The sequence below is a fragment of the Pan paniscus genome, chromosome 6 (genome assembly GCF_029289425.2).
Source record: "Pan paniscus chromosome 6, NHGRI_mPanPan1-v2.0_pri, whole genome shotgun sequence".
In the NCBI taxonomy this organism is placed as follows: domain Eukaryota; kingdom Metazoa; phylum Chordata; class Mammalia; order Primates; family Hominidae; genus Pan; species Pan paniscus.
Genome location: NC_073255.2, coordinates 167,201,701 through 167,272,951, shown reverse-complemented (window position 1 = coordinate 167,272,951; position 71,251 = coordinate 167,201,701). Strand labels below are relative to the sequence as shown.

The 71,251-nt window shown below is 41.5% G+C and overlaps 2 protein-coding genes across 5 annotated transcripts in view; one reads left to right on the top strand and one right to left on the bottom strand.

The window, feature by feature from the left end:
- Nucleotides 1–11,928: 11,928 nt before the first annotated feature.
- CEP41 (centrosomal protein 41) lies at nt 11,929–56,560 on the top strand. Of its 3 annotated transcripts, XM_055114875.2 has the most exons (12): nt 12,358–12,625; nt 19,096–19,268; nt 25,122–25,185; nt 36,139–36,186; nt 40,855–40,916; nt 41,908–41,977; nt 48,394–48,538; nt 50,303–50,454; nt 51,148–51,215; nt 52,275–52,389; nt 52,842–53,057; nt 54,075–56,560. In XM_055114875.2, the coding sequence occupies exons 2-12, from the start codon at nt 19,137–19,139 to the stop codon at nt 54,221–54,223; spliced, it is 1,221 nt and encodes a 406-aa protein (XP_054970850.1). In that variant the 5' UTR covers nt 12,358–12,625; nt 19,096–19,136; the 3' UTR covers nt 54,224–56,560. The 3 variants fall into 3 exon arrangements, with proteins under 3 accessions (XP_003813522.1, XP_003813523.1, XP_054970850.1); XM_003813474.5 differs by lacking the exons at nt 12,358–12,625; nt 19,096–19,268 and adding an exon at nt 11,929–12,232; XM_003813475.5 differs by lacking the exons at nt 12,358–12,625; nt 19,096–19,268; nt 52,842–53,057 and adding an exon at nt 11,929–12,232.
- An 8,293-nt stretch (nt 56,561–64,853) lies between these two features.
- The window catches only part of CPA1 (carboxypeptidase A1), a 10,072-nt gene continuing 3,674 nt past the window's right edge, over nt 64,854–71,251 (bottom strand). The window contains exons 3-10 of one of the 2 annotated variants that reach the window (XM_055114874.3): nt 71,102–71,251; nt 70,751–70,852; nt 69,471–69,572; nt 69,169–69,279; nt 68,337–68,427; nt 67,618–67,817; nt 67,039–67,123; nt 64,854–65,138 (exon numbers count right to left, since the gene is read on the bottom strand). The exon at nt 71,102–71,251 is cut by the window's right edge and continues 84 nt beyond it. In XM_055114874.3, the coding sequence (XP_054970849.1) occupies nt 64,951–65,138; nt 67,039–67,123; nt 67,618–67,817; nt 68,337–68,427; nt 69,169–69,279; nt 69,471–69,572; nt 70,751–70,852; nt 71,102–71,251 (1,029 nt within the window). In that variant the 3' untranslated portion in view covers nt 64,854–64,950. The remainder of the gene's footprint in view (nt 65,139–67,038; nt 67,124–67,617; nt 67,818–68,336; nt 68,428–69,168; nt 69,280–69,470; nt 69,573–70,750; nt 70,853–71,101) is intronic. The other variant, XM_055114873.3, reaches the window with a different exon arrangement.

Below are 71,251 nucleotides of genomic sequence, written 5' to 3'. Positions count from 1 at the left end.
AAGCCAAATTATAATCAGGAGGCTGTTTGTGAGCATGAAATCAGAACAAAGGGAGGGAATTGGATGAGCTCTGTGGCATCCATAGGGATATAGGGTGGACTGCATACTTGTGCCTAATGGTCAAAAAACAACTCTTTCCCTTGACAGGGCTAGAGACATCATGACAAATGTTTGTTCCTTGGCTCCACTTTTCAGCACTCCCTATAGACCACCCCCCTTCTGTTCACATATTCTTTCTTCAGCTGTTAAGGCCATTGATTAGGTTACAGCTTTCCTTCACATTCCGTCATGCTTTGATTAGGTTTCCAGGCACTGTTGCATCCTGTTTCTTAGGATGATATTTGCAGACATTTATTCACATCCATCGTGTGTGGATTTCACCAGTTTAACAATCAAAAGATACTATTTATCAGATTGGGAGATACTTCACATTATGCCCTATATACTGATTAGACAGTAGAAAAAAAGGTGGTGAATGACCAGTATGCTAAAGGGGGAAGCTTCTCATGTTCTGGTCTTCCATGTCCCTTAACGAGCATTGTCCCATAATTATATTAATTTGACAACTATTGATTGAGTGCCTGTCATACACCAGACACCATACCAGGTACTAGGAATATAAAGAATGAGACATGATATCCCTGCCTTCAAGGAGCTGATAGGGTAGTGAAGAAGGCAGACAAGAAAGTCGCCTATCACAGTATAGCATGGCAGCCCACAGATGCCTTTAAAAAGAGTGCCTCCCAAAGTCTGGGATGAGGGTTGGTGGTCGCCCAGGAAGCCTTCCAGAAGGAGGTGATTTCCATCTTTATCCTAAAGCACAAGTAGAAGGTAACCAGATGAAGAGTGGGAGAACTTATCAAACAGAAGGACAAGCAGGCACAAAGACTCGGGGCAGAGACAACACGGCACATTTGAAGAGCTGTCTTCAGAATGGCAAGAACTCTTGGTATGGTAAAAGACTGAGTGGAAGTGATTGGTAGAGGACAGGATTTCAAAGGCCTCATTGTGGAGGTTCACTGCAGGGTTCTAAAGCCTACTCTGAAATTAATATAGCTGGTATAGCTTTGGTTGTGTTCTGTCTGTTTTTATTGTAGTAAAATGTACATAACATGAAGTTTACCACTTTAAACATTTAGATCTGCAATTGAGTGGCATTAAGTACATTCATAATATTGCATAACCATCTATTTCCAAAACTTTAACTCTGTAACTTTAAAACTCTGTAACTTTGTTTTTTTGTTTTTGTTGTTGTTGTTGTTTTTAAGTTTTTGTTTTTTGAGAGGGAGTCTTGCTCTGTCACCCAGGCTGGAGTGCAGTGGCACAATCTTGGCTCACTGCAAACTCTGCCTCCCGGGTTCAAGCGATTCTGTCGCCTCAGCCTCCCAAGTAGCTGGGATTACAGGCACCCGCCACCCTGCCCGGCTAATTTTTGTATTTTTAGTAGAGACAGAGTTTCACCATGTTGCCAGGCTGGTCTCGAACTCCTGACCTCAGATGATTCACCCGCCTCAGCCTCCCAAAGTGCTGGGATTACAGGCATCAGCCACTGCACCTGGCCGAAACTCTGTAACTTTAGAGCAATAACTCCCCACTCTCCCCTCCCCTCAGCCCCTGGTAACTTCTACTCTACTTTCTATCTTTGAATGACTTTGCCTATTCTAGATAACTCGCATAAGTAAAATCACACATTTTCCCTTTTCTGTTTGGCTTATGTAATGTAGCATGTTTTTAAGGTTCATGCCAGTTACAGCATGTTTCAGAGCTTCATTCCTTTTTATGTCTGAATAATATTCATTATACATATATACTATATTTTGCTTATCCATTCATCAGTTGATAGACACTTGGGTTGGTTCCACCTTTAACTAGTGTGAATAATGCTGCTATGAACATTGGTGGACAAGTTTCTGTTTGAGTCTCTGTTTTCAAGTATTTTGAGTATATACCACTGAGGAGTGAAATTGCTGGGTCATCTAGTAAGTCTATATTTAAGTTTTTGAGGAACCACCAAACTGTTTTCCACAGCAGCCCACCATTTTATATTCCCACCAGCAATGCCCAAGGGTTCCAACTTCTCCACATTCTAACCAACACTGGTTTTCTTTCTTTCTTTCTCTCTCTCTCTCTTTCTTTCTTTCTTTCTTTCTTTCTTTCTTTTTAATAATAACGTAATAACCATCCTACTGGATATGAAGTGGTAGCTCATTGCGGTTTTCATTTGCATTTCTTTTTCTTTCTTTCTTTTTTTTTTTTTTTTTTTTTGAGATGGAGTCTCTCTCTTGTCGCCCAGGCTGGAGTGCAATGATGCAATCTCGGCTCACTGCAACCTCCACCTCCCAGATTCAAGCGATTCTCCTGTCTCAGCCTCATGAGTAGCTGGGATTACAGGCACCCACCACCACACCGGGCTAATTTTTGTATTTTTAATAGAGATGGGGTTTCACCATGTTGCCCAGGCTGGTCTCAAACTCCTGACCTCAGATGATCCACCTGCCTTGGCCTCCCAAAGTGCTGGGATTACAGGGGTGAGCCACCGTGCCCGGCCTCATTTGCATTTCTTGAATAACTATGATGAATATCTTTTCATGTGCTTATTGGTCATATTTATATCTTCTGTGGAGACATGTCTATTCAAGTCCTTTGCTCATTTCTTATTTGGGTTTTGTTCTTGTTGAGTTTTAGAAATTCTTTATATATTCTGGATATTAATTGCTTATCAGATAAATGATTTGCAAATATTTTCTCATATTCTGTGGGTTATCTCTTCACTCTCTTGAGGGCGTTCTTCAAAGCATAAGCATTTTAAATTTTTATTATGTCCCATTCATCTATTTTTTTCTTTCTTGCCTGTGTTTCTGGTGTCATATTTAAGAATTCATTGCAAAATCCAGTGTTGTAAAGATTTCTCCTTATGTTTTCTAGTTTTAGTTCTTACATTTAGGTTTTTTATCCATTTTGAGTTATTTATTTGTTTTTTCTTTGAGACAGAGTCTCACTCTGTTGCCCAGGCTGGAGTGCAATGGTGGGATCTTGGCTCACTGTAACCTCCACCTCCCAGGTTCAAGTGATTCTCCTGCCTCAGCCTCCCGAGTAGCTGGGACTACAGGTGCCTGCCACCACATCCGGCTAGTTTTTGTATTTTTAGTAGAGACGGGGTTTTACCATGTTGGCCAGGCTGGTCTCGAACTCCTGACCTCAAGTGATCCACCTGCCTCTGCCTCCTAAAGTGCAGGGATTACAGGCGTGAGCCACCCTGCCCAGCCAAGTTATACCTCTTTTTTAAGAACTGGTTGCTCTAGGGTTTATAATATGTATATTAAACTTATTAGAGTCTACCTTGAAATAAATACCACTTCATGTATAGCCTAAGAATGTCCCAATAGTACACTGCCAATTCCTCTGCTAACCTTTGTGTTATTGTAGTCATATATTTTAATTATATGTGCTATAAATCCCATAATACATTGTTACTATTGTACTTAGTACATTTTCTTTTAAAGAGAATAAAAACTTAAAGTTAATTGTCTTTTAAATTTATACTGCTTTTTACCATTTTCATTACTCTTCATTTCTCTGTTTTTTTTGTTTTCTTTTGTTTGTTTTTTTGAGACAGAGTCTTGCTCTGTCACCCAGCCTGGAGTGCAGTGGCGCAATCTCGGCTCACTGCAACCTCCACTCCCCAGGTTCAAGCGATTTTCCTGTCTCAGCCTCCCAAGTAGCTGGGATTACAGGCGTGCAGCACCAGGCCTGGCTAATTTTTGTATTTTTAGTAGAGACAGGCTTTCACCATGTTGACCAGGCTGGTCTTGAACTCCTGACGTCAGGTGATCTGCCTGCCTTGGCCTCCCAGAGTGCTGGGATTACAGGCATGAGACACTGTGCCCAAGCCATTTCTTTGTGTATACCAAAATTTCCACTAGTATGATACTGTTTCTGCCAAAGAACTTCCTTTGTTTTTGTTTTGTTTTGTTTTTGAGACAGGGTCTCGTTCTGTTGCTGAGGCTGGAGTGCAGTGGCTCGATCTCAGCTCACTGCAACATACACCTCTGGGGCTCAAGCAATCCTCCCACCTCTCAGCCTCCCAAGTAGCTGAGACTACAGGTGCATGCCACCACACCTTATTAATTTTTGTATTTTTTTGTAGAGATGGGGTTTCACCATGTTGCCCAGTCTAAGAACTTCCTTCAACATTTTGTGTAATACAAGTCTATTGGCAATGAATTCTCTCAATTTTTATCTAAAAAATTTATTTCATCTTCATTTTTAAAAGACATTTGCCTTGGGTATACAATTAAAGATTGACTCTTTTTCTTCTTTCTGCACTTAAAAATGTCCCTCCATTGTTTTCTGTTTTGTACAACTAAGGTTCTAGAAGTTTGCTGTAATTTTATCTTTGTTCTTCTGTATATAATACTTCTTTTTTTCTCTAGCTGCCATTGAGATTTTTTCTGTATCTTGGGTTTTTGTCACTGTGACTATAATGAGTGTATAGGTAAATTTTATTTTGATTTTGTTCCATTCTATTGTATTTATGCTGTTGAATTTCTCGGATCTGTAGTTCCTTATCTTTCATTAATTTTATAAAATTCTTGGCCATTATATCTTTAAATATTTCCTCTCCCCTATTGCCTCTCTGTCCTCTCTTTCATATTGTTCTCCAGTTTTTAAATGATGAGTTCTGTAACTTCCTTCTCAACTTTTTCCTCTTTGTTTCATTTGTGATCATTTCTATCATACTATCTTCAAGTTCATTGATTTCTTCATCAGCTATGTCCAGCCTGCTGATGATCCTATTACAAGGATTCTTCATTTTTGATGTTGTGTTTTTTTATTTGTCACATTTACTTTTTTTATAGTTTCTATCTATTCTCCAAATTACCCATATGTTCCTATGTATTTTCTATTCTGCTAGATCTTTTAATATATTAGTGATAGTTATTTTAAAATCCCTGTCTTATGTATCCTTATTGGTGAGCCTGGTTCTGTTGAGCCTGGTCCTGTTGGTTGTTTTATCTCTTGACAATAAGCTTTTTCTCTCTTCTCTTCTGTCTTTCTCTCTCTGTTTTGTTTTTCTTTTCTTTTTTTGTATTATAATTTATTATTGAATGCTGGACATCATGTGTACAAGCCAGGAGAGATGAGGTAAATAGTTATACCTGGAAATGGCCATGCTCTTTCTTTTGTTAAGTTAGTATTGTGGAGGGTTGAGTTAATCTAGTTAGCAGTTGAGCTATGTCTGAGTTATGTTTTTGCTATCACTAACCTTAGTGCACCAGAAAGTGCCATTATCTTGTGCTTAGTGTGGTGAGTGGAGAGTTTTTCTCAGTATTCCTGTTCTGTCATCAGCTTTCAGCAGTACCTGCATACCTGTACTGTTGAGTGGGGTTTTCTCTCCATAGTATTGCCTCCACTTCAGCAATAGACTCTTGTTGCTTGCTACTTGTTGCCAGGGTTGTTGCTTAGCCAGGTAGTGATTCTTGTATCTCCTAGTCCAGCCTTAGTCTTAGGCAAGGCCTACGCACCTGGGCTTGGGGGATGGGACCTTCTCAAATTCCTATCCTCCTCCCCTCACCTGCCCCACGGTAGCCAAACTCTGCCTTGTATCTTTGGTGGACCTTGGGCAGAAGACTTTTACCTGTATCTCTCCCATAGGTAGTCTATCTCTACTTTATATTGGTTCAGGTTCTTGGACCCAAGAGGTTTTTTTGACCCTCCCACCCCCACCCTAGAAGCAAATAGCTTTTACTTCTGCCCTCCCACTGAAGCATTAGATATTTACTGATATCATGAGAGCACAAAGGATGATTTCTTTTCCTTTCCCATGTTTAGCTTCTACCCCTCCCCTGGTGATCCTGGGAGGCTGCTGCCCCTCCCTTAAAGCCCTTTAATAAGAGAAGGGTCATAAAATATGGGTGGTGGTTTGTGACTGTCTTCAGAAGCAGCAGCAAGTCACGTCCTGCAAATGTACACCACCAAGGGGGACTCTCTCTGGTCTCCTATCTTGCCCCCATCTTTCTTTTGAGCACTCAGTGGACACTGCTGGAGAAGACACTGCAACAAGTAAACATAAATTCCCCTTGTGTCTGGGGCTCTGTATTAGGGTTCTCCAGAGAAACAGAAACACAGAAACAATAGGGTAAGTGCGTGCATGTGTATGTGTGTGTGTGTGTGTGTGTATGCAGAGAGGAAGATTTATTTCAAAGAACTTGTTCATTGGCTCACACAATTATAGAGGCTGACAAGTCCAAAATCTGCAGGGTAGGTAGTCTGGCAGGCTGGAGAACCAGGGAAGGGTTCAAAGGCGGTCTGCTGGCAGACCCTTCCTTGGAGGAGATCAGTCTCTTTTCTCTCTGAGGACTTCTACTGATTTCATGAGGCCCACCCACATATAGAGGGTAATCTGCTTTACTCAAAATCAACTGAGTTAAATGTTATCTCGTCTTTTGAAATACCTTCACAGAAATATCTAGAATAGTGTTTGATCAGATACATGGGTACCACGGCCTAGCCAAGCTGACACATAAAATTAGCTGTCACAGGCTTCCAGTCATTCTAACCTGATCCACTAGCCCAAACTCAGCCTTTAGGATTAGTGAAAATTTGAGCTGATTTCTTCTTCCCCACTTCTATGATGGTTACCTTTTCCCCTAGTGCTCTGCCAAATGTGAAACCGTTTGTGTATCTCTTCTGTTCTCAGTGGAGCTTGTTACTTTTGGAATTACGTTATGTGGTTGCTTTGTGACCTCAACTCTCTGAAGAATACAAGAAAACTTATGATTTTGGCTGGGTGCAGTGGCTCAGGCCTGTAATCTCAGCATTTTAGGAGGCTGAGGCAGGTGGATCGCCTGAGGTCAGGAGTTTGAGACCAGCCTGACCAACTTGACGAAACCCCATCTCTACTAAAAATACAAAAAATAGCCAGGCATGGTGGTGGGCACCTGTAGTCCCAGCTACTTGGGAGGCTGAGGCAGGAGAATCACTTGAACCTGGGAAGCAGAGATCGCAGTAAGCTAAGATCATGCCACTGTACTCTCCAGTCTGGGTGACAGAGCAAGACTCTGTTTCAAAAAAAAAAAAAAAAGGAAACTTATGATTTTGTAGGCTATTCATTTTTCTTATTTTAGGATAGGAGTGATGTTCCCTTGCAACTTTTTACATCCTAAATCAAAGCAGAACTCCATTAATGTGGTTTTTGTTTTTTGTTTTTGTTTTTACTATGGGTATGATGTGGATTATTTAAGAACCAGGAAGGACAGGAATTACATTTGCAGCATCTAGCATAGGGACTACAAGTTAATGGCCCATAGGTTTCACATGAAAACCTAGGTTTCTGGATTATTTTAAGATATGTGAATATCTGACACAGTTGATCCACATTTACTGGCCTCTTCGCAGGGCACAGGCTCGCCAGTTGTCCATTGTGCCAGAACGAGACAGGTACCTCTCAACACTGATTCCTCCTTCATCCCCTTGGGGCAGACCGTTCTGAGACCCAGGTCAGTTCAAGAGCCCCCTTGGAACTAAGTCTGTGGCAGAGCATTGTTCTATGCAAATCCCACGCCAGAAACCAGATCATGGCATGTGACAACCAAATGCACTGGGTTTGCTCACAGATGGTAAAGGAGGTCTCGAATCTCGCTGGAAGGGCCATCATGCATCTCTTCTGCCACAGCCAGGAGTTCCATGTGGCCCACAGAGGTGGCTCCAGAACTGCCTAGGTGAGAATGCCAACCCCATCAAGCAACCAGGATGCCAATTTCCTCGTTTCATCAGAAAGTAACACAGCCTGTGATGGTCCCAAAGAAATTCTGGGAGGTAGTTATTATTCCTCTGCAAGGGGCCATAGGGATGGTTGAGCCCTTTGGGCTCAGGCCAAGTACTTCAACTCTAGCCTAAGCTGGAGGCAGGCAAGGGCCAGGCCTCCACTCAGAGGCTGGTATGTCCCTCCCTTGGACACATTCTGCCACTAGGTGGAATGAAATCAAATTGCTACCACAATTGCAGGGACTTCATTGCAGAGTGGGACCTGCAGATCTGTGGGTTCACTGCCTCAGGTGTAGTTCCATTTCTGGAGGCCAGGGGAAGGACCCTGGGTCTGGACTGGATTAGACAGAATTGTTCCAGAAGCATCTGGAATTGCACGTCATTTAGGGAATGAGGGTAAATGAAGCCAAGGGAAGGAGCCAAGGCCCACATCAGAGAAGTAACATCATGAGACAGGTCTGAGGGGAGGGTGTTGGGCTGCAGTTAGGAGATCAGGCTTGAGCGCTGAGGGTGGGAGTGGAGAGTTCTTTGGGGGTTGTGAGGTTGGAGGAGAGGGATTCAGAATGGGAGAAGGTCCAGAGGGCTTTCGGTTCAGGAGAGGGCCAGCCTGCTGGACACCAAAATGCCCATTTAGTTCCAGGGGAAGGGAAACGAGCACCTAAAACACAAAATAGCCCTAAAGCAGCCACACTTAGCTATCTAGAGCTTCTACCAGCTCTGCAGAGAATAAAAGCTTTTTGGAACACATAGAGGGTTAAAAAGAAGACATCAAACAAATGGAAGTTCGCAAGAGCACTTGTAACTTTGAGAAAAATAAGATTAATCAGTGGAAGCAGGAACTTTTAAAGAAAAGAATCAGAATTTCTTCTCTTACAAACAAAGCTTGAACCTCTTAGCAATCACGACTTTGATTGCAAGACTCTTACTAAAGTGCCTGGAGAGTCTTTTACTGCCAAGAACTGCGGCACTTCAGATAGAGGAATTACTCAGAATTCAGCTTCAGTCTAAATCAGTCCACACAAAAGCCATAGACATTTTCCAGGCTGAAGTCAACATCAGGTTTTTTGTTTCTTAGAGGGAGAATGTAATTTTTAAATTATAAAATTAATTCACAGTCAATGAAGAAAATCTGTGAAATACACAAAAGTATAAAGAATAAAACAAATATCCGCATTCCATAATCCAAAGATGGTTTATATTTTTGATTTTGCTTTCAATTTTTCTCTGCAGATACCTGTATTTTTCTCCATGCAAATCAGGATTATATTAAATAAAAAGTTGTTTCTTGCTCTTTTCATTTACTGTATCAGGAACAGTTCTCCACTGCCTTAATTATGCCTTGAAACATACTTTTAAATGATTCCATAAGATTACTTTGTATAGATATGCCAGCATTTATTTTAATCATTTTTAAATTGATGATCAATTAGATTGTTTCAATTTTTATCATTTTAAATATATTTCCAGTAAACATCTATGGATGTAATGTCTGTACATTTGTCCAATTATTTCTTTAGGAGGAATTCTTAGCATATTAAGATTTGAGGACTTCTCAATACCTACTCTCAAATTATTCTTCAAAATGATCATGCTCCTTTATATTCGCACTAACAATATGTGATCATGTTGTTTCATGAATCATTAGCCAGCACTAAGCATTATTGTTAAAGAAAAAAACTTTTGTACATTTGATAGTTGAAAAATGGGATCTAGTTATCTTGCTCTGTATTTTTTTTTTTTTTTTTTTTTTTTGAGACGGAATCTCGCTCTGTCATCCAGGCTGGAGTGCAGTGGTGTGATCTCGGCTCACTGCAAGCTCCGCCTCCTGGGTTCACTGCCTCAGCCTCCCGGATAGCTGGGACTACAGGCACGCGCCACCGCGCCTCGTTAATTTTTTGTATTTTTAGTAGAGACGGGGTTTCACCGTGTTAGCCAGGATGATCTCAATCTCCTGACCTCATGATCCGCCAGCCTCCCAAAGTGCTGGGATTACAGGGGTGAGCCACCGCGCCCGGTGCTCTGTGTTTTTTTGATATGTTTATTGGATGTTTTTCTTTTATCAATTATCATTTTGTACCATTTGCCTATTTTTTACAAATAGAGACACGGTCTCACTGTGTTGCCCAGGCTGGTCTTGAATTTTTGGCCTCAAGTTATCCTCCTGCCTTGGTCTCTCAAAGTGCTGGAATTACAGGCGTGAGCCATTGCCACCACCATTTGCCTATTTTTTCAAAGTAAGCACTTGGCGTTCGTTTTGATCCAGTTTTGGCATAGCAGGATCCAAAAGGAATCCTAAAGAGAAATTCATGATGTTAAAAGTCTTTTGGTTTATAGCTTTAAGCTTTCCAAGGATTCCATTGAGGCCAAATGTGAAGGAAAGGGGTGACTCTTTTAAAGGAGAGTCTCCTTGGACCACAACACCCCCCCGCTCCCCACCCGCCGGCCAGAATCAGAATTGAGGGATTGGGGAGGGAACATGTATTTAAATTACCCCACCCAGACACACAGACACACAGTCAGTTGGATCCAAGAACCAGCCGGGTTCTATAATCTCTCTATAATGCTTCCTGTGCAGTCCAAATGTGACAACCACGATGACTAGTGAGGCAAGTAAACCAGATGTTCTCTGGAACAAAAGAGAGACAACTGTACAAAGAAGTGAGCCAAAACACTGAAGAATGGAAGTTGAATGGACTGTTGGACCTACTTGTACTTTCTGCTGTTTTGGCTTTTTGACTGTTGTTCTTTAACTTGATTAATGCATTATCGCCCATCTACTCAGTTCCTCAAGTTAGAGAAACTATAGCCATCTTTGATGAATTTCTATTCCTTGCACCCCTTACCTCTTCTCATGTATACTATTGATTTTACCTACACATGTCTTTAAATCTCTCCTTTCCTGTCTTTCTCACCACCTCTGAGTGTAGTCCCCTATCATCTCCCTCTCTCCTTTCCCGTTATTCTATCCATAATCTCTATGGTTACCCACAAGGTGCACCAGGTAAGCATACATTCTAAATACTAATGAATCTAGAAGTTTCTGCTTGCTATGCAAAAGCTTCTAGATGAACATTCTTCCCTCTGCCTCCTTCCAATTTTTTGCAGCCTTCAAACCCTTCATTAGCAGAGGAGTGAGAGACTGAGAATTTTAGAGGGGTTAAAGAACTGGCAAAGATTATGGAAATTAAGACAAAACTTAATAAACATGAAAGAGTGACATGAAAAGTCCAAGAAGCAGCTGTGGCCAGAATTCAAAATTCTGGTCAAGCAGCACTGACTGGCAACATGATCCAAGGTGTAGCCCTAAGGTTGGGTTGCTGAAGTGCCTAAGACAACAAGGGCATGAGAGGCCATGTTGTTGAATGGGTCATCTCACAGACCCTGAAGTAGCTCAAATGTGTGCTATTATTCACTAACAGACAACTGGCGAGTATGAACTGCTCAGAGTAACCTTTCTCCATTCCTGGAAAAACAACTTAGAGTAAAGGACAAAGGGTTACTGTGTTGTTCCTTCCATGTAAAAGGAAATAATAATTTTGATGGATTTGGTGGGACATTGAGGAGCCAAGTCAAACTGTGTGTGTAATTGTTTTGTAAAGGTGCTAGGACTTCATTTTCAGATCCGGAATGGGAACAGGTGGTGGCTGGTGGCAGGAGTCACAATGGTTTCCATGACGACGGGATTGGGTCCTAGTCATCCTCCCATTCTCCACAAGACCTACTGCAGCTTTTCTCATAAGGTGCTTATTAAGTATTTGTTAAATGAACGATGAACCACAGAATAGCGCGTGTGCTTTGCAATTAAGGATGTCGCTCTATAGCTAGCCTAAAAGCTTTTAAAGCACCGATAATTACTGTATTTACCCATGTATTTTGCATAATTCGCATATTAACTTAACCAGAAAAGAATAAACCATACTCTCCCATTTCTACTGAACAACCCTGGCCCATATAATATTCCCTATTGTGGAATCAGTAGCCCAGATGTTTGGTTGAAACGGCCATAAAACGGAGCTGGGGGATGGGGAGTCTTGTGTTGTATTTATGGTTCCACATTAGCTAAAACTCGTGTTTTGTCCCGGCTCTCAAGCCACTGCCCCCCGCCCCCGGCTTTGCGCAGGCGCCAGCCTTCCCCTCCCCCCGCGCCTCTCTTTCCGCCCTAAGGCTGGAGCCGGCGAGCCCCAGCCCAGAGCACAAAAGGCCTCGCTAGCCGGCGTCCCGCGTTGCCCTTGGCAACCATTGAGCGGCGTCTCGCCCTTCTGCGACCCTGAGATGAGAGAGTAAACGGGGCCCCCATTGGCCGGCCGGGGAAGACGGGCCAATCGGAGAAGAGGGTATAGGGAGGCGGCTGAACAAGGTTGTGGGGGTAGGAAGCTAGGGTTAGAGGCAACCCGTGAGGCTAGAACCCCGAACGTGGTCGGTTGGAGCAAATATGTCCCTCCGGAGGCACATTGGGAACCCTGAGGTGAGGGCCAGGTCCCGGCCGGAGGGGGCGGGCGCACCGGAAAAGGCTCCATGTGGGCAGGGAAGAGCAGCCAGCGACTTCCGCCGCCCGGAAGGCGGGAAGGGGCCGGCGTGAGGAGGGGTCGGGATGCAGGGGCGGGGCGGGCCGGGCCTGGGGGCCGCGGGGCAGCGTTCAGGACCCCGTTTTGAGGAGCGATCTCTCCCCGCGTACGCACGCCAGTACTTGTGGCTGCGAGGAGCGAAGTACCCAAAGACACAGCCCTTGCCCTCAAATGGTTTACAGTCTCGGAGTGACAGTTACAAAACAGAAAAGACAAAGGAAGCGCTGCACACTAATGGCACGTGTTGAAAGCCAGCCAGCATCTCTGATTGTGGGGATACAGGAAGAGCAGGAGTAAGCTGACCAAACCTTTGGAAAACGGGCAAAATAGGACATTAGGCTTACCCCTCTCTCCATAGGACCCTTCAGTTTCTTCATCTGTTTCACCGCTAGTCCCCTGCTGCATTTGTGGCAGTTTCAACAAACGTTATTGGAAACTTCCACGGTGCAGTAGGTGCTAGACGTACAAAGAAGACAAGGCCTCTGCCCTGTAATAAATTGCGTATAGTGGACCAGGCGCGGTGGCTCAGCCTGTAATCCCAGCACTTTGGGAGGCCGAGGCGGGCGGATCACGAAATCAGAAGTTTGAGACCAGCCTGGCCAACATGGCGAAACCCCGTCTCTACTAAAAATACAAAAATTAGCCAGGCGTGGTGGTGAGGCGCCTGTAATCCCAGCTACTCGGTAGGCTGAGGCAGGAGAATCGCTTGAACCCAGGAGGTGGAGGTTCCAGTGAGCCGAGATCGTGCCATTGCACTCCAGCCTGGGTGACAAGAGCGACTCTGTCTCAAAAAAATAAAAATAAACAATAAATAAATTGCGTCTAGTGAAGGAGCCTGTGAACAGAATTTGAGTACAGTGTGGTCGGGGAGCAAGATGTTACGAGAAAATAGGTAGTACTCAACTGAGGGAGTGAGAGAAGGGTTGTGGAGATGGAAGGGGTGGCAAGGCCATTCATTAGCCAGGTGAAGCATCATCCCGGGTAGAACAGCCCAAGTGAAGGTAAGGAGTGTGCGAACTCAGAACAGGCCCCTGTAGGAGTCCAGGCTTTCTCTGCCTTGCTGAGGTTCTTAGCCTTTATCCCAAATAGGAGTTGTAACTGTTTCATCTCTTGGTGGCTGCCTGGTACTAGGCTGAGAAAGCTGTAAGGCTGAGTCTAAGCCCTGCAAGAGAGCCATGGTCAATTAGTAATGTCTAAATGCTGCATGATCTCACTTATACGTGGCATCTTAAAAAGTCCAGCTCATAGAAGTAGAGAATAAAATGGTGGTTACCAGAGCCTGGAGGGTGGGGGGAAGGAGGGCAGAAATGGGAAGATGTTGATCCAAGGGCACAAAGTTACAGTTAAACAGGAGGAATAGTTTTTGAGATCTCTGGCACAGCATGGTGACTATAGTTAATAATAATTACAGCAGACTCATAACCCCCAGTAGAAAATCCATGTACAACTTTTTACTCCCCCCTCCAAAAAAAACTTAACTACTAATAGCCTACTATTGACTGGAAGGCTTACTGATAACAGAAACACTTGATTAACATATTTTGTATCTCGTATGTATTATGTACTGAATTCTTAAAGTAAGCTGGAGGAAAGATTATTATTAAGAAAATCATAAGGAAGAGAAAATATATTTACTATTCATTAAGTGGCAGTGTATCATCATAAACATCTTCATCCTAATTGTCTTCATTCCTAAGGGGCAAGGAAAAGGAGGGGTTGGTCTTGCTGCCTTAGGGGTGACAGAGGCAGAAGAAAATCTGGGTATAAGTGGATCTGCACAGTTCAAGCCCATGTTGTCCAAAGTTCAACTATATTGTAGATTTCAAAATAGAGTAAATTGTATATTTTATGAGAGTAAATTTCAAATGTCTCACCGCAAAAAAATGATAAGTGGGTTGATGGATATGTTAATTTGATTTAATCATTCCACATTGTGTGTGTGTGTATATACCAAAACATCAAATTGTACCCCATAAATGTATAAAGTTATGATTTGTCTATCAAAATATTAATAAAAATGTTAATATTGTGTATCATGGGGGTGGGAGAGATAGGTGAGGAGAATGGCAGTTTGCCACATATTTATCTTGTCTGCTGGTCAGGATTTGAGAATTTTTTTGAGTTATTAAAGGAGTGACATGGTCAGATTTGCATTTTAGGCAGATGGCTGTAGCTACATTGTGGAAGATGGGTTTGAGGAGGCTCCAGGACTGGAAATGAGATTGGTTAAGTGGTTACTATTATTTATTTATTTATTTATTTTTGAGACAGAGTCTCACTCTGTCACCCAGGCTGGAGTGCAGTGGGGAGATTTCAGCTCACTGCAACCTCCACCTCCCGGGCTCAAGCGATTATCCAGCCTCAGCTTCCTGAGTAGCTGAGACTATGGCGCACACCAACAAAGCCTGGCTGATTTTTGTGTATTTTGTAAAGATGCGGTTTTACCATGTTGCCCAGTCTGGTCTCAAACTTTTGAGCTCAAAGCCACCCGCCTGCCTTGGCCTCCCAAAGTGCTGGTATTACAGGCATGAGCCACCGCGCCCTGCCAATAGTTACTATTTTGATAGAGATCTAAACTAAGGCCATTGAACTAGGGATGGAATCGAGGATAAATATTTACGGGGGCAAAATCATCAATACTTCCTGATTAGCTTTGAGAGATGCATGATGGGTGACTTAAGTCTCAGCTTAGACTACTCATTGGTGCTGGCGCCATGAGTGAGATCAAGAATATGGGAGAACGAAAAGGAGGAATAGTTTTAGGAGCGTGGGGAAAGAGGAGCAAGTATGTTCCGTGTGGTTATGTTTGTGCCCGAGACAAAGATGCCCAGTTTACTCTCTTGTTTGAATAGAGCACAACTTCTAGTAGTTTCTTAAGAAAGAATTCATAAGAAATAGTTTTAAAAATTTATGTCTAAAATGTTAGGCATGTCTAAAAATATTCTTATTCTACCTTAACATTTATTTGCCAGTGAGTTTGGCTGAGTATAGAATTATTGGTTGAATCATCAACATCTTTTTTTTTCTTTTTCTTTTTTTTTTTTTTGAGACAGTCTTGCTTTGTCACCCAGGCTGGAGTGCAGTGGTACAAACATGGCTCACTATATCCTTGACCTCCTGGGCTCAAATGATTCTCCCACTTCCTGAGTAGCTGGGACCACAGGTGTGTGTCATCGTGCCCAGCTCATTTTTTTGTATTTTTTATAGAGATGGGGTCTCCCTATGTTGCCCAAGAGGGTCTTGAACTCCTGGGCTCAAGCAATCCTGCCTTGGGCTCCCAAAGTGCTAGGATTACAGGTGTGAGCCACCACACCTGGCCATCATCAGCATCTTGCAAAACATTGCTTAGTGGTCTAGTGTCTTGTGTTGTTGTGAAGTCCAAAGCCATTCTCTTGCTTCGTGACAGAATTTTCCTCTGAGGAAGCTTGTGGAACCTTTTTTTTTGTCCCCAGTGTGACTTTACAAAGATATTTGTATTTTCACTCATTTTGATAGGCACCAGAAATTTATGTCTTTTTAGTCTGAAAATTTCCTTAACTTTCTCTCTCCTATTTTCTCCATCCTCTTTTTCTTGAATTCATTATTCTGATGTTCTGTATTCATATAGATAACCTATATGACTGGTTCTCTGATTTTCCTAACTTTCATCTCCTGTTTCCCTCATCTTTGTCTTTCTGCTCCCTTTGGGAGATTTAATTTTTATCTTCCAATCCTTCATTTTAGTTTTTAATTTCTGCCATCATGTTTTTAATTTTTTTGTTTGTTCGTTTTGAGATAAACTCTCACTCTGTTGCCCAGGCTGGAGTGCAGTGGTGCGATTTCGGCTCAGTACAACCTCCGCCTCCCAGGTTCAAGCGATTCTCATGCCTCAGCTTCCCAAGTAGCTGGGATTACAGGCACCTGCCATCACGCCCAGCTAATTTTTTTGTATTTTTAGTAGAGACGGGGTTTTACCATGTTGGTCAGGCTGGTCTTGAACTCCTGACCTCAAGCCATCCACCTGCTGCCTTGGCCTTCCAAAGTGATGGGATTACAGGTGTGAGCCACCGTGCCCAGCCCGTGTTTTTAATTTTTAAGAGCTCTGTTTTTTGCTCTGTTGTACTTTTAAAAAACGTTTCATTTCAAAATAAGTATAGATTCACAGGAAGTTGCAAAAAAAAAAAAATAGTACAAAGAGGTCCTATGTATCCTTCACCCATTTTCCCCCAATGATTATATTTTACATGAGTACAGTACAGTATCAAACTAGAAAATAGAAATTTGCACAATGTATGTATAGTTCTAGGCCATTTTATCACTTGTATAGATTTAATCAAGATTTGCATATATGTAGATTTGCAATCAAGATAAAGAACTATTGCATCACTAGAAATATCTCCAAGCTACTCTTCTGGTCACACCTACTTTCTTCCCTCTCATCATCCTAACCCTGGGTAACCATCTCCATAATTTTGTCATTTTGACAATATTACATAAATGGAATCATACAGTATGTGACCTTTTGAGATTGGCATTTTTTTTTTCACTCAAGATAATGTCCTTGAGTCACATACAAGTTGTTGCATGTAGCAGTAGTTCATTCTTTCTGGTACCTGATCAGTATTCTGTGGTATGAATGTACAGCAGTTTTTTGTTTTGTTTTTTGAGACGGAGTCTCACTCTGTCACCCAGGTTGGAGTGCAGCGGCACCATCTCAGCTCACTGCAACCTCTGCTGCCTGGGTTCAAGCGATTCTCCTGCCTCAGCCTCCTGAGTAGCTGGGATTACAGCTTCCTACCACTGTGCCCGGCCAATTTTTTGTATTTTTAGTAGAGACAACATTTCACCATCTTGGCCAGGCTGGTCTTGAACTCCTGACCTCATGATCCACCAGCCTCGGCCTCCCAAAGTGCTGGGATTACAAGCGTGAGCTACCGTGCCTGGCCTGTACAACAGTTTTTTAACCATTCAACTAGTATAGGACATTTTGGTTGTCATCAGTTTTGGGCTATTACCAATAAAGATAACATTTGGGTATAACTCTTTGTGTGGATGTTAATTTTCATTTATCTGGGGTAAACGCCCAGGAGTACAATTGCTGGGTTGTATGGTAAACATATGTTTAGTTTTATTAGATACTGCCAAACTTTTCCAGAGAGGCTGTACCATTTTACATTCCTGCCAAGGGTGTATGAGAGATTCAGTTTTCGCATACTCTTGGCAACGTTCAATACTGTCAATATTTTTTATTTTAATGTTTATAATAGATGTGTAGTGCCATCTCATTGTGGTTTTAAGTTGCATTTCCTTAATGGATACCAAGCACATCTTTTCATGTGCTTATCTGTCATCCATATATCCTCTTCAGTAAAATATCTCTTTGTGTCTTTTGCCTATTTTCTATTTTTCTTAACTGTTGAGTTTTTGTTTCCTTTTGTGTTGTTGGTGATGACTGTAAATATTATTGCAAAACAAGGAAATGTAGGATTACATTTCCTTTCTTACTGCTTTTTGTTTTTTCCTGGAGTTTCTGTTTCCTTTATTTTTAATTCTATACTTTTAATGAATAATTCAGGACATTTTCTTATATCACTACTTACTATGTTTTCATAGTTATCTTTTCCAAACCTTCTCTGTACATTTGAACATGTGTGTGATTGGGGGAAGGAGAGAAATATAAGAGTTTTATTTTGTAGTTTTGTTTTACATAAATGTTACAACATTGTATATATAGTTCTTTGACTTGATTTTTTTCACTTAACAATATATCCTGGAGATCTTTCCATGTCAGAAAAATATACCTCAGTGTAATGACTTCCTTTTAACTCTTACCTAAGTATTTGGTGTGATTGTATCACAGTTTTGTTTGTTTATTTGTTTTTTTGTTTTGCTGGTTCTGTAAGACCTCAGTTGTACAAATGGACTGATATGATTTGATTATCCGTATACTTCAGTTATAGCCAATTTTGGTTCTTATTGCTTTTATTCCCACTCTTCTCCTTTGACTATAGACATCTGCTCCCATATATTTAATGTATATCTTTCTAATTCAGCAGCCATATTTTTCATATAAAACAGACATTATTTTGTGAGCTTAAAAATTTTACAAAAATAGTGTTATGCTATTTGTATACGATTTGCTTTTATCATGCAAATTATGCTTCAGATCCATCTATGTTGATAAATATGTCCAGTTTATTACTTTACCTATTGTATAGTAATCTAGCATGTGACTAGAGCACATTTTACCTATCAGTTTCCCCATGGTGGTCATTTAGGTTGTTTTTGACTACCTGCAGTTACAAACACTGATGCAATGAATAGTTTTACTTTTGAGTTTTGAGAGCTCTTTATATATTTGAGATAGTAGTCCTTTGTCAGATATGTGCTTTGCAAATATTTCTTCCCAGTCTGTAGCTTATCTTTTCATCTTCTTAACAGGGTCTTTTGTAGAGCAAAAAGCAATTTTTAAAAAAATATATTTACTTTTTACATTTTTTTTCTGTAAGAGCTTTTTTGAGATGTAATTCACATAGCATATGTAACATTGGTTACAGTGGTTGTGGGGAATGAGATAATGTAGGTAAAATGCTTAGTGCCTGATGATATAGTAAGTACTCAATAAATGTTAGCAGCATTACCATGTTTCTTATTGTTGTTAAATCATCTCTGGCAAATAGAACAATTTGTTCTTTAAACTTGCTTTTAAAGTGGCTTTGCTATTAAAAATTTCTCCACTTGGAATACTTTTTCCATTCCTTCTTCCCATCTTTTTTATCCACAGAAGATCAACCCTTAAAACATAGCTCCAGTGTCCATTCTTCCATGAAGTCTTTCTTATCACCCCCAGTGGATGAACAATCTCCTTTGACATTCCTCCCTAGAGCCCTCCATGTCCGTGCTGCCCACGTGGCACCAGCATGCACACTACATGTTGCTCAAGTCTTCATTTGGCAGGTACTTGTTGCTCTCTCATTAGTAGAGGCTCTTGTAGTAGGTACAGAGATCTACAAGATAGAGCCCCTGTCCCAAGTGCAGGAGTAAGACGTGTGAATGGTACAAAGAACTGTGAATATTCAGTCAAGGAAGCGATTTCCATTTGACTAAGGCCTTCAGAGGAATCTTCCCAGAAGATAAGTTTGCCCTGAGTCTTGGAAGTCACGTAGAAGTGAAATAGCTGGGGTGTGGTGGGTAGACAGGGAGGACATTTTCTTTTATGTAAACCCTCAAAGGGTCTTTGACATTTTTGGTTGTTTTCAAAGAGCCTGTAATGATACCACAAACAGGAACTTTCTCAACTTCCTGCCTCTTCCAGATGAACTTCATTCTGACCACCTACCTATCTTATATCTTTATCTTAAATAGATCCAAAATTTACCCTGCTGTCTGGGCTCTGGACCTCATCCTCTCCCACTCTCTCCATACCATTTTCAAACTCTCTTATCTTGCCCATTAGCCTGTATATACATCCTCAAATCTCTCCTTTTTTTTTTTTCAAAACAAAATAACAGCAACAAAGATTATTCCTTAGCAACTCTCTTAAGGGAAAAAGAAAAGATCATCCAGCTACTGTCCTCTTTCCTCCTTCGCCTCTCATATACTTGATCTGCTGTTTTTTGCATCTGCCCCATCAGTTTCCCGTAGCTGCTTCCACCAGGGCTGTCAACAATGTCCTGGTGTGCTAAATTCAAATTCACATTTCTCTTGGTCTCTTACTTGAACAGCATTCTTGTTCACTTGTTCATACTTGACCTCTTGTTCTCTGACTTGACAGCATTGTTCACTGTTGGCCACTCCCTTCTTCCTGATTTAATTTTCATGACCCACTTTTGTATGGCCTCTTCTGAGTTTCATCCCAGGTGCCTCTCCTCCACCTGACCTTAAATGTTGGGGTTTTTCAGTCTGCACTCTCCTCAGGATGATTTTGTTCATTTCCATGGCTTCCTCTGCTGCCTGTATGCTGACAACTCCCAAATCTTGTTTTTTTCTAGCCCAGGTCTCTCTCCTGATTTCTAGACGCAAGTAGCCAACTAGGTACTTCCATTTCGTTTTTTGGGGTTTTTTTTAGTGAGAGTGTCACTCTGTCACACAGGCTGGATTGCAATGGCAGGAACATTGCTCACTGCAGCCTTGACCTGGGCTCAAGGGATCTTCCCACCCCAGCCTCCCGAGCAGCTGGGACCACAGGCACATGCCACCATGCCCAGCTAATTTTTTTTTTTTTTGTGGAAACAAAGTTTCCCTGTGTTGCCCAGGCTGGTCTTGAACTCCTGGGCTCAAGCGATCCTCCCACTTCGGCCTCCCAAATTAATGGGATTACGGGTGTGAGCCACTGTGCCCAGCCGATAGTTCCATTTTAGACAACCCACAGATATCTCATACTCAGCACGCTCCAACTGACCATATTATGTTTTTAATATGTGCTTCCTCAACTCCCTTTTTTGGAGAATGGTATCACTGTCCTGTTACTACATGAGTCAATTTTAAATTATATTGATTTAACATTTTAAAGATTTCTTGAAACGGTCTCTTCCTCTTCATCTTTACTACCACTTCCTTACTTCCTTAAGACTACAGATCCTCTTAGCACGATAGCCTTTCAACTGATTTTCATGCCTCCTTTCTTGACTCATATTCTCCATATTGCTGCCAGGGTCACCTTTCTAAGACAGAAATATAATCTTGTCACTCCTCCTTCAAACTTCTTCAGTGACCCCTCATCATCTTCACCAACCTAGGCACTATTGGCGTTTGGGCTGGCTAATTCTTTGTGGTGGGGCTGTCCTGTAATTGTAGGGTATTTAGCAGCACCCCTGGCCTCTACCCACTAAGATGCCAGTAGCACCTCCTACCACCCAGTTGGGACAACCAAAAATGCCTCTAGACATTGACAAATGTCTTGGGGGTACAAGGAGCAAAATGGTACCTGTTCGAGATCCACTGATCTACAGGATGAAACCCAAGTTTTTTTAAACATGTATGCAAGGCTTTTTGTGATCTGCCCCTGCTGCCTCTCCAGCATTGTTTGTCCCCGTATTTCCCGCTATGCTCCAGGCCGGCCAGTTACTGTTAGATTGCTGAAAACTGTTGGTACTCCCTCTAGTCTCCACTCTTTCTCCATGCTTTTCCCTCGCCAGAAACCCCGTAGCTCTCACCCACTACTCCTTTAGCTTGACTAACCTCCTCAACCCTCAGAATTCAGCTCAGAAGTGACCTTTCAAGAAACAGTTCTTGACTCTTTTAACCTGGATTAGGTGCCAATCTGATGTGCTTTTGTCACACCCCCTCCTTCCCTTTCCTTGTTCCTCATGCAGCCTGGCGTCTGTTTATCCACTTGTCTGTCTTTCCAGCAGTCAGTGAAAGCTGGATGGCAAAGACTGTGTTTCTCACCTCTCTGTCCTCAGCACAGAGGCTTGCCCCTAGTAGGCACTCAGTAAATGTCCACCAAATGAATGGTTGGTGCTCAATAAGTCTTTGTGGAATGAACAGTCTTCCTTGAAAACAGCTTCTTTTTTCAGCTTCTTCACTTTGCACCATTCCATCCTGTTTATGTAATTGAAAGAAAGCCAGTTGGTCAGTAGGTCAAAAAGCAGTCACCCCACAAAGCAAGAATTTTAAATAAAAAAAAGTATGTCAGTCCCATAAAATCTATGGTGCTCGTCTTGCAGTGGAGCACAAATAGTTTTACATTGCGGTTGGTACTAGAAAGTCAGGAACAAGAAATTGGACTGCAATGGGAACACAGAAAAGAAACTACATTTTTTTCTCTTGCAGCATATGGATTTCTCATTAGTCTATGTAAGGGAAAACCGGGGGCGGGAAGGGCTCAGCCACTGCAGCTGTCCACACTCTCTCCCCTCATCATTCTGCTGCCACCACACCTGGTCCCCAGAGACACCCTCACTTCTTAGCTATTTTGGCTTAGATATGGACAAATCCCCTTGGTTCAGCAGAGACTAGCCTGGAATTTTTAAAAGAAGCTTTGCTAGGAAACTAGTAGGAAAAACAAAACAAAAGTAAAAACAGGAAATAGAGTATAGAAACGATAAAAAAAATACAGAGTGCAGAAAAAAAATCCCTTAGCCCAAGATAACTGCAATGTAGTATTAGCGTTACTTGACTCAATTTACCAGGCACATACTTTCCCTGTTTTTTGTTTGTTTGTTTGTTTCATTTTGCCATGATATTGTCTGTCTCTGGAGAATTTATACTGAAGTCTGGCTTTTCAATCTTTGTATGTTTTCTTTCTTTTACTCAAGAATCTGCTCTGTCTTTCTCTAGGGAAGGAATTGAAATTGGCATTATAGTTACTTTCTCATATAGACAAGTTACTGATCATTTGGAGAAACAAGCTTTCCAACCTTTTTCTAAGGATAAAATAGCTCAGTGGTTCCAAACACAATCTGAGGACCGATGCTAAGAGTTGGTGATAAAGATGTGATTTGCCTGGGGTGAAGTGAAAATCACAATGTCATGAATGGTTTTTAATGACACTGAAGGACTGACCCTTTCACTCTGGGATTTTTTTTTTTCCCTTTAGATGTTAAAATAGCAGATAGTTGTTGTGAGGCTTTTGCTTTGGTTTTGTTTTTTATGTCCTTGGCAATATTAAAAGGTGCCTCTAGTTTTAAAAAATTCTCCCTGGTCCTGAAATCCAAAACTCTGGCCAACAGATATTTTGTAAGACACTAAAGTATCCCATATCGTTTGTATGCTTTGTGGGTCATTTGAACCATTATTTTATACGTAAATGTTTATTCTGCAATCTTCCTGACAGAGTATGCTGTAGTTAACTGTTTTCAAAGGCAAAGGATGCAGTTTTTATAAGTCCGATGTTCTCTTCTAAGGAACCAGATAGTTGCTGTAATGCAATCTTCATTTTCGGTATTCACTTATTGACTGAATATCAATAAGTGTACTTACCATGCACTAGGTCCTAGGCGAATACAACCAGAGTAAGTCATTGTCCCTGCCTTCAGGGAAATCCTAGACTAGGGAAGAAGATTGAGGTTTAAACAATGGAGCGGGCTGTGAGTACTCTGGGAGCCAGGGAGAAGAAAGTGCCTAGTTCCGTACTGGACAGAGGACATACATTTTGCCCAAGGAGTAGTGAAGGAAAGGCATTCTAGGCAGACATCTGCAAAGACTGGCAACCTGAATGAGTGTGCTGCATTAAGGAGACATTCCCAGCAACTTCAACATGGGAACATGAGGAAGGGTGGCAGAAGATAAAGCCAGGAAGACATTGCAGTAATTTCATGTTCCACAGCTACCTGTTACTGAAGAAAGGACTTTCATACTTGCAGGCCAGAAAAAGGCCTGAGCAAAAAGTGCTATTTCATAATGTCTTTGTTCATTAGCTTCTCCTCACTTAATGGCTTTCACAATCGCCACTCTAATTTAATGTGGGTTAATGTCTTATGCTTGGATTCAAAGAGTTAACTACCAGACAGCAGCACAAAGGAGACCTGACATATGCATTTTTGCTGACCCTAAACTTGAGCTGAGCCCCAGGTGAGCCTCAGCTGCCATGAGAGCAGATGCCATGGTCGACATCCCTGGAGCTACAGACTCTGGGGAGCAGCGGGAGCCTGCCCACCTGGGGCCTGGCCTGCCCACATCTGGAGCACTGTGCTTAGGGCTGGATCCCTGCAGGGGAGAGATGGATAAAATCTCAGGGGTGTCCAGAGGAAATGGCCTAGAAACCATCATAAAGAAAGTGAAATGGAAGAGGGTCAGGACAACTGCCTTTGGTCATCTTAACAGATTTCTTGAGGCAGAGGCAGATGACTTACAGTGGGTTGCAACAATGGACTGAATGAAAATTGGAAAGACTGATTTGGGCTCAATGTAAGAATTTATTTATTTATTTATTTATTTATTTATTTATTTATTTATTTATTTATTTGAGACAGAGTCTCACTCTGTCACCCAGGCTGGAGTGCAGTGGCACGATCTCGGCTCACCGCAACCTCCGCCTCCTGGGGTCAAGTGATTCTTCTGCCTCAGCCTCCCAAGTAGCGAGAGTATAGGTACGCATCACCATGCCCAGCTAATTTTTGTATTTTTAGTAGAGAAGGGGTTTCACCATGTTGGCCAGAATGGTCTCTATCTCCTGACCTTGTGATCCACCTGCCTCGGCCTCCCAAAGTGCTGGGATTACAGGTGTGAGCCACCGAGCCTGGCCAAAAAGTAATTTTTTAGGCAGCTTTTTTTTTTTTTCTTATCAGGTAGTGTGCTGAGATGAGTTTGATGAAATATGGAAGTGTTCTGACAGAAACAAGATAAATATATTCAGCTATGGAAATGCTGTTGAAAAGAATCCTATATTGAAAAGACAATTGGACCTCTAGAGCTCATTCCATCTTTTTTTTATTTTTTATTTTTTATTTTTATTTTTGAGTCAGAGTCTCTCTCTGTCACCCAGGCTGGAGTGCAGTGGCATAATCTCACCTCACCTCGCTGGAGCCTCTGCCTCCTGGGATCAAGCGATTCTCCTGCCTCGGCCTCCCGAGTAGCTGGGATTACAGGCGCCCATCACCGTGCCTGGCTAATTTTTGTATTTTTAGTAGAGATGGGGTTTCACCATGTTGGTCAGGCTGACCTCGAACTCCTGACCTTAGGTGATCCGCCCACCTCAGCCTCCTAAAGTGCTAGGATTACAGGCGTGAGCCACCATGCCCGGCACCATCTTTAATTTCTAAGAAATTTTAGCATTTTTTTTCCATTTTTAAAGTATCTGACTCCTGACTTTACCTTATCCTTATCCTTACATTAACCCAATTAATTGTGAATTTCTTTATTTTTTAGTATCTGATGAAAAGGATACCACAGAACCCAAGATACCAGCATATCAAATCAAGACTGGACACTGGTGAGTAAAGATTAGAAAATTAGAATTAAAAAAAATCTAATAGCTAATTATTGACAGAAAGCAACCCCACATATCTGGTATAAATCACAGCTAAAAGTTTCTCACTGTTTTGCCTGATGTCTTTCTCGGCTCAGGATTTATCCTTGAAAGATGTTTTTCAGATTATCAGTAAAAATTCATATTTACATAATTTAGCTTATTATTCCTTACCACATAAGAAATAATATAAACTGAGAAAATGAAATTCCAGAAATCAAAACCATTGTTCAGTAAGTTTCAGGGCTGAAGCTTAATAAATATCAGGAGGTCAGCCTCTATTTTGGAATACCTTAAGTATATTCCTTTAAACTGGCAGTAATGGATTAGACACATGCATATTTGTTCAATGCAGTGTTTGCAAAGTGCTGACCATATGGCAAGTTATGGACCATGAGAGATGTAAAGCTGAGTATGAATTGTGTTTTTTTTTTAGTTAAAGAGTTTAGATTCAAGCGGAGGCAGACAGACTTGAATGAGTAACTGAAATACCAGTCAGAATTTAATTAGTGCTGCAGTGCAGGTAAAATGAACTGCTTATTTCCACGCTGTTCCCATTTTTCAGTGTTGTGATAAAGACTGCTGCCCAGACCCTAGTGGATTTTCAGTCTTGTGAGGTTTTGGTTGTTTGTTTTTGTTTTTTTTCAACCTTTTAAAGCCTGCTGTGGAAAATTCACGTGATTAAAATGGTTTCGCTAGTGGATTGGGGTACTGTATGCCTTTAGCAATACCGAATTTCCCACTAGTAACCTCAAGACAATTGAGAAAAGCAAATGACGATGTTGACTTTGTTTAAATCATTTTGTTTATTTTGTTTCTCTTTCTCCAGTCTCCTTCAAAAAATCATTATCTTCCATTATGCATGTTTCTTCATATAAAATAGACTTAAATTCAGTGTTTTAAATTCACCTCATTTGCAGATGCTATTTCTTGGTACCCGTCATTCAGACATTTCCATGCCGTACAGATATTTATCCTTGCAAATATCCCGCTTGATGGGCAGGTGAAAATATTATCTCTGTCTTAGAAGAGGAAATTGTGGCATGGGGATTTTGTGATTTATTCGGAGTTCAATAAAGGAGAGAGAACTAGGATTATATACAGGATGAGGAAGTCAATATTGGAGATCTGGTGCCAAGTCTGGTGTACTGTTTCTTAGGCCGTACTGTTCCTGTATTTCCCCCAAGCCTTGTTTCTTCTGCCACAAAAACCCTCAGCTCTTTCATCTCTACCCATCTAACCCCTAATTGCAACTGTGATCCACCCTTCTGAAGTAAGTGATTCTGTGAGGTAAGCACCTAGATTTAAAATGCTGTATTTTTTCTGAGGAGTCTAGATATTATTTTACAGACTACTATAAAGGAAGGAATTTCTTTTGGAATCTGTATACTTTCTTATAATTAAAACTTTAAGAGCTGAGGTTTATTTCAGATATATAGATTTGTCTATGCCTTCATAGTTTGTTTGTTTTTTTTCCTCCTGGAAATTAAACTGGGATTTGTGAAGGACAGCTCCCTTCTTCCTCTTTAATTTGTCAATTCATAACCAAAATTTGACTCAATAATGGTGCCTAAGATTAATTTCATTTTTTTGATATTGAGATAAAAGTATATCTGCTTTTTACAATACATATTAAATACATATGTCCTTTTATATCCAGAGATTTTTAAACTGGCTTTTTTGTTAAACTTTTAATTTTAACATAATTGTAGATACGTATATATTTTGTAGACAATAATGCAGAGAGATTCCATGTACGCTTTACCCAGTTTCCCATAGAGGTAACATTTTGCAAAACTATAATGCACTATCACAACTGTGATATTGACATTTGATACATACAGTCAAGATACAGAACGTTTCCATCACCACACGGATTCCTTATGTTGCCCTTTTATAGCCACATCCACTTTCTACTCCCACCCCTTAGCCCCTGGGATCACCAGTCTGTTCTACATTGCTGTAATTTTGTCATTTCACAAATGCTGTATAAATGGAATCATACAGTATGCAACCTTTTGGATTGGCTTTTTCACTTAGCATAATTTTCTGGATATTCATCCAGGTTGTTGCATATATCAGTAATTTGTTCCATTTTATTAATGGCTGGTATTCCATGATACGAATGTACCAAGTTTAACCATTCACCTGTTGAAGGACATCAGGGTTGTTTCCACTTTTTGGCTATTAAAGTATAAGTGCTATCACTTATGCACATATTTTTGTTTGAACCTAAATCTTCATTTCTCTGGGATAAGTGCTCAGGAGTACAACTGCTGGTCACAATGTAGTTGCCCATGTAGTTTTTAAAGAAAATGCCAAGCTGTTTTTTAAAGTGACTGTACCATTTTACATTCCCACCAGCAATGGATGAATGATTCATTTTCTCCACATCCTTGTCAGCATTTGGTGTTGTCACCAGCTTTTGTTTTGGCCATTCTGATAGCTGTGTGGTGGCATATATCATTGCAGTTTTGTTTTGGTTTGGTTTGTTTTTTGAGACAGAGTCTTATCCCGTCACCCAGGCTGGAGTGCAGTGGCATGATCTTGGCTCGCTGCAACCTCTGCCTCCCAGGTTCAAGCGATTCTCCTGCCTTAGCCTTGCAAGTAGCTGGAATTACGGGTGCGCACCACCATGCCTGGCTAATTTTTGTATTTTTAGTAGAGATGGGGTTTTGTCATGTTGGCTAGGCTTGTCTCAAACTCCTGCCTCAAGTGATCCACCCGCCTTGGCTGGGATTACAGGCATGAGCCACCGCACCCAGCCCATTGCAGTTTTAATTTGCATTTTCCTGTGGTAATAGTGAACATCTTTTCATGTGCTTGTTTGTTTTCTGTATATACCTTCTTTGGTGAAATACCTGTTCATATCTTTTGCCTATGTTCTAATTCGTTTGTTTGCTTTTTTACTGTTGAATTTTGAGAGCTCCTTATACATTCTAGCTACTGATCCTTTGTCAGATATATGGTTTGCAAATATTTTTTCCTAGTTCATAACTTGTCTTTTCATCCTCTTAACAGGGTCTTTGGAAGAACAAAAGTTTTTAATTTTGATGAGGTCCATTTTATCAGCTTTTCCTTTTATGGATCATTATTTTGTTGTCTAGTCTAAAAAGTCTTTGCCTGGCCTCGATCCCAATGATTTTTTTTTCTACCGTGATTTTTTTTCTAAAAGTTTTATATATAAGTTCATGATAAACTTTGAGGTAATTTTTATATAAGAGATGTGACTCACATCAAGACTAAGTTTTTGCTTACGGATATTCAATTGGTCTGGTGCCATTTGTTAAAAAGGTTACCTTTTCTCTATTTAATTTCGTGTTCATCCTTGTCAAAAATCAGTTGGGCCTATTTACGTGGGTCTATTTCTGGGTTCTCTATTCTGATCCCATGATCCATTGTGTCTGCCTTCTGCCAATATCCTAATATTGATTACTATAGCTGTATAGTAAATTGGATACTTAAAATTGGTTAAACTGACTATGCCCACTTTCTTTTTTTTTTTTTTTTTTTTTGAGACAGGGTCTTACTCTGTAGTCCAGGCTGGAGTGCAGTGCTGTGATCTTGGCCCACTGTAACCTCCACTTCCTGGGCTCAAGCAGTTCTCCCACCTCAGCCTCCCAAGTAGCTGGGACCACAGGCGGGCGCCACCATGCCCAGCTAATATTTTTGTATTTTTTGGTAGAGACGAGGTTCTACCATGTTGGCCAGGCTGGTCATGAACGCCTGACCTCAAGTGATCCACCTGCCTCGGCCTCCCAAACTGCTGAAATTACAGGCATGAGCTACAGTGCCCAGCCTTTCTTTTTCTTTATACAGTTATTTTAGCTATTTTAATTCCCTTGCCTTTCCATATGAATTTTAGAATAATCATATTTACATTTACTTTTTAAACGCTGTGATTTTTATAGGAGTTGCATTAAGCCTGTTTGTTAACATGGGGAGAATTGACATATTTACTATGTTGAGTAACCACTAATCTACTTTCTCTATCTATGGATTTGGCTATTCTGAACATTTCGTGTAGATGCAATCATACAGTATGTAGCCTTTTATGTCTGGCTTCTTTCACTTAGTGAAATGTTTTCAAGATTCATCTATGCTGTAGTATGTGTCGGTTCTTCATTCCTTTTTATTGCCAAATAATCTTCTGTTGTATAGCTATTCCACATTTTGTTTACCCACTCATCAGTTGATGGACATTTGGGTTGTTTACACTTACTGGACATAGTGCTGCTAAGAACATCAGTGTACAAATTTATGTGTGAACATGTGTTTTTAATTCTCTTGGGCATATACCTAGGACTTGAATTGCTTTTCATATGGTAACTGTATGTCTAATTTTTTGAGGAACTGCCAAACTGTTTTCCACAGCAGCCACACCACTTCACATTCCCAGCAGCAATGTAGGAGGGCTCTATTTTCTCCACATCATCACCAATGCTTGTTATTGTTCATCGTTTTGATTACCATCTTTGTGGGCATGAAGTGGTATATTATTATGGCTTTGATTTGCATGTTCCTAATGACTGATAATGTTTGAGCACCTTTTTATGTGCTTTTTGGCATTTGTATATCTCTTATGGAGAAATGTCTATTCAAATCATTTGCCCATATTTATGTTGGGTTATTTTTCTTCTTATTTGTTGAGTTATAAAAGTTCTTTTGGCTGGGCGCAGTGGCTCACACCTGTAATCCCAGCACTTTGGGAGGCCGAGGCAGGTGGATTGCCTTAGCTCAGGAGTTCAAGACTAGCCTGGGCAATACGGTGAAACCCTGTCTCCACTAAAATACAAAAAAATTAGCCAGGCGTGGCAGCATGCACCTGTAGTCCCAGCCACTTGGGAATCCGAGGCAGGAGAATCGCTTGAACCCAGGAGGCGGGGGTTGCAGTGAGCCAAGAAGGCACCACTGCACTCCAGCCTGGGTGACAGAGCGAGACTCCGTCTCCAAAAAATAAAAATAAAAAAAGAGTTGTTTTATATATTCTGGATACTAGAGTCTTGTCAGAAATATGATTTGCAAATATTTTCTCCCATTCTGTGGGTTGTCGAGGGTTTTCTTTTTCTTAGCTGGAGGAGTAGCTAAGTACATCTACCCCATCTTTCTGGAAGCAGAAGTCTCCCAAACTAGTCTTGTAAAGCTTTTGGAAGGGCCAAAGTGTGTTTCATTGCTTAAAACTCACAGTATTTTAAAGTCAGTGTGGGAGAGAAATCTTATTCTAGTGTTTGATTTTTTTTGTTGTTTCAAATTTAGAAATTATTCTAAAGTCAGTTTAGGGGAGAGATTTTTATTTTAATGCTTATATTTCTGTGCATTTTTGTGACTTACCTCCCTGTGTATTCAGAAAAAGTTTTCTACCTGGTGTGCAGCAGCCTATGCATTATGTGCCAAGGTACAGATCCCTGCAGCCCTTTAGCCAACAGGGCCTGGATCAACCCAAACCCAGCATTGTATCCACATTTTATCATTGTATGTGTATCATGAGGTGAAAAGGGTGAGGAGTTAAGAAAACAGAAAAGGGACCTTATAGCCCAAGTAAGAGTACAGAGTTTCTACCTGTGGTTTGTTTTTAAGCTCTGCAGTCAGAGCATTGGAAATAGGCACAGGAATGAGTGAGCATTTCTCATTTTTAGGCTAAATAGATGGGTCTTTCATCTTTTCTTACCAAACAGCAAGCAATTCAGAGTAATCACAAGAAATCAAGAATTTCGTGATATCTCCTGTCTTCACCCAAATCACATTCTACTGAGTTCGTCAAGGACTGCTATCTTCCTCCTAGTTAAAGATTATTTTTTGTTTTTATACCTCTGGCTCTGCTTCTCATATGAACTCAAACACTGAGAGCAGCCATGGCTAGAAATCTCAGAATTATTTTGAACTTCAAATATTTCTTTTGTTCCATAGGTGCCTGTGTGTATCTTACCAGCTCCCCAGCACTGCCAGACTGTGCCATGAATGGATTATGCTTCTGATGAAATCCCTGGCTGCGTTTTGTTCAGTCACCACCGCAGGGTTCTTGTATATTCTCAAGCACCCTCTCTGGGTTTCTGTTTTGCAGCACTGCAGGCTGATTAAGGGACACTTTCCAAACCACAGGGCTCTCCCTTTATTAGTCCCCACAGTCTTTCATTGGCTGCATTGTCCTCCCATTTCTATCTATATTCAATCTAATTTCCAATTTCTTTAGCTTTCTGAAATTCTGTAGGCTTTCTCCACTCAGTCTTTTCTAGCCTTATTTTTGTCTTTTAAAAATTCACCTTCCTTTTATTATCTCTAGACAAACTATTCATTCCCTCTTTTCTTCTTTAGGCTTTACTTTTCCTGAATATTTGCTAATAGCCTTGACTGTAAGCATCAAACTCATTATAGACTAGGTACTCTTCATTTTTATTTGTTGTTTAATTCTGTTTCTTCCGTCAAAGGAAGAAATATATGTGAAAGGCTTTTATAAACCAGAAAGCACTATACACACATATCACTTATTGAGGTTAACAAAGGACCACTGTGCCTCTTTTCATGCTTTCTGCTCTTCCGAGCCAAGAGAACTTCTCCATAGAGGAGGGAAATATTGAAGAAAAATAAAGCCATGGAGTTGTCTCTTAGCAACTGAGTTCGTGCCTTATAAATCTCATCTACTTTAGATTACTGCTGCACAAAATCTCTTGCTTTTCTTATTGGCTCAGTATAAATAATGTTATTAAATTATAGGAAAACAATGGAAAAAATCTAATGAATGACTCATTCACTCAATCAGTTGCACTCTGTTTGCACAGCACTGTTGCTATAGTCGGGTTGTTTCTTCCTCTTGATTCTAATTGTAAAGTTTTGTTATATATCTTTTATCACAACTTTAGTTGTAAGTAAACAAAGTAGAAGCTAAATGCTACCTTATACATTTATAGGTTGCTTAAGTCGTGAAGCAATATGAGTCATATATGTAGCACATAACATATACTGTATATAAGTCAAGTTGTACGTAGTTTAAAGAAAATCAGGTGTGCAGAAACTCAGACCAAATTGGGAAGTATTTGCATTATAAAATAACTCATTATAAGGATTTTTCAGATAGTAGATCTCCATAGTAAATTTCATTCAGCAAATATATATTTTTCCTATTTATTTATTTATTTATTTATTTATTGAGATGAAGTCTCGCTCTGTTGCCCAAGCTGGAGTGCAGTGGCGTGATCTCGGCTCACTGCAACCTCTGCCTCCCAGGTTCAAGCGATTCTTCTGCCTCAGCCTCCTGAGTAGCTGGGACTACAGGTGTGCACCACCATGCCTGGCTAATTTTTATATTTTTAGTAGAGACGGGGTTTTACTATGTTGGTCAGGCTGGTCTCGAACTCCTGACCTTGTGATCCTCCCGCCTCGGCCTCCCAAAGTGCTGGGATTACAGGCGTGAGCCAGTGTGCCAGGTCTAGTTATTTATTTATTTATTGTAGAGATGGGCTGTCACTGTGTTGGCCAGGGTGGTCTTGAACTCCTGGCCTCGAGCAATCCTTCCACCTCAGTCTCCCAAAGTGCTGGGATTACAGGTGTGAGCTATCACACCTGGCCTTTTTTTTTTTTTTTTTTGAGATAGAGTCTCACTCTGTCACCCGCATTGTAGTGCAGTGGCACATTCTTGCTCACTGCAACCTCCCCTTCCTGGGCTCAGGGGATCCTCCTACCTCAGCCTCTCAAGTAGCTGGGACTACAGGGATGTGCCACCATGCCTGGCTAGTTTGTGTGTATGTGTGTGTTTTGTAGAGACGAGGTCTCACTATTTTGCCCAGGCTGGTCCAGAACTCCTGGGCTCAAGCAATCCTGCCTCCTCAGCCTCCCAGTGTGCTGGGATTGCAGGCATGATCCAGTGCACCTGACCATCATTCAGCAAGTATTTTTGAGTGTCTCCTATGCTAGACAATGGAAGGGATAAAGATTATGCATACGTGTGTGTGTGTGTGTGTGTGTGTGTGTGTGTGTGTGTGTGTGTGTACGTGCCCATAAATAGTCCTTGGCTTTCTGTCTAGTAAGGTAGGTAAGACAATACAGTGATAAATGCCTTGTGAGTTGTAAGCCGAGTGCTATAGAGGCTCAGAGGAGGGAAAGATCACTTCCTGCTGAGTGAGCTCTTACGAGTATGTGGCAAGGTGATACGTTAGAGAATGCAAGACTAAGAGTTTGTCAAGTTAAGTAATTAAGGCAACATTAAGAGGTAGTGAGTTGGTGTCCAGTGCTAGAGCAAGGAGTTTCAGCTTTAGTTAGGAAGCAATGGGGAGCCACTGACTTTTTTTTTTTTCTTTTTGATCAAAAAGTCTTATCTGGGAAAATGTATCTGGCAGTAATGTGTAATTTCAATTTTTTTTTTTAAAAATTGGTTCTTGGATAGTCTTTTAGGCTTCTTTTGTATGAAACAAAGCCATGTTTATAAATAAGTGAATTATGAAATGGATTCATTTCCAATCTTTTTAAAAGGTAGTCAGAAACTATCTTCAGATGCAATTAGATACAGTAAGATAGGCTGCATAGTTAAGATATAAGCAGTTTACAAAGTGGGATAAAAATGCTACTTTTCATACTTTCTCAAACCATTTTTAGGGGTATTTTTGTGTCAGCCATCCTGCTATCTCATTTGTCCAATTAAAGCAAGGAAGAAATCCTCCATTCTCCTTTTTTCCCCATTCTTGGATAGAATGAATGTCTATAGTGAAAAGAACTCATCAGTAGTCCTCTCAGATTTGGTCTGAATTTCACCAAATATTTGTATAATTGCAAAAAACTTGTTTCTCAGCCTTCTCCTTTAGGGGGAAAACAAATAGAGGGCATGATGGCCTACCTCCCTGCATTGTGGTGAGGGTCAGCTGATACAAGATAAAGTGTTAAGTGTAATTACCCTGAAATGTTTGTAATTAATGGAGAAATGAAGTGTAGACACTTTGTTAGTAGAAACCACTGTGGTTTGGAAATGCAGTGTTTCAATAATAAAGACTGGATAAATAAGGTTGTGGTTTGGAAATGCAGTGTTTCAATAATAAAGACTGGATAAATAAGGTTGGCTAGTGTTTTCCATTCTTCAGGGAATTTACAACACAAGATGATCCCCACCTCTCACTATTAAGGAAGTAGCATTTCCTACAAATTTACCTCATGATTAATTGTGTTTTTTTACAACAACACAACAAAAAAAGATGTGTTTTTCAGGAGGTTGGAAATGCGAATCCTGGCTTAGTTACTAACTTGCCATGCCACCAGACAAATCAGGTGTTCCTTTTTGTCCCTCATTTTCTGACTAGATTGCCTAAAGCTTCCCTAGCCGAAAGAAACTACCTGCCACGTCAATAACATGCAACTGTGGGTGACTCAGGGACATATAACCTAAAGCTACTGGGTAAAATATTTTAAGAATGAGACTTGGGAAGCTGAACAGCATACTGATTTGCCGTCTTCTTCCGCCATTGTATTGACCAGGCAAGTCCACGCCTGAGTTCAGAGTTGCAGTGGGCAGGAGAGATGTGTGTCCAGGAAGAAATTGTGGCTTCTGCTCTGAAGATCTGGTCACATCTCGGGTCAATTGCAGTTTGAAGAACCTAGGAAAGACTGTATTTGGTTCTAATCTTGGTGATATTTGGGCCTCTTCTAAGGTATTCAGTGTCTCTCTTGAGAAGGCTTAGGCCTTCCCGGCAGCCCTGACTGCCTTCATTTCTCTTGGAACTTCCAGGTCCAGGCCTACTCTGAATCCTCCTTTCTGGTCCTGGATACAGAGAGTGAATGTCTTAACACCAAAAAAAAGAAAAGAAAAGAAAAGAAAACAATGGTGGATTTTTATTCCATGATGAATTCATGGTAAAGATTTAATAATAGCCAATGAAATAAGTTGTTTTTTTGAAAATGTATTTTGGGTTTCAGAGCAAGGATTTTCTTTTTCTGCTTCTGACCCAAACATGAAGAAAAGTTCAGAATAGTCCTTGAAAATGTCAGTTCATGCTACTATTAATTGAAAGCATTTCTTTTATCTGATGTTGGGGCTGCATCTGACTAGATCCTCTCCAGGCTTAAAAAGTTAGGAGCACAGTTTTAGAAATGAGAAATTATTTTGAATATTTTCCTTTTGCCATACCTTTTAGGTGACAGAAAGAGCTTCCTGCGTTGAATTGAATCAAATCGAAGCATACCCAGTAAAATATAATAGCCCCTGGCTTGACAGCTAGAATTGAGTTGGAAACCAGAAGGTTCCTGGCTGAGTTTTTTAAGTCTGAAAACCTCCAAACCACCTTGGCCAGTACTAGTATTATAGAAACATACTATAAAACATGAGGGCTGGGGCCTCTCCGCAGTTTCGAGAATCTGCTGTTATTTCTCAGCACATCAAATCTATGGTGAATACTAGTGTGTAGACTGTGTAGTCTAGTTCAGACTGCAACGTGAGCATGAACGGTAGAAGAGTAAGTTCAGGAAAGAGAAGGAAACTGTGAAGACAAAGCTGAGAGGAGAGAGTTGCTTGGGTAACCACAAAGGCACATTTTAGACACTCAAAGAACACTGCCTCCTTTTTGCTCCTCTTCTGTGTATCTTCCCCACAAAAAGATCGTCAGCGGGGGCAGGGGAGATAAAAGGAGGAGGAAAGCCTAGACTTGAAAAACAAACTGATAGAAAATGATCATCTGTATCTCCTGGAACTTGTCAATGTTTTGGGGGTATGCATCCCAGCTTAAACACATTCTACCAAAACATTTCCCTCGGCTCTGCAACTTTTAATAACGCTGTATTATCCAAAAGATTTTACTGTGTGTGGCCTGTTTGCTGCTGTCCAGAATCCCCTAAGAACAGGATAGGAAAGCTTAGGGGATACTTTTCCTCCATTCTGTTTCCACAGTGTTACTCATTTGCTTCCATTTAAAGTATATCTAAAGCCCCTTATTTTCTTTTTAGGTAACAGTATGACTAAATATACTGAGAAGCTCGAAGAGATTAAGAAAAGTAAGTAACACTCTTGATGGTTTGGGAGAGTGGAAGTCTATAGTTGTTCTATAAATTGGTTCTTAACTAACAATTGTGTTCCACAGCTGACAGGCACAGAGAGCTATGGATGGTCCGATAAGCCTAGCAGGTGCCTCAAGGGCTGTGGGAGATCCTGGGTGCTGTACTGGGCTGCTTCTCAGATTGTGGCCTGTAGGCCTAAATTCTGCCCTATTTCCATCCCGTAGGAGACATTAGTGTTGGCCTGCAGAGTCAGATCTGGTGGAATGAGCTCTGGTTAAGCTTCTAGTGTCATTGTACTGCAGTCTTCATGCCCTTCTTCAAGATATTTCATCTTTTCTCTCTTATTTTGTCTCTATTTGAGATAGGGGGTAATAATATCTTCCTTCAGAACATTCTTGTGTGTATAAATGAGAGGATTCATGGAAGACAGGGACGTGAGAACTTAGTGTTATGCATTATCAATTCGTTGCAGTCTGTTTTCTTTTAATTAAAAATCATATTTCATCTACATCCTTTTAAAAAACTTATCTGCAAAGATATGTTACCAGTCATTGAGTGCATTGCCCTTGCACAAAATCATAATTTTTCAGTCTGCATCCAAAACTGATGTAAAGTGTATACTTCAAGGCCAGAATTAAGGAAGAAGTAGAAACATCTATTTTCTAAGATGGATTTGCTCATATCTTGAATAAGAGAACCCAGTGCTAGGGGATATTTAGTTAATGGTGGTAAAGAGGTACTCTGATTGATCATAGTTCAGGACTTGGCTCTGGTAATGTACATCTTCTTGGAAGATAAAATTGCACATCCAGAATACATCAGAACATTTTCTTCTTTTACACAGCAGACCTTTTATTTGAAATCAAAGTTCCATTTGAATTGCTGCAATATTGGGAAACCCCAACCAATAGATGTGGACTCAGGAGCTGCTTTATGCTGTGTTTTCATTTGCCATGTTCAGCTATAAGGGCTAATGCTACAAACTTCTTAAAAATATGTAATGCCACAGTATCCTTCTCTTTTCTTCCTGAACATTTTATATTACATAAGTATATGTATTTTAAATATCTATATAAAATATATACTTTTAAACTCTGGAGAAAGATCGCATTTACTCACCTACACTTCATTGTTGCCATCCTTGACTCATCCAAGACAGGCAGAATCCAGCTGGCCTGCTTCTTTTTGGGTTTGTCGTCTCTGTCACCTCTCATCCATTTGCAGCTGAGTGTGAGTTCACATGTCCTCACTAGAAATTTGTCCCATAAAAATGTCCCATTCTGCCCAGGTTGCCATAACCTCACTTAAAACATTTCTTCAAAGTACGATGTGGTTTCTTTAATATCTAAACCTTACGTGGAGGTGATCTCCCAGAACAATACCCTTGGAACAGAGCCTTGAAAAATGCTTGCTTCACTTTCCCTCTGTAGGAGTGGAGGGCTTCCTTTTAGTAGAGCAGGAGATTCCTGTTACCCCATTTCACACACTTTGTGCTGATTCCCTGACAGAATTGCTTTAGATTCTGGTTTGGCATCTACATTTTAGAAGATATTTCCTTCTCTTTCCCCATTTTCTGTTGTAAGTATTATTTGGGTTTGAAAGGGAGGAGAATATTCCCTTGTTTCTTGATACCCTAGACCCATCACTTTACTCAGATTACCTTAGATGCCATTTCTTTCTGTGAAACCACAAACCTTGTTCTGTTACTTCCTTTGATTTGTCTTCCACTGTGAACCCAACTTCCCTTTGCTAATAATGCATTTCAACAGAACCCTGAAAATGCAGAAATCCTTTGTAATCTGAATATTCTTTCAACTCTACCTGGGGAAAATAGACACTCTGTGTCTATTGACAATTTACAAAGCCCATTCTTGGTTTCTGGTGGTTAGATGACACTAGTTGGACCCAGTGTGAAACATCCTAGATAGTCAGGTCTCTGTCCTTCCAGTAACTCGAGAGAGACAGACTTAGAACCTAGACTTACTGGAGAAGCACACCTTGATAACATATCTGAAACTAGGATTGTCTTCAACACAGAGTTTGGGAGAAGACACATAGCAGAAGCTCCATTCTTAAAGCTCTGTTCGCTCTTGCGAGGACAGACTGACAGAGCCTTCCAAGTCATCCTTTTTATAAAAATTTAAACTTACTGTAGAACATCTAGTTTGATCTTTTATCTCTGAGTAATCATGTCAGAAAGTCCTACTGACGGCTGTCCTTCTAAACCAGAACCAGGTACGTGGAGTTCAGGTTCAAATATGTAGGGGGCTGCTAGTGCTTGTGCAGAAGACAGTAGAAATCCCAATCTTTAGAATAAAGCAGTCTTTTTTTTGTTTGTTTAAATTAATCTCTGTTTAGTTAAAGGAGATTTTAAAGTATACATTTTATGCTTAGAAGCATTTTAAACCTTGTAACCATACCAAAAGAATATCAGTGGATAAATGTCACAGTGCAAACTACTTGAAAGCTGTTGGCTGTTTCCATTTGCTGATTTATTGTTGTTTTGATTTGCGTAAACGACTTTTGGTGGGCAAGTTGGTGGCAATCAAAAGGAACACTGTAGTTATTTGGTTGTACTTTGTAAAGCCTCAGCTCGGCCTATTTGGGTCTGCATCCCGGCAGGTTTTAGAAGTTCCACTGCATATAGGTTTGTTACCTTGTTGTATCCAGAAGCAGCATCTCTAAGCATTTCCTAGAAGTAATGGTCTGTTATTAGCCAAATTGCTCTCTTTAAGACATTTTAGAACAGAGAAGTTTAATTCCCTATTTTTAAAAAGCCTTGATATATTTACAGAAGGCTAGTTTTTAAAGTAGTATCATTTCCTGACTCTGAGTCTTAAGATCTGTGCTGGTTTTTGGAAAATTCATGAAAGTGATTAGTTACACCAGGTAAATAATCTTAAATACTTTTAATCCTTTCCTTTGTTGCTAGGAGTCTTGGTTTATGAGACATTTATGCTGTGAAGGCCATAGCAATTAACCAGCTAACCTTTAATAATTCTGAAATAATGAGGCAGCAGTTAAAGAGTCATGGGTACCAATATAAAAACCTAGGTGAGGAGGAAAGCATGAGGGCGGGCAGAGTTCAACACTGAAAACCATTCAGAATTTGACTGTCATCTTCAAAACAGTTTAAGGAAGCTAACCTTTAACACGTATCTATGGAACAGATAATAGATAAAGTGCAACCGGCTTAGTTTTTAATAACTGTTTAATGTGATGGGAAGAATTATTAACACAAGTGCAGAAGTACCTATATGTGAGTTACAGCTCAGAATTGTCAAGACAGCACTGAATAAATATTGATGTTTTAAGTTTTGTTTTTGTGACACAGTTTCACTCTCACCCAGGCTGGAATGTGGTAGTGCAATCTTGGCTCGCTGCAATCTCCACCTCCCAGGTTCAATTGATTCTCATGCCTCAGCCTCTGGAGTAGTTGGGATTACAGGTGTGCACCACCATGCCCAACTAATTTTTGTATTATTAGTTGGGATTTGTATTATTAGTTGTATTTTGTATTATTAGTTGTATTATTAGTTGGAGTGTTGGGATTACAGGCATGAGCCACCAAACCTGGCCTAAGTTGGTTTTACTTTATTTTTTTAAATGGTGGGGCCGGACGCTTTGGCTCACGCCTGTAATCCCAGCACTTTGGGAGGTTGAGGTGGGTGGATCACTTGAGGCCAGGAGTTCGAAACCAGCCTGGCCAACATGGTGAAACCCCGTCTCTACTAAAATACACAAATTAGCCAGGCCTGGTGGTGGGCAACTGTAATCCCAGCTACTCGGGAGGCTGAAGCAGGAGAATCCCTCGAACCTGAGAGGTCCGGAGGTGGCAGAGAGCCGAGATCACACCACTGCACTCCAGCCTGGGCGACAGAGAAATAAAAATAAATAAAATAAAATGGTAGTAAACAACAAAAACAAGAACACATAACACCTACCATCGTAATGGTTTTTAAGTGTACAGGTCAGTGGCATTAAGTATTTTCATACTGTTGTACAACAGAACTGCAGAACTTTTTCATCTTGCGAAACTAAGTAGGTTAATTTTTATTGGAGTAAAGTTGGAGAAAAGCTGAGAGATGATCAGAACCAATCACAGCTGTGTGCCCAGCATACACTTAGAAATGTTGTCCTGTGGCTCCAACATAGTGTGTAATGGCAGGAATAATATTGCTTTCTTTTTAAGCTGGAATCAGAATAGTGGGGCATGAACGTCTCACCAGCTGTTTGAGCTGGGGCAGCTCAGCCTCTCTGAGTCTCTGTCCTCATTTGTAAAACACGGACATTTCTTCCCTGCTTTACTCTGAAAAGGATTTGAGGCGGCTTACAAAAATGCATGGAGTACAATGTGGTCGAAGTAGAGACAGCTTAGTTAAAGGAAAATGGTAGACTAATAAAATAAAGGCAAGGGGTAGTCACTAGACCAAAGGTAGCTTATAAATTCAACTTTAAGCTTCCTAATGACAAAGCAAAGGGAAACAAACTGAACAGATGATACTACTACCTGCCACACCTAATTTTGATGATATCATGAGGCTCAAATGAGATAATAGATGTAAAAGCATGTAAATAACTTGAAAGACCACGTCACTTGACAACTAGAAAGAATAGCTCTAAAAAAGCAAAATAGATAAATACTTGTCTTACCATATTTTTCAGATTATAGATACAAAAAAGATGAGCTTTTCAAGAGACTAAAAGTTACAACTTTTGCCCAGCTGGTAAGTTTCTTGATCTTTCCACTGCAGTAAAGACTGTCTAATTTGTGCCACTTTATGTATTTCTAAATTCAACTCTAGGGAAAGTTTGCAGAGGAGTTTCTTCTGATTCTTTGTATGTCGTTCAGCTATGGGAAGATTAATTGGTATGTGGTGTGTGTGTTCACATGAAGATGGTGAGAAATGTTTCTCTCTTCTTCGATAAGAATTCTATAAAGTAAATGTTTGCCCTACTTTTAATTCATTAAACTTGTGGTTAGGGGTTTTTTTCCTTATACATTTAACTTAATATTTAGAATCTAAAATTCTGGATCCTGGATTGTTTCAACGTTTTTCTCTGGAAACCAAGTGATTTCCCCTTTTCTTGGACTGATCTTTTCCAAATCATCCTGCCAGAGCTGTTTTGTTATTTTGGGCAAGTCACTTTCTTCTTTTATTTGAAAATTATGGAGAAGGTGTCTTTCCAGCTCCAAGAGTTCCACTGGCATAACTCAAGTTGAATCTTGGGTCTTGTGAGCTAAGTAAGTTGTGAAAAGTGCTTTAAAAATGAATACTGTATAGAAGTATAAAACACTGTAATCAGTATATTTGTTATTACATTTACTTCTTCATTGCGTGGATAATTGCTGATATCATTCTATGTTATGCTAGGTCAGTATTGCATTTTCAAGAAATAATGTGTAGTGCTTGGACCACGATATATACAGATGTGGTTTTAAACTCTTATTCATGTTTCTTGTCCTAAATTTTCCTCTTAGCATTCTAAGTTTATGTAGTGTTCTAAGTGTGCTTTTCTTCTGAAATGATCATCTGCAGTATATTACCAACACAAAAGGAAGGAGGCCTGAGATTCAGCGTTCAGTTGAGGACACTGACAGCTTCTTAAAACAAGAGATCTTTGATGTTTGTTGTTCCCTCGTCTTTTGTAAAAGACAAAATTGCGTCTGTTTAAAAACAAACAAACATCCACACATTTCATTCTTTTTTCTATCAGATCATCCAAGTTGCTTCCCTCTCTGATCAAACACTGGAAGTGACAGCTGAGGAGATTCAAAGGCTGGAAGGTAATGAGAATTGAGGGTGTGGGGAAAATAACAGGCTGACCATTTGACTGAAACACTCACCCTGTACACATTTGCTGTCTGTTCCCAGGGACTGGGACTTTGATGTGTCTATTTGTAATTAGATTGTTACTCTCAGGGAAATGCTACCTGATACTTTAGTTGTTAATTCTTATTTTAAAAAGCCATCTGGTTTTCTGACTCTAACACTTACAGTTTTAAATGTTTTAGATGTGTTTAATATACTAATTACTTTTTTCAACAAATATTTTTAGCATTCTTTGTACCTACACATTAAGTGCTATGAGACTGCAGAGATGAACAAAACACAGCTCTGCTTACATGAAATTGACAGTCACATGTGTGCATGTGCACACATGTATGTGTGTTGGGTGGGCTGAATAACAGTACCACAAAATTACTAAGGTGGCAGAATTTTAAAATGGAGGAATGGAAGGAAACCATCGTTTGTTGGCTGTATATTGCAAGGTGAATTCACATGAATTTTCTTACGTAAGCTTCTTAAAAACTCTGGAAGGAAGGTACACTTTACAGATGAGAGGCCCAAGCTGCAGAGGTTAAGCTGCCTCCTCAAAGTGATACAGCTAATAAGGAAGGGAACTGAGTTACAAATCTAAGTGTGCCCAGTAGCATCCAGTGTCTTCTTGCTGCCTTCATTGTACCCTTAAGGGACTGAAAAGTACCTTCAGGAAAGATGCAGGATGTTGTGGGAGAGTTCCAAGGAAGGAAAGACACTTCCAGTTAGAAGACCAAGGTAGGCGGCCAGGCACGGTGCCTCACGCCCAGTGCCTCACCCCCATAATCCCAGCACTTTGGGAGGCCAAGGCGGGCAGATCACGAGGTCAGGAGTTCAAGATCAGCCTGTCCAACATGGTGAAACCCTGTCTCTACTAAAAAAAATAGAAAAATCAGCCAGGCGTGGTGGTGTGCACCTGTAATCCCAGCTACTCAGGAGGCTGAGGCAGGAGAATCGCTTGAATCCAGGAGGCGGAGGTTGCAGTGAGCTGAGACTGCACCATTGCACTCCAGCCTGGGCAACACAGCGAGACTCTGTCTCACAAAAAAAAAAAAGAAAAAGGAAGAAGACCGAGGTAGGCTTCCTCAAGGCACTGGAACTGGGCCTTGAAGTGGGGTAGAATCTCAACAGGTACAAGTTAAAGATGAGGCTGTTGCAGGCTGAGGAGCAGCCTGTGAAAGGCATGGAGAGGACAGCACACCAGGCATGTTTGGGGAATCGAGTCATCCAGTCTGGCTGTGGTCTAAGGGACGAGTAGGCTCTGGGTAGGAGATAAGGCTAGAAAGACAGGTAGGCTCCATTTCTCCTTTCTTAAATACCAAGTTGAAAATAAAACCTCCTAGTTGTACTCTCATGAAAAGAATACAGAGAGTTAAGGTCTTTATTTTATCCTGAAGTACCCAGCAATCAGTGTGTGGCTGTTTATTGAAGAGGAATGTGTTTTGTTAAGGTTGATGTAGGTCAGGAATTTGACTTCTGATTTCAAGACAAGTTTCTCAGGAAGTCTGAACACTGGGTTTGTGCAACTCAACTGTCATTTCCCTGGACTGTTTTTTGTTAGGGAGGATAAAGAGAATCTGAAAACGACAGGAATTTATCTTTGACAGATGCCTCTCACAAAGCAGAGAAATAAGAGCTCCTTGTAGCAGAGATAATTGAGTCTCCTCATACAAGTACTCCAATTTTAACTGGGTTATATAAGCACCTAGATTTGGTCCTTTAATTCATTGTTGAGATTACAGCACCAGAACATATGGGCACATGCAATTTTCTCTTCTGAGATAAATTTGCACAGCAAAGTAGGCTCTTGTAAAGTAGGACACCATAATGTGTGAGTAATATTAGTGTTTTTCTAGTGCTCTACACAGATAATAACTCACTCAGGAGTGCCTGGGGAACAGATTGTATCTGTATGCATATTGGCTATCTTTGAAGGGATAAATAAAAATCTCCTTTTATAATGTTTATCGCTTTTTCCTAACTTAAAAGTGTATTTCTACTAAGTTAGGAAACCGTAAAAAGTATATAAAGAAGAAAAATAACTAATAATCACTGTTTATGTTTTGGTCCGTTTTCCTCCTCTCTAACCCCTCACCCCAATTAAATCTATATTCTTTGTATATAATTTTGTATTGTGCTGTTTTCAATTATCGCATTTTCACTTTCCCATGTCACTAAATAGGCTTCAAAAGCATGACTGTAAAGATTGTGTTGTCATCTAATATCTGTCCTTTGGATATACCGTAATTTAATTATTCTCTTGTTGGGCATTATAGTTTTTTCTGATTTTTCACCTTTATAAAATAATGCTGCAGTGTATATATGTAAATGTTTGTATGATTCTGATTATTCCCTGAAGATAAATTGCTGCAGAGGGTCAAAGGGTGGAACCATTTTAGACACCCAGTGCTGATTGCCACATTCTCTCCAGCATGGTTCTACCTGTTTGCATTCCCACCAAGAGTGAATGAGAAGACCTGTTTTTCCTCATCCTAGCCAAAGCTGAATAATTATCATTTCTGTAAATATTTTCCAGTTCAATAGATGAAAAATAGTATCTAACAGTTTTTTATTTATTTGATAGTAAGATTATGCTCTGTGTGTGTGTTTACTAGTCATAAATACATATTTCTTCTTTTAAGGAGTTTATGTGCTCTTTTTCCTTTCTTTCTAATAGGATGTTCATCGTTTTCTTATTGGTTTGTGAGAGTTCTGAATAATTATGATATCTTTGTACAACGGAGAACAATATTAACTTGACAATGGATGAGAAAAAATCTTGATTAGTTGGAACAATTTCCAGGCTATATTAAGTAAAAATAAAACAACAATAAAACAAAAACCCAAAGTATAAAATAATATGAATAGAATTCTCCTGGATTTGTAAAAGGGGGAAGAAGTAAAATATATGCAAGCACATGTAAATGTTTTATTTCTGGAATGAGACATAAATAAGTGAAGGTGTTTAATATACTGATACTTCCCTTGGGGAAGGAGGCAGGAGGGCCTGCATGTCTTCGGTGGGGGAAAGACTTCCTTTCCATGTTAACAATTTAATCTTACTTGCATTTTTACCTCGTGCACATGATCCTATTGCATTTTTACTCTTTTCACATTATATTAAAGAGCTAGTTAATTTTTTAAATCTATAAATTAAGTATATTAACCTTCTTAATTCATATGTGTTACAGATCTTTTTCCTAATTTGTTATTCACCTTTTAATTTTTTTGTGTTGGTTTTTGATATATATGAGGTTGAATTTTTACATAATCAAATCTATTAGCCTGTACTATTGTTTTCTTTTATTGCTTTAGACTCATAAAATTCAGTGTTGGTAAATTATTTACCTACATTTTGTAACCATCTATTGGCTTGTTTGTTTGCATTTAAACCATCTGTTACGTATTTTGATATATGACACGAGGTGATTATCTGAATTAGATTTTTCCAGATAGTTGAGAAATATTCCTAGCACCATATACTCAGTAGTTCTCCCTTTACCCACTGATTTGTGATATGGATGTATTGACTTTTTATTTATATTCTTTTCCATGTTTTCTATTATATTCCATTGTTCTGGTTGTAGTGCTGTACTATTTTGATCATTTACCTTTTTAACATATGTTACTGTTTGATAAGGCAGGTCTCCAAATCACCCCTAATTATGTATGTTTATACATATATTTTCCTATTTCCTCATACATATCAAAAACCAACACATCAAAAACCCATGGGTATATATTGCTTCCAGAATATTTAAGTCTTGTGAAACTGAATAGGAAAAAAGGATCTGAGTGTGTGTGTGTGTGTGTGTGTGTGTGTGTGTGTGTGTGTTTACTCTTGTTTTTTTTTAAATCCTTTTAAGTTTTAAAAAAATCCCTTTGGAATTAGTATTAAGAACAAAAGTTAAATTTGGGAGGGATTAACATTTTAGTTTTACTTGCCCAATCAGGAACATGCAGAGTGTGTCACTCTCTTCATTGAGGTCTTCTTTAAGGCCTCTAAGTAAAATTTTTGTAAGTCCTATAAAGGATTTATACATTTTTATAGGTTATTTACATTTGGTTTAGGATCATTTCTTGGAGAGTATATATATATATATTTTTTATATACTTTTTTTTATTATACTTTAAGTTCTAGGGTACATGTACACAATGTGCAGGTTTGTTACATATGTATACATGTGCCATCTTGGTGTGCTGCACCCATTAACCTGTCATTTACATTAGGTATATCTCCTAATGCTTTCCCTCCCCCGTTCCCCCACAGGAGAGTATATTTTATAGCTGCAGTTGTTACTGTATATGAGATTTTTTTTCCTGTTATTTTTTAATTGGTGTATAGGACAAATATTTTAGCATTTCTTTTATCTAACCACATATTTATTGCAGTTATTCTCATATTATTCTCTTAAAATTTCTAGGTACGTTATCATATCATATGCAAAATAAATTTAATATCCTCTTTAATAATTAGACTTGTTATTTTTATTTTTGTTTATTTATTTTTTTGAGATGGAGTCCTGCTCTGTTGCCCAGGCTGCAGTGCAGTGGCACGATCTCAGCTCACTGCAACCTCCACCTCCCAGGTTCAAGTGATTCTCCTGCCTCAGCCTCCTGAGTAGCTGGGATTACAGTTGCCTGCCACCACACCTGGCTAATTTTTATATTTTTAGTAGAGATGGGGTTTCGCCATGTTGGCCAGGCTGGTCTCGAACTCCTGACCTCAAGTGATCCACCCGCCTCAGCCTCCCAAAGTGCTGGGATTACAGGTGTGAGCCACCATGCCCGCCCTGTTATTATTATTTTTTTAAAAACTTTATTGTATTGGTTAGAACAGCAAATTCTCAAACGTTTTGTTCTCTTCCTCCACTCTATTAAAAATTATTGAAGATCCCAAAGAGCTTTGGTTTATGTGCTTTATGTCTATTAATATTTAGTGTATTAAAAATTTAAACTGGGAACTGAAACAGTATTTATTATTTCACTTAAAAATAACCATACTAAACCCATTACAAACATACATAACATGTTTTTATGAAAAATAGCATTATTTCCAAAACAAAATTTTGCTGAGAACGTCGTTGTTTTACATATTTTGTAAATCTCTTTAGTGTCTGGTTTAATGAAAGGATTGCTGATTTTCCTCTCTGCTTCTGCGGTGTCTGTCGTGATGTGCTGTTTGTGTTAAAGTGTGTGAAGAAAATCCAGCTCACACAAACCTGTAGGTGGAAAAGGGAGAAATATTTTAATAGCCCTTTCAGATAAAACTTGACAACTGCTAGTTTCTTAAGGATTAGCTGTAATGTAGAATCTGAAATCATATCAATGAATCTTTCATACTGTTAGATTAAAATCAGGCACTTTCAGTGTAACTGTCTTATACTTTGAATCTTTTACCCGTGCATGATTGTATAGCATCATGCACTGGCCATTTAGAGAATATTGGTTCACTGAGTTATGAAGATCTTCCCAAAGGTTAATACATTTTATTATACAACTGTCAAAAAAACACATATATTATTCTCACTATCTATCTTACCAAAAAGGTCTGTAAGCATGGGTAAGCAGCTCCCCATACTTCGGTTCCTGATGGCAAATATAGTTTCCAAAATTCTGAGTTTGGCTTAAAATATAATCATTGGCAACAATGCCATCAGTAGTGTTCCCTGAAATAACAAACAGGCTTATTTAGTTCACTTTTGAGAAAATGTCTGCCAAATATACAAGTCTAACTAACCATAGTTTTTCTGTCAGTTTTTCTTCCAAGCAAAAATGGTGTGCATAGCAAAAGTTACTGGTTCAGCCTGCAACTCAGCAATCACACTAATACTTTTCCTTGAGATAACCCTGGTAATTTGGTATGTAGCAAATGTGATGTATGTGGACTCCTCACTTCATCACACAGAACATTAAAAAAAGCATGTACTTACTTCAAGGTGAGATTTAATAAGAATAGTAACTGTTACTGCTTTAACAGGGACCTTCTTTTAGTGTGACTGCCATACTTATTTACTGTGAATGCATGCGTGATGGTGAATAATACAATGATTGCTAATAAAGCTTGGTGCCACAGCCCTGATTCTTACTAAGGTGCTAGCAGCTTTATCCACCATTTCTTTTGTACCATCAGTGCAAATATAAACACAGTAAAAAAGACAAGTAACATCTTATGAAAATAGTTTTTACCTTGCAGATCCCCTGAAAGGGCCTTGGGGATGTTTGGGGTCCACTACACTTTGGGAACTTGTACGTTAGCACTTCCACAACAATTTAATAATGATGATAAGATTTCCTTTTCTTGACTTAATGTCAGTGGAACTAATAAGTAAATACAAATCCTGAGGTTCAATCTAATTATTTCTTCATTTGTAAATATTAGACAATGATTCTGCAGCTTCAGACCCTGATGCTGAAACCACTGCCAGGACCAATGGGAAAGGAAATCCAGGTGAGCAGTCGCCGAGCCCTGAGCAGTTCATAAACAACGCAGGAGCAGGGGACTCCAGCCGCTCAACTCTTCAGAGGTACTCGAAGCTGATTCATATTTTCACTGCATTTTGCCTTTATATTAATCTAGAGGCCAATTTCAGGGATCTTTTTTTTTTTCTTGCCTTAGAAACAGAACTGGCAGGAGTAAAGTCTCACATTTTAATCCCAGCCTTCTACTTTATCTTTATATAAATGCTACCTCCTGAATCTTTTTCACTGCATTCTTACTGAGTTAACGTGAGAATATATTAATAGGAGAGTTTAATTTTCATTTCTCGTTCCATTCTTCTCCCTCCTACATGTAAGTTTGTTATGAGGAATTAGCTTTACAAATACTATCTTTTGATTCAGAGAGTATGATTTTTCCCCCTTTTCCAACTGCTGCAGCTTATAATACCCTGTCCGGAAGTGACAGTGCCACACATAGTGCTCTGATACTGAGTAGGTGCAAAGGAAAAAGCAGTACTTGGTGTTTATTCTAAAGCTGAATGTGGCTGTTCCTTCTTTTTATTTTATTTTTCTGCTCCTTCTTCTAAGGCATGGGCCTCCTTATTCCAAGGATTGCATGGACTTTAGTCCGTGTAGTACTTTCTCACTAATATTAACTGTTGATTATAGGGCAGTACTGATTTTCAGCAGATATCCATCCCTTTGACTGATAAAATAGTTCTGGAGAAATTAGTTCTACCAGAGAAAGAATTGCTATCATCATCCCACCATTATTATTATTCTTTTAGCTTTATATTATTATAGTTACTTTTGTGAGAGGACTCTAACATTGCACTCAAGAAGAGATAGGCCAACAGGACTTCCACTGAGGATGCAGTTTCTTATCAAACAGATGTTCTTCTCCTTTGGTTCAACAAAATATGCACTATATAGCATAGAGTTATAGTGTTTATTGGATTTAAATGCAGAATTTGATTTGCTGTTATGGGAAAGGAGCTATGCTACATACTAATCTGTGATTTAGCATATGAGTCTTAATATTTCCTAAGAAAGTAACCATCTTCTTATTCCAGTAAGGATATTTCACTGCTTGCCATTTTGTTCATAACACCTAGTCTTGTTATTACTTTGATTCATGTTTTTACCACATTTTCCCTATAATATTAAGATGGTGACCAGTTTTAGTGATTGAATGACCTTAGAATTAGAACTGTTAGTGGTAGTGGTTAGCTTCCTCATTTTAATCCCAGCTCTTCCTCTGCCTCATTCTATGAATGCCACCAAATCTAAAGCCTCGTCAACCTCAATGTTGTAACCTACAAAACTGGAATAAGTACAGAGAGCTATGTAAGTATTAAGACTCAATACCATAGCAGATATGTCACTGACTACGTATATGAAATATATAAAGCATTATTGTTACTTTTTATTACTTACACGTAGAAAGAAATGTCTTTCCTTTTTCCTGTCCTACCAACCATATTCTTCCCTCTTTCGCTCTACTGGATTCACAGTTCCCCTCTTTCTCCCTCTTATGCTGCCCTTGTGGCTAGAGGCAGCATGTGCCCTTCAGTCCCTACCCCCTCAGCCATGTAATGCACTGACACGCATTGTCTGAAGGTGAGTGTGGACATGTGGGTCTCCTCTGTGGGGTCCAGTGTAGTAGAAGAGAAAACCACAGGATCCTGCATTCAGAGGCAGAACTGAGACACCACGTCCATTTTCCTTTCCCTTTGAAGCGTCCTTTGAAAAGACATTGAGCACTCACCTCACTATTCTGAAGAGACACGTTCGACCTTTAAGCCACCAACCTCTGACTAGTTTCTGCTGACCTACTTTTTCACTTGCAGTGTCATCAGTGGTGTTGGGGAACTGGATCTAGACAAAGGGCCAGTGAAGAAAGCAGAGCCCCATACCAAAGACAAACCTTATCCTGACTGCCCCTTCCTGCTGCTAGATGTGCGTGATAGAGATTCTTACCAGCAGTGCCACATTGTTGGAGGTAAGAGAGAGAAGGCTTTAAAGTGCCTCACTCTCAAGAACAGAGAGCCTGCTCTTGAGTCTAGGCAGGCTGGAACCACAGCCCATGGTAGACAGTTGAGGAAACCGTATGTTAGCTGGATCCATTATGGAATCCTATAGGGTTGGCTCCACCATAAAATACTCTGAGAGGCTGCTGATTTTCACAGATGGCTGTCAGAAGCAGGGAAGTGAAGCTTCATGCTTCGTTCATAGTGCTCTTTCTTTTCTTTCACAGAAGTGTTTAGGTTTATGGCTTGTTGATTTTTTTTTTTTTTTTTGTCAATACCTTGCTCTGTTGCCAAGACTGAAGTGTAGTGGCGCGATCACAGCTCACTGCAGCCTTGCCTTCCTGGGCTCAAGTGATCCTCCTACCTCAGCCTCTCGAGTACCTGGGACTACAGGCATATGCCACAACACCCGGCTAATGTTTTTGTATTTTTTATAGAGATGAGGCCTCACCATGTTGCCCGGGCTGGTCTCAAACTCCTGGACTCAAGCGGTCCACCCACCTTGGCCTCCCAAAGTGCTGGGATTACAGGTGTTAGCCACCATGCCCAGCAGCTCATGGATTTTGAAGATGTATTTAACTCTTAGATTTTAAACCAGCTGGGAATTGAGGCCAAGTTGTATTAAGAGAAAAACAGACTTCCTAAACTTTTTCTTCTCTTTGCAGCTTACAGTTACCCAATTGCAACTCTGTCTAGAACAATGAACCCTTATTCAAATGATATTCTTGAATATGTATCCTTTGTTGCATTTTAAGGAATTGGGTGGTATGAGGATTGTAAGAATCAAAGTTATCATGAACCACGCTCCTGATAAGAATGCTGTGAAGGACCTTTGATATTATTTGGCTGAGCATATTTTAGAATTTGGATTCCTAGCTATTGCCAAGAATCCTGACTCTTTAGGCGGATGCTTTCAAACCGTCTTGCCCTGGGCCAAAAAACACTAGGTTAAGAGTTAAGATCCATTGAGAGTTAGTCCTAAGAGAGTTTTTTTCGTCCCAGAAAACTTTCCATAGCAGAACTTAGGGTTTTTTTCTATTTTAATTTTTTCCTTTAAAATTTTAATTTTTTCATTGATAAAAATTATACAAGCAGAAAATAATTTAAATACCAAAAATTATTAAAAGGAAAATTGAAATATCTTATAATCACACAGTTGAGCAGTGGCTTCTATTACATTATTAGTATATTTTATTCCAGACTGTCTTCTGTGCGTTTGTTTTTTTTTAACAAAGTTGAAACCTTACTATATATGTAATTTAGTATCCTGCTTTTTTTCAGTTCATATTCCGATGTATTTCCCCATGCTGATGCAAGCCTTCTGTAAACCACATTTTTGATGCTGTGTAATATCTTCAGATTTACTATGATTTACTAAAATATTCCTTTATTTTGGACTTTTTAGATGGCTCCCACATTTTTACTGTCATAAATAGGCTTCAGTGGACACATTAGGCATAGAAGTTGTTCTATTTCTTCATCTGTAAAATGGGGATTGTAATATTTACTTTCCAGGGTCGTAGGGATAAGAGAGCTAAAGGATGTAAAGTCCGGAACTAGTGCTGTCTTTTAGATCATGGTAACATCAGTTTGCAAAAGAAACGAATACCAGCTTGTGTGGTTTCCATCATGGGAAACCATCCAGTCCCTGCTGGTGTGACGGTAGGAATGGGCTTGTCCATCGTTCCCGGGAACTCAGACAGGTGGACCTGACCTTTTATTCCTTGGGGGTTTCTCGTAGTCTTGGGACATCAGCCCAGTGCCTTGGAACCTTAACTCATCTGACTCTTAGAAAAATGCCCATGGCAAGATCATCATTCTGTATGACGATGATGAAAGGCTGGCCAGTCAGGCGGCCACCACCATGTGCGAGCGTGGATTTGAAAACCTCTTCATGCTTTCCGGAGGTGAGCAAGGTGATACTCTGCTTGGGACTTCAAAGGCTGATCATCCTTCAGTCCCACCTGCATCCCCTTTTCTCTCTTGGTGCTCAGAATTCAGTGTTCTGGAAAGAGAAAAGGCCATGCTGGCTGAAAGGAGTCAGGAGTTATGTGAAACTTCCCTTAGCTTCATCAGCACATGTTTTTAATTCCTGATGTTGCTTCAGGGCTCTGTCACAAAGCCCTAATGCTGAAGACTCGAGCAAAAGGATTTCTTGTGGAATTCTCAGAATCCCATGTAACAACACATATTTTCTGGTATAATTTGCTTAATGATGAAATAGTTAAGAAAGATTTCATGTCCTTGTGTTGGCCTCAACTTGATGACCAGAGATTAGAAGACATGCAGGCTTCTTTCCAGGTTTTGGCCTGGCCTTGCCATATTAATGCAGCTTTTTCTGATGATTTTCCAAACCTAGGTCTAAAAGTCTTAGCTCAGAAATTTCCGGAAGGACTGATTACTGGTTCCCTGCCAGCATCTTGCCAGCAGGCCCTTCCTCCTGGGTCTGCCCGGAAACGATCCAGCCCCAAAGGGCCACCCCTACCAGCTGAGAATAAATGGAGATTTACCCCAGAAGACTTAAAAAAGATAGAATATTATCTGGAAGAGGAGCAAGGGCCTGCAGATCATCCTAGTAAGATCTTTTGACCTTTAAAGATAATGTTTGGTTTGCAGCTTTGAATATCACCTCATCATATGAAAACCTTCATCTCTTATATTTAGATTCTTAAAATACTAGGGAGGTATGTTACAGGTGCTGGGGAGGGGAGGCAGTGGAGGTGACCCCAGATAGTGGCAAGAATTACGCATTGAAGAGAGACTTTATCAAAACATAGCGACTTTTTTTTTTTTTTTTTTTTTTTGAGACAGAGTCTTGCTCTGTCACCCAGGCTGGAATGCAATATGCAATGGGATGATCTTGGCTCACTGCAACCTCTGTCTACCCGGTTCAAGTGATTCTCCCACATCAGCCTCCCGAGTAGGTGGGATTACAGGTGCCTGCCACCACGCCAGGCTAATTTTTTTTGTATTTTAAGTAGAGACAGGGTTTCACCATGTTGGCCAGGCTGGCCTTGAACTTCTGGCCACAAGTGATCCACCCACCTTAGCCTTCCAAAGTGCTAGGATTACAGGCATGAGCCACCACGCCCAGGCAAAAATGTAGAGACTTCATCAAAAAGTATATCCCAGGTAAAATTGAGGAGTTAAGCATCAGACCTTCAGATTCCTTCTTGGAAAGTTTTCGATTCCTTCTGCAGCTTTTGCTTCTCCACTCTGAGAGCCTCCGTGGTTTGTCTTCCTACCTTAGTTTCACCGTACTGCTTTCTCTTTTCTTTCCCCAAATCACTCCTCGTCTGCATCCTCTCTACCAAGGAAGTAGTGGAGGACAGACTAGGTTTGTTGGGGATGATGGAGAGGAAGGGAAAAAAAACCTATCTGGGTTTCCCTTCATTTCTGTCCCCCTCCCCACCTTCAGGCTGATCTCAAGGATGAGGAGTAGGTCATCGTTGGCCTAAAGTAGATACTGCATAGGACTTCATTAGCTTAAAAGTGGTTGTAGGCTAGGACTTCATTAGCTTAAAACTGTACTTGGCAGATTGTCCCTGGAATCATTCTTGCAGCTCTGTTCCTTCTTTCTTGCTCCCTTCAGGCCGACTGAACCAAGTTAACTCCTCCGGAAGAGAGTCCAAGGTGCCTGGTGCCCGAAGCGCTCAGAATCTGCCAGGTGGTGGCCCCGCCAGCCACTCAAACCCCCGCTCCCTCAGCAGTGGCCACCTGCAAGGCAAACCCTGGAAGTAAAGACTTTGTCTCACTTAGGCAAATAAATGTTTTTCCTCTTTTCAGAACCCCTGAGCATTTCCCAAGTTGGGTCATTTCCAGAAACTTCTGCAGAGGAAAAACCATGACATACGTATGGGATAGGCCCTCTTCCCTCTCCGTGTCTCCAGTTCCTCTCCCCTCGGGAAGGATTTTGACAGGTGACCATAAAAACCAGAGGTGTGACAGGCTCTAGTCTCCTCCCTGTTGTTTACAGCATATTTAAGTCTTGTGAAACTGTATAGGAAAAAAGTATCTACGTTTTTAAGTTTTTTTTTTTTTTTTTCCAATAAGGTCCAGCTTGTTGGGTCTCTCTTTGTTGTTTTGTAAATATTTCAGTCACATCTGCCTGCGTGCCTGTCCCACCCGCCTTTTCGTTCACTGTTCTTGACTTCATGAAGGCTTCTCTGGGCAGTCTTGGTGTGAGAAGCTGTTTCCAAGGGTGCAGATGAGCCTTAGGTTCCAGCCGCCTGCAGACCCACCCCAGCAGGCTCACTCAGCAAGGAGCTCTCTGCCCAGCATATTGCAGGCCCTGTTTTGAGTATGGAAGCCAGTGCCTGTGTACTCACTGAAATTGAAGATGAGGAGAGTAGCTGTACACTCACTGAATGCTCCCCCTTATTAGATATTTTCCTGGAGCCAGAAAGGTGTGCATGTGGGTGTCTTCACACCAGGGAGGAGGGCCTCTCATGGGAAAGCCCTGGCCACCACACCGGCCTGTGTCCCTTGAAGCCCACCAAAGCGGCCCTCACTTGTGGTCAGTATATCAGTTATGACTCCCATTGCCCAGCTTCAGTCCATCCATGTTAGATGGACAGAAATTATGGCCAGTTGAAAATACCAGCTTCAGTTGGACAACTGTGGACACACAAGGTGAAGAGGACTCCGAAGTCCTTTGTCAGGGCTGACAACCTCGTAAGCCCTTGCTTAGAAATACAGTATTAGTCTAATTGAGTAATTAGTGCAATTTCCTGCTTACTTTTCATTCTCATGACTGAACTGTGATTAGGAAGTTGTGATTATAGATTCTGGTTTTGGCCGGAATTTTGAATCAGCATTAATTGAATTGCTAAATGACTGACATTCATTCCATTTAATTGGGGGAACAAAAGGCCTCAGGTAAGGATGAGGAACTCTGAAATCAGATGGAAAAGAGCGGTGTTAATTTTTATGGTCTGTGATCGTAGCTGTGATAAGGGACTGAGGAATAAATTGTGCTCTTTGTCATGGCAACCAGCTTCTGAAAAGCCAACTGAAAATTGCCTGTCCTGCTGGTAACTGCTACGGGGTAAGATTTGCCTTAACAGTACTATTTTCTCGCCACCAAAAAAAAAAAAAAAAAAAAATGCACCACAGTATTTCTAGCATGGGGGCTGTGTTTGTATGAGAAATAAACGTAATAAATATCTCATAGAGACATATGGAAAAATAACTTTCAGATTCAGCCCAGTTCTGTTTTAGAGTGTGTTTATTCTTCTCTACTTGATTTCCAAAGTGCAACATTTTCCGATGCTTTAGAAATCAAACAAACCAGGGACATTGTTCAGATGTCAAGCCATGCCCAATTTTCCACAAGATTCAAGAATCTTGTATAAAATTCAGCCAACGTACACATAGCTTTAATGAGGAGCCTGTCATGTTTCCCCATAAATTTATTGCCTGAGAACTTAGTTCAGCCTTTGCTAATGCCAAAATGCTCTGGCTTTGTATTTTCTTTACAGCATAGATAGAAAAATGCACATTTTTCCACACTCAGCTTTCCCCTAGCATGGACAAGATTTTCAGCCATTTTTGCCACATATACATTTTTAAGGAAAAAATATTTTTCTCTGTAACAAAGTTCTGGTTACACCGTTTTAAAGGTGACTTGTCAGGAGTTGAGACTTCCCTGCCGGATTCTATTTTGAAAGTAAATGGTCTTCCCTCCTTGTTCCGATTCTGCGTTCCCATCGTCAGACAACTTTGAAGTATTAGAAACCACTGTATATATGTGGAAAGCAAGGTCAGCCAGACCTGTTAGAATTGGTGTGCACTCACCTGAGAGATCTGGCAGGTTGAATATATTTATGTGTATTTCTCCACAGTGCTTGCTTTGCCCTGTTGGTAAGGATTTTAAATAACCATGCTCAAAAGAGCTGTTCTAATCTGCGTTTTGCATGTTAAGTGTTAATATCAAACATTCTTTACGTGCTCGAGGTATTGCTTTTAACATTCTACTTTGCCAGTTTCTTCATTAGATTAATTGACATGTATTATTTAAATGACCAGTGATGCTTTGTGCAATTATGAATGTTGAAGATTAAAGTACATAGTTACTAATTTGTCATTTGCTATTAATATGCTGAAAACTGCCAACTTCTCTCTTCTTTTCTGTCGAGATGATTTGGGGGAGCCACAGGAGACTGGTGTGATTTTTGCTGCATCTCCTAGGAAAGCATTTTTTAAAAAAAAATAAATGAATCAGGAAATCAGTCCAATTAGGGCAGGGGGCCTCAGCTCTCCAGTCAGAAAGCCTGGATTTCTTTTCCTGCTCAGGCTGGGACTGAAGCCACCTTCAACAACTGGATCATGGCTTCCTGCCAGCGTCTCAGGGGTTGACTAGCTGCCCTTGTCTGGGGCTTGTGAACCCTGAGACGGAAGGTGCTTCATCGATGTACAACTATAGCACCCTGAACAGCAGTGATGGCCAAAGTTTAAATAATACCTTAAATGCTTTAAAGGGGTTTGTGTTTAAGGAAGGGAGAAAAGAAGGAAAGAAGCAAGGAAATGGGAAGAAGGGAGGGCAGAGAGAAGAAAAGAGGCAGAAAGCGAGAGAGAAAAGAGAAAGCTACATTACTTATTTGAAAACAAAAGGAACACCCTGGGCTGTAATAATGTCAGGCTCAATCTCCTGAAAAGTATGGAATGATTTAAATGGCCTGCATTCATTTTATCTTTTTTTTTTAACCTTTAGTGGTTAGCCAGGACCAGCACGATCATATTGGGCTTGGTATAAATCCGAATGAAAAGAGACCAAATAACATTCATTAGTTGCTCAGGGATTTTTCCTGTGGTGCTATTTAAATTATACAAAAATTCTTAAGACTTTAGGCTACTCGACCAAGAAAACAGAACAAAACAAAAACCGTGTTTTCTCTAATTCCCTTGTGGACTGTAAGTGAAATCAGAGTCCTAGGCTAGGAAGAAATACGTAGGTAATTTTTCTTGTGTTGGTTTTGGTTTCTGTCATGTTGTTTATTGGCTATAGATTCTGTCTTTTATGTTATCTGACTTTTTTAGAGCGAATAATTAGTTTCTGTCCACCTGGATTTAAATCCATGACCACCTTCTTGCTCTACTCTGAAGATAATCATTAAGAACCTTTCTTTCCCCAGTTCTAAAATGTTCTCAGTGTCTTTAATGTGTGTTTATTTTCTTCCCAATTCTTTCAAAGATTTAACTCCCACCATACTTTTTTTTTCCCCAGGAAACACCACAAATGTGTGGAATATAATTCACCAGTTTAATTATGTGAGCATGTTGAGTACTTACATGCAGGTCCATTAATTTTTCACTAACAATTATTTTTTCATGCAAAAGCAATAAATAACATTGTACTTCCAAAATGTTCAGAATACATTTGGGTAGTAATACTTTCCTAGATTTACAATAATTATTGAAATTATTATTATGACATCTTTAAATGGATACACAGGTCAGTTACAACATAAAAAATGTAATGGTGGAAATTTGTCAGCCTTGAATTCAGGCAGAACAGGATTCGGTGCATGATTTTATGTGTTTTCAAAACTGTGTCTGTCACATTGTGATCCCCTGATGGCCCCCCTCTCTGTTGCTGATCCTCTTTGTTCTGTGCAGAAGCAAATTCTCACCTGTGTAACATCCTGAAGCACCTGGTAAAATGTGAGGCAAAGAGAGGCCACTTCTCAAATGCTGTGGACGGATGGGCTGCATCTTTTAAAGGATATCAATATGTCTTCCTGTTGCAATTATTTTGACTATAAGCTCCCAGAGAGTGAAAATCACCAACCCTGTGACAGTGGCCCTTAATAAATGTTCATGAATAAATAAATTGAACCTGTCAAGATTGAAGTTTGGATGTGATGCCCACTGTGGTGGCCACTCAGTGCTAGTCTGTCATTCTGGAGACCCAGAAAGCTCGTTATCTTCTGTCCCCCTTGTGTATCCTGCCTTTGTAGGCAAGGCATTCAAAACCCTGAGGTTTTTAGATCTTCCTCTACAGGAAGTACCCAGAGAGCTGTTGGGGGTGTTATTACCCTGTCTCTGCCAGGCTTAAAGTATCCTCCCAAATTCAGCACGCAAAGGTCACACACCACCCCCATCTAAGAGTGGGTTTTCTCTTTTGTTTCAAATCTTGAAGATTTCCAGAAAATAATAATACTAGCCAATGTTTGTGGAGAGCTTACTTTGCTCCTACATTCTTCATTATATGTTTTGACCCATTTAATTTCCACAACAGTCTGATGAGGCAGGCACCCCCATTTTCAGATGAGGAGACTGAGGTTCGGGTAGAAATTAAGTGACTCAGGTTTGCCTTCAGTCTCTGACCAAGGGTTTGAAAAGCCAGGAGCCAGCCTGAGAACTGTGGCTCCAGAGGGTGTTCTTTCAGCCACTCCGCGCTATGCTTCTCACTCTGGTTGGGCACAACCGTGTTCTCCTTTGGTGATGCCTCTAACTTACCGTGAAAATGTACCTTTCCCTTGGCTATTGGCTTCCCTTCCCTCCTAGTCAGCCGAGATTCTTTTGAAAACTTTCCTCCGCTTGCCTGCACAAAAGGCGATGGAAATTCAGAAACTGAAACATCTGCTCTAGGGAATGCGTATTTCCACATTTCCACCGCCTGTGTCTGGTGTCTTATCTTGAAGACAGGTGCTCCAGGGCTTCCGAGGTTATTTTGTCTGTTAATGGACACCTTGCAAAGTACCACTTAAGGAATGAGAATTATAAACTTTTAATTATATTGTAGGGGGAAAAAAAGTAGGCTGTTTTCCTGATAGGTCGAGCCATTCATTCAATATACCATATTGATATGATTTGTGCCTGATCTTTTCTTTCCTTTGTGGTGATGTTTCTGATTTCGGCTGAAACGTAAGTTGCATGAATTGGCGATGGCCATAGGCCTGAGTTCCCGGGGGAAGCAGAGGCAAACCTCCTTGCCCCAGTCCTTGTCAGCAGAGCCCTTATTCTACTGCACTCTTCTAAAAATGTAACCGATACCACTACTGTGGTTAAGCAGAAGACTTTCCATTTTCTCCTTTTAGTTTGGCAATAAACATTTGGCAATCCCAGTCTCTGAGGTTGTTGGATGATGCTCAGTGTTTGAGTTGCCAAATTAATGCAGATCCTGAAAGCTTTGGGGAATAATTCATTACCCTTTGACAGTTTTTTAGATTTGACGATGCATGCTCTGTGCTTTTCTGAGAGCTTCTCCTTGATTTGGCCAATTCGAATGTTACGGTTAGTCATATCAGCTTCATCTGAGTAGCATCTGGGTCTTAGTGTGTTCACAGAATGATGTTGCTGTAGTCCTTAAAGCAAGAGTCCCTGTGCATCTTCAAATCCACCTCATCCCACTCGCCCTTGCAAAACAATTGCCTGGGTGATGAATCGCCCTGCACTGGATGAAGGACCAGTGAGGTCGTATCTGGATTGTATTCAATGACATTCCCATTTTAACTTTAGGCCAAAGACAGAAAGCTAGCTGTGCATATCTGAGTGTTAATTCAAGAGGCTACCCTAAGGATTCTCACAGATCACCAATATTGGGCCCACAGGCCATTAGAGAACCATATGTAATGGTCTGAGTAAAAAGTAAAATGAGTTCATTTGAAAATAAAGATTTTCAAAGGCCCTGGGGAATAGGCATTAGCATAATCAATTCCCAAGATAGCTACAAGAACTGAATGTGAGCAGGAAGGGGTTTTGGGAATTTTCATCAAGCTACAACAAGGTGTAGGATGGGGAATGGCCCCCAACTGCATGAGCTGAGTAATCTCTTCCTTTGGTAGAAACACTGCTGCTTCCAGCTGTATCTTGGAGTGTGAATTTTTCTGAAGATAAGACAAACTGCAGCGTTCCAGGCAAGATGATGAAACATTATACCGGAGCAGAAAAAAATGAGTTTAGACAAATCAAAAGAATCTGAGTAAAAACTAAGATGGCCATTTAGCTGTTTGATGTTGATAATACACCGATGTTAGGTAACTTTACACACAGGTTATCTACTGTGTTCGAAATAGCTCCCTTCACTCCCTGCCCATTATAAAAGCTGATTATAAAAGCTCATTGCGAGAAATGCTGAGAAGCATAAAAAGGAAAACTACCACCACCACTACCCAGGTTAATCATTATTATTATTGGGGGATATATCCTTCCAGGAAGAGAGAGAGAAAGAGAGAGAGAAAGCGTGTGTGTGTGTGTGTGTGTGTGTGTGTGTGTGTGTGTGTGTGTGTGTGTGTCTTTTTTAAACAAGATGGGATCCAGACTCAATATTTTGTATCCAGCTTCTTTTTTAAAACAACTGTATTGTATAAATCACATACCACTAAATTCACCCATTTTAAGTGCACAACTCAATGACTTTAAGTTTACAGAATTATGCAACCATCACCACAATCCAGTTTTATAACATTTCCATCTTATAGCCAGTTTCTTTCACTTAGTATGTTGTGAACATTTTTCCATGTCAACACAGCCCTTAATGGTATCGTGTTGTTCCAGTGTGTGGATGTGTCAGATCAGCATCAAGACTGGTAATTATCTAGGTTTTTGTTTTTTACTTTTCCAGTCTTGTACATACATATTTTTGAATCCGTCCAAATATTTTTATAAAGTAAATTCTTCCATGTGGGTTTTCTGGATCAAAGACACAATACATTTATAATTTTGATTTATATTGCCAAATTTGCCCTCTGGGAAGGTGGTGCCAGTTTCTGCTCCACCAGCACTACATGTTAACACTGGAGTCATCAGTCTTTTTATTCTTTGCCAATCTGATGAGAGAAAAATATCTTCATTTCTCCTTAATGAACAAGAAATCACTTAGAGGATCAGTATCTTTCATACATGTATTGATTTGTGTTTCTTCTTAGTGGAATTGCCTATTTTTCTTTTGAAATGTTTGTCTTTTTCTTTAACCCTTTTTATTATTTTAACCCCTCAAGGTTATTAATACTTATTTTCATATCAATACTTTCATTTTTAAGTTGCAATATTTTCCAAAATTGTCTTTTAGGTTATTAATACTTATTTTCATATCAATATTTTCATTTTTAAGTTGCAATATTTTCCAAAATTGTCTTTTAGCTTTATGTTTTTACTTAAGAATTTTAAGTGTCTTCACCCATAGATTTGTAAAAATGTGTATCTACAAACAAAATGTAAATCTCTTCCCATACTTGAAAGTACAAAAAAAAAAAACCCAACAACTTTCTTGTCTCCATTTAACAAGCATTTATTATTTTTTAATATATATATATATTTTTTTGAGACAGAGTCTCCCTCTGTCACCCAGGCTGGAGTGCAGTGGCACAATCTTGGCTCACTGCAACCTCCACCTCCTGGTTTCAAGCAATTCTCATGCCTCAGCCTCCCGAGTAGCTGGGATTACAGGCATGCACCACTGCCCAGCTAATTTCTGTATTTTTAGTAGAGATGGGGTTTTGCCATATTGGCCAGGCTAATCTCAAATTCCTGACTTCAAGCGATCTGCCCACCTCAACCTCCCAAAGTGCTGGGATTACAGGCATGAGCCACCACACCCAGCCTAAAATTGTTTTTTTATAGAGACTGGGTCTCGCTGTGTTGCCCAGGCTGGTCTTGAAATCCTGAGCTCAAGCAATCCTCCCACCTCAGCCTCCCAGAGTATTGATATTACAGGTATGAGCCACTGCACCTGGCCAAGCATTTATTATTATTGATATTAATACCAATATTATTACTGTGTGCTGTGCACTTGGCCAAGCAGTGGGGGTTAAATGGTGAACAAAACAAAGCAATCCTTGCCCTTGTGCAATTGACATTCATTCATTGACTTCAGCTTTCTTAAGACTTACTCAACTCTGGGAATTCAAAATAACTTGCACAGGGTGTTTTCAGCAAGCCTACAACATGCAGATCATAACATTTATGAATTCACTAATAAAAGTAGAGAGCATTCACTCAACAGGTATTTATTAGGCATCTATGTGTCAGGTACTGTTAACGCTATTGGGGATTGAATGCCAAACAAGGTGGTTCCTGCTGTCGGGAAGCACAGTTTATTTTAAATTAAGCAATTCTACCATCAAAGTCTAGTGCTCCAGTTTTATAAAGTGATAAATTGTCATGCTAACTTAATATTTCTTCTCTTATCAGTCTTCATTAAACAAAAGGTGATCAGCTTCCTACTCACTCAAACTAAGCAGTTAAAATGGGTTTTGAGAAGAGAGTTATAATGTCGTTATATAGATTGAAGGGAAGCATTTTCTAAAAGATAACTTGAAGAGGGTGTTATCAAATCTTTTAGGTCATCTTTCTGTAAAGACTGAAACACCATTTTACCTTGTCTCATAAACTTACATGTTTATAAGTTTATGTAAATAATATAATGTAATAATGTAACAAATACATACAAAATGTAACAATACATACATAGAGCCTCATCCTTTTTTTTTCTTTTAAGAGACAGGGTCTCACTTTGTTGTCCAGGTTGGAGTGCAGTGGTGCCATCATGGCTCACTGCAACTGCAAACTTCTGGGCTCAACGGTTCTTCCCACCTCAGCCTCTCGATTAGCTGGGATTACAGGTGCATGCCACCACACCCAGCTAATTTTTTATTTTTTGTGGAGGTTGGGGGGGGGGGTCTCGCTATGTTGCCCAGGCTGGTCTCGAACTCCTGGGGTCAAGGAATCCTCCTGCTTCAGCCTCCCAAAATGCTGGGATTACAGGTGTGAGCCACTGTGCCCAGCCCTCATTCTTTTTATTTTTATTTTTAGAATGTTGATAGCAAAAATAATAATAAAAGCCCAAGATGAAAATTCCATCAATGTTCCTCTTTTTTTTAAAAAAAGGCATTTTTGACCTTCAGGCCATTTTATATGGAAAAGACTCAAGTCAGCAGAGCTGGATGCTTCTTGAAACCTGGCCTGGCTGCTAGAGAGAGAAGCTGCCATCCTCACTCCAGCCCCAATCCACTCACTTCCCCAGCAGAGTCTGTGGGAAAACCCCTGCTCCACATTCACACCTGAAGTGATATGGAAGAAACAAAGGGAGATTCTTTTTTCTTTCTTTCTTTCTTTTTTTTTTTTTTTTTGAGATGGACAACAAATTTCATGTCTCCATTTCACAAGCATTTATTATTTTTAAATATATTTTAATTTTTTTTTGAGATGGAGTCTCCCTCTGTCACCCAGGCTACACTACAGTGGTGCAATCTCAGCTCACTGCAACCTCCACCTCCTGGATTCAAGGGATTCTCCTGCCTCAGTCTCCTGAGTAGTTGGGATTACAGCCATGCGCCCCCATGACCGGCTAATTTTTTGTATTTTTAGTAGAGATGGGGTTTCACCATGTTGGCCAGGCTGGTCTTGAACTCCTGACTTCATGATCTGCCCACCTCAGTCTCCCAAAGTGCTGGGATTATAGGCGTGAGCCACTGTGGCCAGGCCAAAAGGGAGATTCTTGCTTTGAAACAAGTTGGGATATCTTATGTAGTCATGCTAGCTGCTAAGTGTAATATCACTTGCATCAGGATCACCAAGCTGAAGAAGGGAAGCTAAATCCTAGGAGCTGTGGTCTCAACAGGAGAATGGGAAGGAGTGGGGTGGATGGAAACACGAGGGAGCAGAACCATGTACCAAAGACGCTGGGAAGGATGTGGCAAATGAAAAGTGGGTGACTTCTATCCCTAAAGGCAAAATCTTCAGAATATATAATTAATTTATACAGTTAATAAAATATCTTGGCCAAATGTGATGGCTCACACCTGTAATCCCAGGACTTTGGGAGGCCAAAGCAGGAGGATTGCTTGAGCCCAGGAGTTCAAGACCAGCCTGGGCAATATGGCAAAACCCCATCTCTACCAAAAAAAATTAAAAATTAAAAATGTCTTGGGATTGGCCTTTGGATTGGTTCTTTATCTGCAGTTAATGATTTTATTTAACCCAATTGTTTTCTTCCAATTTGATTCCGGAATGGAAGATGATATTTTGCTCTTTAGTAATCTGTTTTACTTGGCTGCAACATCTATTTTGGACAGCAGTGGCCACCTGGATTATTATATATCATCTTCCAGGTTGTTGCTTTTATACATGAATGGACACAGCTAGCTAGACCTTTGTACACGCCGAATTCCACGCCACTGTGGGGTGCCGGGCATTTGGTTAGCAGCTGTTGCTGCTGCTTGCTACTAAGGTATGAACAAATCATCCCACTGGTGAGCTGAACTCAGGGTGGTCTAATTAAAACAGACGCCACTTGGATACGACTTCACAGGATGTTGGAATGCAGGGGAATGTAGGGGTCATCTAGTCCAACCACCCACACATTTCCAGTGAGGCCTGCAGGAACTAAATCACTTTTGCCCCAGCTTGAAGAGGCAGACACTCCACATGCAAGCCCCAGGATTCTGTTCCTGGTACACTCAAACTTTATTTGGTTGCCTGGATGGGGCCAGAGAGGAGGACAAGAAGGGTGTCAAAGGGTCAGCTCAGTAGGGGTGATTCAGGGTGTGCTCCATGATGGTCAGAAGCGCCAGCCACGTCTCCTTGGCCGTGGGGATGATCTGGGAGGCTGGCAGCAGGAAGCCATAGCGCCCAGTGTCCCGGAGCTCGAAGGTGAAGGAGTACTTGATGCCCTGGCTGTAGGTCCAGTCAATAGTGCTTCCACTGGCTTGATCTGGGGCAGGAGTAAAATAGGAGAGAAAGGGTCAATCACTTTGGGAATATTTACACGGGTTGGGTTAACGATCCAACCCTGTCCAAAGCTCTGTGCCTTGTGCAATGCTGAGTGGAGTCAGTGTCTACTAAGGTCTGCTGTTGACCAAGCAGCCTCACTTCCAAGAAACTCCCACTAAAAGGTCTAAGCCAAGAGGTCCAAAGAGGAGACCAGCAATAGTTCCCCTATTCACTGGGGGATGCAAGGAAGTCTCTGCAATTGCACAAGCCCCTCTGAAAACAGCCTCTGTCCAACAGCCCTTTCGGTGAAGCCCCTAAATATACCGAGTTCCCTGCTTGGGTAACCAGGATTTGTTCCCCTGGGGCTCTGATCTGTGAGGGGGAAAGTGCAAAGAGCCAGAGTCAAAGCAAAAGCCCCTTGTCTTTCTTTTAGGAGGAAACTTTGCCCGGGAAACTGTAATTAACAGTGGGTAATGAAGCCACTTTTGAATTGGCCCAGGAGAGAGCAGTAGGCTGCATATCAGAATTTAACTTGACAATGTTGAATGAAGCAAAACCTTGACTCAGAGTTGAATCAGTTTCCAAAGAAGGCCTGGAGTCCAAAAGTGAGGTCAACCTTGGATAAGATTGTGACCCGCTTGCCCACCAAGGCCTAGGCACTCAGGCAGGAAGCGTGTGAGGTGTGTACGCAGCCCTGCCCCCTCAGCCCTCTACCCAGCTTTGACCTTCACTTACTTGGAGGCAGCCACACCAGTCTTCTTGTTCCAGCAACATCCCCGGCCAGACCACACTGTAGAGCCTTTGCTCTAGAATGTTCCTCTGCCTGGAAGGCTCTTCCTAGCTGGATAGCCTCCTGGCTGCCACCTCCTCCACCCACTTCCTTCAATAGTTGCCCAAATGTCACTCTGTCAATGAGGCCCACCCTTCAACCCACCTGCCCCACCTCCACCCCCAGTGTTCCCGATTCACCTCACCTGGTCTAGTTTTAGTTTTCCTCCCCAGCATTCGTCACCTCACATACTGTATCATTTACTTATTTATGTTCATTGTTGGTCTCCCTGGCTAGAAAGTTCCCTGATCTTTGCTTATTTCATTCATGGCTATATCCCAAGTACATGAAACAGGGCCTGGTGTATAGTAGGTGTTCAGTAAACATTTGTTGAGTTAATTCCATTTTGATTCAGTAATGCTCCTCTCAGGGGCACTGCATGAATAAGTAAGTGAGGAATAAATCAGGTCTATTGTCTAATTGAGGGGCGCTGGAGGAGAAGTAGTTTTTGTTTTTGTTTTTTTGAGATGGAGTCTCGCTGTGTCGCCCAGGCTGGAGTACAGTGGCGTGCTCTTGGCTCACTGCGACCTCCACCTCCCAGGTTCAAGCGATTCTCGTGCCTCAGCCTCCCAAGTAGCTGGGACTACAGGCACACACCACCACACCCAGCTAATTTTTTGTATTTTTAATAAAGACGGGGTTTCACCATGTTAGCCAGGATGGTCTCTATCTCCTGACCTCGTGATCCGCCCACCTCAGCCTCCCAAAGTGCTGGGATTACAAGCATGAGCCACGGTGCCCTGCCCCGGAGAAGTGTTTTTTTAAGTTGAATTTCCTGGTGATCTGCAAATCCCAGCAGAACTCTCCACCCCATCCAACCAAGAAACTAGACTTGGCCCCAACACAAGAGGACAAGAGCTGTCAGAGGAATTCACATTTGTCTGAAAGTATCAAAGGAAGCAGAGTTCATGTCAGGAAAAGGGACTGCCCACCCCTCAGAACAGCCCTTGCCAGCAGTTGACAGATCTGGGTGCCCTTGGCTACTTCCTTCCATGAGGGATACTCCCTCGGTCAGGAAGAGCCAGCAGATGTTCCTCGCAGGCCCATCAAGAGAGACCCTACAGCCACTTACAAATTGCCTTGATGATGCTGCCATAGTTGAACTTGGTCCCGTACAGAGAGGCCAGGGCTGTCACAGCAGCCTTGGAAAGCTGATCCTGGACAAAACACCAAGCAAAGCCACCTGTCATGGCCAGGCTCCTGGAACAGCATGTCCAGGGTAGTCTGGGGGCTGGCAGGGGAGCCTAGGAGAAGCACCCTGCAGAAGTGGGCCTCCAGCAGGGAGCACAGAGCCTGCTTAGCCTGGAAGCTCAGCCCGGGAGCCTGTCAGCACAGTTTTCTGGCCCTTCAGGGTGTCCGGCTGGCCTTCCCTGCCCTTCAGGCACATGCACCTCCACATGTGGTGCCTAAGATCAAAGTCTAGCCCTGCCCCTTGCTCTGTCACATTACAGAAGTGACTCCATCACTCCTGTGCCTCAGTTTCCCAGAAAAAATGGTTAGTCCACCCTGCTGGTCTTCCCAAGCCATCAGGGAAGGAAGGGTGTCAGGCACTCTGGAGGTGTCTGTGCCTTAAGCAGGTCTGATGGGGGAAAGCCTGAGCCTGTCCGAAGCCACCTTGGGGACGAGGGGGCAAGCCGAGGTCAGTGCCTACCAGCTCATCCTGGTCAGGGACTGGTTCTGTTTTGTAGCCATAGGGATACATGAGGAGCTGGGAGTAGCTGTGGATGGAGATGAAGGCCTTGATGTTCCCATGGTCCTTCACAAAGTCTACAATGGACTTGACCTCCACTTCGGAATTGGCAAACTTGCCGTGGTAAGTCTCCGAGCAGGGGTTACTGCTGGCTCCGGACACTGGGGGGGGACAGAGGGCATGGTGGTGTGGCTCCTCCAGCTTCTGTGGCTTCTGGAATCCAGTTCTTTGCATGGAGTTGGGGGTGAGGTGGTATGGAAGGGCTCACTCCCTCCCCTGGATTCAGGAAAGCCCAAAGGCCTTCTATAACCTGGGGGAGCTGCCCTCCCAGCCTGGTTTGGGCAGAGCTGATGGACACACCCAGGGAGGGAAGACGGGCTCCTCAGTGGAGACCAGTTCTCACAGAGACATGGCCAAGGAGGGAGGACTTGAGGTTAAGCTAGAAGCCCCCTAGGTAGGATTTCAGACCTTAGCCCATTTGCAAGCAACTTGCCTTTTGCAGGCGAGTAACAACCAACTCTCAGAGCACAGCCTCCATCCCCAAGAGCCCTCAGAGGCAGAGCTGCCACCCCCAACCCTCCCCTCGCTGCAGGGGCAGGAGAGAGGCGGGGAGCAAGAGCAGTGGTGAGGAGCCATTCGAGGCCATCCCATCCTTGCTCCCAAGACACTCTGGGCCTTACACCCAAAGCCGGCGTCCCAGTTCCTGTTGGGGTCCACGCCAATACAGAGGGAGCCTGCTGTGTGGGACCGAGTCTTGCGCCACATGCGATTCTGAGGAAGGAAATGGGATCAGCCACCCCGAGGCACGTGTGACGCTTGTCACAGTGCTGGGTGGGGGGTGGTTCAGAGGCTGCAGAGAGCAGAGTGGACTGGGGGGAGGGCTCCCTGGAGGTGGAAGCCCTCAACACAAGTGCCCTGATTGGAAGCTGAGCTGCAGGCACAGCTTGGGATGGGATCCACTCCCAGCTGGTTGTCGGGGAGGAAGATCAGCAGAGGGGGCATCGGGTGAAAGAGAGTGGGGAAGGCCATAGGATGGCATTTGGCCAGAGGGTTCTATATGGCGAAGAAGCTGCGAGGTGTCCTCCACCACCACTGTGGCCCCATGTCATTGGTCAGATGTTTTATTTGCCGTAAAAATAGAAGTAGGACCAGGAAGTAAGGTCTGGGGCAGTGGGCCTCCACTGGGGACAATCTTGACCCTCCCCTGCGATATTTTGCAATATCTGAAGACATTTTGGTTGTCACCACTGGAGAGGGGGGCTCCTACTGGCATTGAATGGGTGTAAGGTTAGGATGCTAGAAACACCGTGGATGCACAGGACAGCCCCCATGACAAAGAATCATTCACCCCAAATGCCAATCACGCCACTGTTGAGACACCCTCGGCTAGGAGCACAGGTCTGATTGCCCCTCCCTTGACTTCTGGGGCTTGAGATTAGGGGTGAACTACTTGTGCGGCTTAGAAGCCAGAGGCCCATCCTGCTTCCCCCAAGGACAGGAGAAGGCCGGTACCGTGCTGTGCGTGAAGGCAAAGCCATCAGGGTTGGTGACGATCTCCAGGAAGATGTCCAAGGTGTCGAGAATGGCGGTGAAAGCTGCATCCTGCCCGTAGTCTTGAGTGATCTGGGGGGTTAGAGGAGCAGAGGGGCAGCGCAGGCTGGGCCAGGCATCTGCCAAGCCACAGCAATGGACACCTTTCCCCATGTCCTCTGTGGTCACTGCTTCTGGATGGGCAAAGGGAGGCCCGGGCTTCTGTGGGCCTTGGATACCAATGCCCCACCAGGTGAGAGCCCTCCTCACCTCCCCGGCCTTACCTTCTTTGCAAACCAGACCCCACTGGCCTGGGTGACCCACTCCCGGGAATGGATGCCCGTGTCGATCCAGATGGCTGGACGCTTACTGCCCCCCGTGCTGAACTGGAGAGGAGGCAGGGGAGTGATCAGAGGCAATTTCACAGCTGAGGCCTCATCTTGCTGCCCTGAAGGAGACCCCAACCTGGGCCAGAGACCACCTGCTCTCTGTGTATCTCAGGTAGAGGCTCTGCTTGTGGGGCCATCACTCAGGTGGGTGTGGGGCTGGGGGCTGGACAGGGATCCCACAGAGCTTGGCCTCCTGCCCTCAGCCCAAGCTTGGGGTGAATATGACTTGACCAGGCCCCTGGCCCTTCCCCTGTTCTGCTGCTCGGACAGTTCTCTGGGGGACATCACAAACAAAACACTTTATCTGGGTTGGGCGTGGTGGCTCACGCCTGTAATCCCAGCACTTTGGGAGGCTGAGGCGGGTAGATCACTTGAGCCCAGGAGTTTGAGACCAGCCAAGGCAACATGGCAAAACCCTGTCTCTACTAAAAATATAAAAATTATTGGCCAGGCGCAGTGGTTCATGCCTGCAATCCCAGCACTTTGGGAGTCCAAGGCAGGCAGATCACAAGGTCAGGAGATCAAGACCATCCTGGCTAATACGGTGAAACCCTGTCTCTGCTAAAAATACAAAAAATTAGCCGGGCGTGGTGGCAGGCGCCTGTAGTCCCAGCTACTTGGGAGGCTGAGGCAGGGGAATCGCTTGAACCCAGGAGGTGGAGGTTGCAGTGAGCCAAGATGACGCTACTGCGCCACTGTACTCCAGCCTGGGTGACAGAGTAAGACTCTGTCTCAAAAAAAAAAAAAAAAAAAATTATCTGGGCATGGTGGCGCGTGCTTGTAGTCTCAGCTACTCGGGAGGCTGAGGCAGGAGAATTGCTTGAACCCAGGAGATGGAGGTTGCAGTAAGTCGAGATCATGCCACTGCACTCCAGCCTGGGTGACAGAGCGAGACTCTGTCTCAAGAAAATACTTTATCTGGACTACCCAGACTCTACAATACCTTCCACAATGGACACTTGATTGGAAACACTGGATCACCTGTCTTTGTGTATGGGCAGGAGTGCACACGCCAAGACCAGGGTGGAGACTCAGGCCTTTCCAAATGTCTGCATGGGGAGTCCATTTAACAGCGTGTTCCCTGGTACCATGATTTCCCCAGGAGAGCCCACGCCCATCACGGATGCCACGTATGGGTCCATTCTCCCCTGTGTATGTTCACATGTGGATGTTACCTTCAGCACGTAAATGGGACGCCCTTCATAGGTGTTGCCAATCTGGATCTTGCTGACAAGGTGCGGGTTCTCTGCCACCAGCAGGTCCAGGAAGTCATAGATCTGAGGTGTGAAAGAAGAGACCACTGGCCTTAATAGCTTCTGGGCACCCAGATGCTTCCCTTAGCAGCCCCACCGTCCCAGCCTGCTGCGAGCCCTGCAATGCAATGGAGCTACGACCACACAGGCCACATGGAAACAGAGCAGGTGCTGCACACACCCAGGCTGGCCCTGGCCTTGGCCCTACTGCGTTCTACCAGCCATGATGAAGAGCTGGTGGCTGCAGGGAGCGGCCGCTAGGGGCGCCCTCACCTCCTCTAGGGTGTGGTAGGTGGCATAGTTAAAGGTGTCGGTGGAGCGCGCCCGGGACTGGAAGGCGAACATCTGCTCCTGCTCCTCGTCCAGCAGTGACTGCACGTCCTCGATCATGGTCTCATAGCTGATGTCGTGGGACTCCAGAAA

What these genes read in the sequence shown, in the direction of transcription:
- CEP41 (XM_055114875.2), top strand. Translation starts at nt 19,137, where the DNA reads ATGAAGTCTTTCTTATCACCCCCAGTGGATGAACAATCTCCTTTGACA. An exon ending in CTCAAGTCTTCATTTGGCAG is followed by an intron (nt 19,269 to 25,121) that starts GTACTTGTTGCT and finishes TTTATTTTTTAG; the next exon opens with TATCTGATGAAAAGGATACC. An exon ending in GCAGTGCCACATTGTTGGAG is followed by an intron (nt 50,455 to 51,147) that starts GTAAGAGAGAGA and finishes TTCTCTTTGCAG; the next exon opens with CTTACAGTTACCCAATTGCA.